Below are 72,089 nucleotides of genomic sequence, written 5' to 3'. Positions count from 1 at the left end.
GTTCAGGTTATAATGTTCCAGTATTGACAGCCCTGCCAAAATATCATATTCCAGTGGTCATGACATAAGTGGTTCAGTGAACCATGTTTTTTGAGAACTCCAACTTGAAAATCTGTGCACCTTTTTGCTTCATCACTCCCATGGTTTCAATGTTCCATCATCTTCATAGTGCTAGAGCTCATGCTGTCTCCACATGCTTTCATGTACACAGGATGCCATCTCTGCCTGCAAAATTCCAACTGCTTTCCCAGAATTAATTCACACCACCACGGTGCCTTCTATGATGCTTTTCCTCATCTCTGCATATGGACACTTCTCAGAGACTCAATTTATTTTCCAGACTTACAAGTTTTGTTCATCAACACAGAATTAGTTTCTTTCATTTTTAAATTCTTTTGAAATATTTGTCACATGTTAATCTTCTGCATGTTTCTCAAACAGGCACACTACAGTTAAATACTTAGCCTTCTGACCTTCAACTAAATGGAAGCTTTGAATGTAAGAATTATCATTTATAGAACTACTGCCTTGCTGTTTTTCTTTTTGCGGGCTTCTGCTGTTCACAAATACAGTGAGGAGTAATGTTTAAATCTTTTCCAGTTGTTCTGGGAGCTCATTTTTCCACCACTCTGAGCAGTTCATTTTTCTTTCTGCTTCTGAGAGCTGTTCAACAATCACTCAAAGTCAGAGTCTGACAGGTTGCCTTCACTCAGTGTCTGAGCTGATCCATCAGTTTGATAGTTCTAACTGATTGGTATTGTGCAACACAAATTTCTAAACAATATTACCAGGGATTTTAGGAGATCATTCCTCAGTCTTTTCAAGGCACTGTTCTCCTTAGGGAAAAAAATTCTTTTGTCACATTGGCAATACGGAATATGACAACAAATGGACTAACTTGCCTTACAGAGCACAGGAAGCCCTCACTACTAGCTTTCTCCTACTGTTAGGTAATTAATACTGCGGAAGATGCTGCCTGTGACATTCTAGATGCTTGAAGGCCACAAGGAAGTCTCTGTGGACTAAGGTCACACATGGTAGTTAAGGAGGAGAACGAGATTATTTGTTTTCATTTTACTAAGGTGCTGATGCTATACAAGGAAGAAAAAAAAAATGAGTCAGTACTTTTTCCATGACATTACCAGAAAGATAACGAAATGTATGAAGCCACAAGAGTGATAGTAGATATGGCTGTCAGGTGGGGATTGAACTTTAATCTATATATGGACCAGGTTACAATTTTCATTACTGGATGATGAACTGCACCTGTTAGGCTTGAGGCTCTGAAAACTTAGAGAGGAAGGGGACATGTCATTCATCTTATTGGTACTGACATCAAAGGCTTTTCACTTTCTGGTCACCTTTGTAAATATAGTCTTAATGAGCAGTGGGTTTGGTTTCCTTCTCAGGATAAAAATGTTTTCAAAATTAGAAACTTTATTATAGTGGTTGCAATTTTAAATTCTAAGACGGGCCGAGAGTCACAGAGATTTGAGAAAAGAAATCTGCCTTTTACCCCTAAAGAGGCTTTGCATTTTATAATTGAAATCTCTTCAGTTTACCCATACACCTGAGTATTTTGCTGATTAAACAGCCCAATTCTACTGATGATAACCAAAAATCTTGATTTTAAGAAAATTCCTCTGAGAAGAAAGGTCTTTTCACCCTGTCTGGGTTCCTTTCTGAACTCAGTATAGATTAACATACAACTGACAGGAATCAAATTCATATTTTAAAGACAGATATATGGCATATTTTAAATTATTAAATTAAATACACAAATCCTTACTTATCTGAGGCAATGTGATGCAGGAAAATGCTACATACTTCCTCTTTGAAGGTACAACTCACGTAAAATGTGCTGTCAAATCTCAAACATTTTAAATGTATTTTTTTAAGTAAAGCATTTGTCTGTACTTCATGAATTTTTCAGTTTACTGGTAATATTCTCTTTCCTGCTCTGTGTTAATTTCTTATTACTGCTTTTCTGTCCAGCAAAATCACAGTGACAAATGTTATCTTCTTCATATATTGCTTTTATTCCAGAAACCCCTGTTTGAAATCACTTTATTGTCAGTTCTACTGTATTATATTTTTAAGGACTTTTTATATCCCTATAACATAATTCAAGCTTATATATAAGCTCTTCTTTCTGAGTGCTCTTTTACTCCTTTCATTCAGTTAAGAATGCAACTTTTCAATACTAGATATCTCTGTACTTGTTAAATCACTAATAGATAATGGCAAATATACAGTATTAAGAAGCAAAAGGGAGGCAAGGAGAGTAAAAAGAAGGTAGGGAAGGAGGAAGGAAGTAAGAAAGCAAGGAAGAAAGGAAGGAAGGAGAAGGAGGGGAGGAAGGAGGCAGGAAGGGGGGAAAGGGGGAAGGCTATTTTTGTCATCTACACTTTCTGTTGTGGGTCTGTGGTTGGTCAGTGAAGTATGTATATCTAAATCTACCCCTGCATGTGGCCATAATCAAAAATGAATTCATTGTTCTCAGCAGAATGAGTTCAACAGCTTGCACTGGGTATATGAAAATTATCAGTCTGGATTAAAAAAGAAAAAAGCAGCAGTCTTCTAACTAGAATGATTTTTTTTTGTTTGTTTTGTTATTGTATTGCTAAAGAAGGAAATGTGTCTCCTAAAATCCACATTAGTAAGAGTTATATTTTTGCAACTGTAATTCAGTATTGATGGAATATAAGTCAGCATGAGAGAAGTGTATTTATTCAGAATACTAACCCATTCCTATTATTTCACATAGTAAATAGGAGTTCTACTGTGAACATCTTGCACATGGACTGTTTATTTCCTCATTTGTCTATAGATATACTCTTCCATGCATTGGTTGATATGGACTTCTGCAAAAATCAAGGGGTTTCCAAATCTGAAGTTTTGGTTAAAACTTATTTCCAAAATTAGTACATTTTTATTAGTAAAATCATGTTATTTTTGTTAACTCCACCACACAGCCAGAAAGAATGGCATTGAAAATAAGCATGCTACCCCTTACTGGCATCTGATGATGTCCCAGGAGCTAGAGTGACATTGTAACATGATTCCAATTTAAAGTATCAAACTATGTGGTCTGATTCTCACATTGGGCACTGAATTCTTTCTGTATACAGCTTCTGTTTTGTGGTCTGAGGGTTTGAAAATCACCTCATGACATCTTTGAAAAATGGGCCTTTCTGGGTAATAATGGGTTGCAAACAGTTGCTACATAAGCTAAAACTCCTCTACATAAAGTGTTCAGTGAAGATGGAGCATTTTGGTATAGGTTTATGTATGACTGTCCAATTGTCTCTGCTATCAACATGTAGTGATTCATTATGCTGATCATTCAAATGAAACCAAACCTCATTTAACACTAAGATAAGGTATGAACTGCAAAAATAAAGTTCACCTTTCAGTTGCAGCTGGGGCTCAGAAAAGAAAATGTAATATCTTGTTGTTCAAATATTATTTAGTTCAGATGTTATTTAGTAACAGAAGAAAACTTCCAGAACTTAATTTAAAAAAAAAAAAAAAGTTCTTTGAAAACATGATTAATCAAGTTAAATAAAACATCTAAATATTTATTTACTTGGCAAGAATGAAGATTTCTGAATTACACTTTTTGGTATAAAACCTGAACATATCAATATGCCAATTATGACATAGTTTAATGCGAACAGACAAGTTTCTCAGAGAAATGTAACAATTTATCTGCAGGAATGAATTGTCTGACAGTGTTGGAATTATGTTACTCTATCTGATATGAGGATTTGTCTCAATTCTGAAGCTGCTTCTTTGTTCCTATCTGATGCCCTCAGCAGCTACTTCTCTGCTGACTGCTCCACCATCTGCCTTTCTATTCCTTGACCCTTCACCATTTTCCCCTTTGTATCTGATATCTGTTTGATTTTTCATCACCACAATTGCTCTTTATTTTCTAGTGTTATTCCTTCATTACTTCTTCCTATCTTCTCTGTTTCAGCATATCACCTATACTCCACACTATCCCAATGTTACCTTTACTTCTTCCTCATAGTTAGTATTTTGCTGTCTTGCTTTGGTGTTAGGCTGCTGAAATCTTCTCTTCATCTTCCTGTTCACTAAGCCTTTGTCATCCACTATCCTATTCAGAATTCCTCTGCAAGAACAACCTAGGAGATTCTCATCACAGACAACTTCAGCTCCTTAAAATGGTGACTTCCATTGCATCAGACCACACATAACCTCAGACTCCTTTTCTGTGTAGCTTCCTGAAATAATCCTCTGCCCATTTCCTAAACTCATGATGCTTCTGCACTGTTTCCTAGTCTAGTGTAGACTACAATGTTCATATGGTAAATTTAGATAGGATGTATTCCAATGTAATGTTAAGAATTTGGCAGGCAGAGAATGTGTGCAAAGATGTGAGCAATTCAGAATTGTGGTCAATGTGTAGAGGTGGGCAAAAAGGCAAAGCAGTATCATAACCAAGGAAGAGAATGGAGAACAGTGTCAAAATATTATAACAGTATTATAGTAATGCAAACAGTGGTATGTTCTCAACAGTAACAATAATAATAATAGAAGTAAACAGAGATATTATTTAGTTCCTGTGGTTCCAGTCCAAAGAACATATAGTGGAAACTGAGAAGGATCAGAGAGATAGGCAGGTCAGAGCCATGGAAAATATTCCTATCTGAGAGAGACTGAAGAGACTGTAATTGTTTGCTTTGAAGAGAAGATAAGAAGAGATAAGATAAAGGCACACAAACCAATTACAAATATAGAGAAAGATGAAAAGCCCTGAGAATCTCCTTTTCTTGCAGTACTAGAAGACATTTGGGGGGTGCTTGTGTGTGGAACCACTTTCTGAAACATAGCCATCCAATTTTATTTTCAGCAATTTGGGTATCAAGGAGATCTGTATGGTGGTTGGAGATAAGACACGGGTCTTACAGGAGATGTGCACCCTTCCCTGTTGGCAACTGAAGGTCAGAGAAGATAATCTACTGAGTAAAAAATGATACTAGATGCCCATGTCTATTTAATCTTGCTTTCAGTGAATTTGAAAGTTGGCAATAAATCTGAATGTAAAACCTAAACTAATCAAAACCAAGTATTAAACATGATCCACAGGTAGCTTTGGAGACCTCTGCTTTAAATCTATTCATTTATGTACCTCTTGGTTTAGTTTATTTCCTGGATGTGCTTTTGCAGCTGGACTGGGAGTTTATCACTTTACAAAGACAAAGAAGAATACTTCTTTCCTTGACTGAGCTGGTGATCTAAATACAAACAAAAGAAACTGAAACAGGCAGATGCAATAATACAAGAATACAGAAGGATTTAATTTATGTATTTGCCAAAACTTTGACATCTTAAGTCATTTTGTATAATAGTGTATCTTGCCTGGTTTTCAGCTACCTCTTCAAAAGGGTAAGAACCCACTGTAGATGCATTAAGTGCCATTCAGTAACCTAAGGAACTCACATAGCATCAGACACTCATGATGAGGCGTCTGATTGAACATACAGATCTCCACTGACCGTAATGGAAACTTAGACATATAGATTACCTGCAGACACCTACATCACAGGCAACATAGTTTTGAAATGATCTACATTTTCATGCTTAAGTGTGTGAGAGAATAAATTTCCTTCAGAGGAAGGTAATTCTAGAACTCCTCCTGATAGTTTCTAGTATTGCTCTGTGAATCACCTGACATTACCAGGGAAAGAGTGTAGCTCTTTCTGCATGTCTACTTCATATTCTATAAATATTCATCTTTCAGTCTAATGACTAGTTAAGAAGGCATGATTCTAGTAGGGCTAGAAAACAAATTTTAAAGATTCAATTATGTTCTCACATAAAATTTGCTCTCAACAGACTTACATTGATAGACATTTGTTTTCCTGTATCTTAAGTGAAATAATTCATGATGCACACAGTAAGAGTGTAGAATGTAGATTAAGGAAGATCGTGGAGTGTGGAATCAGGTTCCTTGGTGATGGCTGGCAGAGTTTGAAATGAGTAACGCTGAGAATGTAAAATTTGTCCAATCTTTTGAAATGGCAGTTGTGCTTAGAAATTCAGATGTTAGCATTTTTATTATTCAGTTTCACTGCATTAATATCAAGCCTAATATTGAATTTCAGTTATCTGAGATTTATGCTGGGAAGTGTTAGAAATTTTCCCATGTCTTTACACTTTGGTAAAAAAATTATTCTCAAATGAAATTACACACCAGCTTAACATTTCCGTGTCAGCTCTTAGCTAAGTCTGTGCTGGAAGCTTTCTGCCTTTAATCACTGCTGATGACATCTAACTCAGTGACAGCACAGAAGTAGGATTAGACTGAAAGACCAAATGGTCAGCAGTCAAATAGACCACAAAAAGGCAATTTTGAATGTTTTTTTTTTTTCCCTATTCTTTAAAGTTAGGATCCAGAGGAGAAGATGATCATGGTTAGGAGAAAGTAGGTCCAGAAAGCTAGAACTTGTATTATTTTTGCATGGGGACCTGAATGAAGCATGTATTTTAAAAAATAGAATATAAGGGGAAAAAAGTCTGAGGAATGAAAAGGTGGTGTTCAAATAGAGATGGAACAGAGAAGTTAGGAGAGTGAATGGGCCACTCAAATATTCACACACTTAAAGATGCCCAGAAATGAAGATACTGCATTTCATCTTTTATGAAGAAAACTTAAGACACCCTTTACCACAGAAAGACCAGTTTGACAGATTTGCTGTAGTGAAGAATGAGACAAACCCAGAAGATGTCTGGCAAAGAAGAACAGAGATGAAACTAGTTCCAGGGGAAAAAGGTGATGAGGATGACCAGGTTTGTTTGTACTAAAAAATGAAATGGGCTAAGGATCACTTTCTGGCTCTGAGGCCAAAGGTCATGGTACAGCCCATGTCCACCAAGTTAAATTCTCTCATGTCACCAAACAAGGTGCCCACATGCAATATGTGTATTGGGAATGGTTCCTGACTTTAGATATGTCTGAAACAGCACCTGGGCATTATTTGGGAAAGTGTTTGTTGGGCTGAACTAAAAATGTGTTGTTGACTGTGCTATTTATCTGTGAGAAAAAGTAAGTCCCAATTGTCATAGTTCTGTTTAGTTTACTAGTGTAGGTGTAGCCTGGGAGGGTAGAGTCCAAGGAGACATGGAGATAATATACAAAGAACTGCAAGCTTAAATGGAATTCCATGACCTGAGGACATGGGAGTTAAAATGCTGGGATTCCTCTCAACTGCAGGAGGGGTCAGGTCTAAACACCTGGGAAGCATCTTACCAAGAAAGCCATTATATTTTGTCATCAAATTGTATCCTGTGAACAAAAGTATGCAATGTTTGACAAAAGTAAGGATATGAGATATGAAGCTGAGGAAGCCTGAAAAACACTCTATTCATTTTTAAGTACACTGGAAAGTAGTGATCCTGCTGGTTTTATACTGGAACAGGTCTAGATTCTGTCAGTTTAAGGAAAACATTAAAGAAAGTGGTGTTATTTCCAGTGAATCTTCTAGTGGAATCTCAGAGATTTTTTTCTTCCAAAGGAGGATAAAGATTTGACAATGGAAGGAAAATATGTACGTTATTGATTAGTGTTCCTAGGAAACTGAGAAATGTTCAGCCACCAACAAGCATTTATGAAAAGAGAACCGCTCTCAGGGAAAAAATTCAAATGAAGAGCATGATCTTAAGTATGTGGAAAAAGAATGCAACTTCTTTACTGCAATACCACTTTGGAATTTCCATATTAAACAAGAGGAAAAATCTTGAAAGGAAGAACTCCAAGCCTAACTGAATAAATAACTATGTCAGAAAATACTATTAAAATAAGCAGAACATTAACAATGAATACGAAAAAGGAGATCAGCAAAAAAGGTAAATCTTGGAAGGGTTAAGGGAAAACTGCCAAAACTCCAGCAGGAAAGTATAAGTGCTGTAAAAAAAAAAAAAAGGAAAGCAAAGGAAGGATGGAAAGAAAAGAAAGGAGTTGATATAAAGATATTGGAAAGCTTGGTCTGAAAATTAAATTGATATCAACCTCAGTTCTTACTATCAAAGCTTGGGGCACATGCAGGAACAGAATTGCTATGGTACTTTCTAGTGATACAGAGAGGTACTTAGCAATGACAATGTCATTGGAGGTAGTGGGCTACTTGGCAAAAAGAGCAAACCTAAAAATTTGATTGAATCCTAGCATATCTTTCTGTGTATTTGATTGAATCCTAGCATATCTTTCTGTGTATTGTATCTAGCCTACAGTGAACACGGAAGAGATTAGAAGGTTGACCAGGAAGGAACTAAATGAGATCTTAAGAATGAGAACATTAGGAATAGCCTGAATTTCAGTAGTACTCCTATTCATTTAAGAATAAATAGGAGGAACTTCTGTTTTAAGCTAAAAACTTGTATATTGGGAAAAAAAAAAAAAGACAGAGGAAGGATTTGTATATACTGTTTATGGGCAGGATAACTGTGAATAATGAGCTGTGACATAAGCAGAGAGCAGTTGCCATCTTAGGTTCTATCAGTGAAAGTATTTGTACTAGTGACAGGGATGTATTACCTATTATTCATTAGACTATAGTAGTAATTACTGATTGTTTTCCCTGGCACTGGTGGGGGTACATGTAGAAGGTTCTAAGCACTTCTTGTTACTCCTATTCAGCAAACATGAATTCAAACTAGATTGAAGGACTATTTGAATCAATACAGAAAGAAAAAGTGTTTTTTCAAGTGGACAAAGCACCCTGAAACTTCTATCTTAGAAAAGTCTGAGAGGGCTATGACTGATCCCTGTAAATCCACAGGAAGAGGGAAGATCCATACAAGCTTAAGGATGATGTTGTTAGAGGCCTAAAATAAAGGACAAAGGTATATCAAGGCTGAAGACTAGAAATTATGCATCACTCTATGAGCCTCTACAGAGGAGTGGTAGTATCTAAGGGGCCAAAACTAAATATTTTAGAGCCAATTTTAACACATTTGTGACTAGCATAAGAAAACACGGTTGATTGTGATAGCAGGCAGGACTCTGGTCCTTCAACAGTCCTTTCCAGTTTTATGCTTCAGAAATGCTGCAGAACTTTTCTAAGCAGAGATGAATTAAGAGAACAATGACATTACACAGTGGTTACTTCTTTGACAAGATCAGTAGACTAAATCTACAGAGTTCTTACAGAAAAACTTTTCTGTTTGCATACATTTACACCTAAGGTTAAACATTACCCTGAAAGGTGAAGCCCCTCATTGCAACATCAGACGGTATTTTTCCTCAAACACTAATGGGTTTTTAAAAAACAAAAAAGACAAAAAATCCCACTAAAAAACGAATTCAAAGATTTCAGGAATGTTGGTTCTAAAATAAGAACTGTGCCTAATGACAACAGCTGACAACTATGCAGAAAAACACAGATTATTTAACTGTTATGACATTGAAATACTCAGGCCCAATATTGCACTTCTTATGTTTGCTTATTAGATGAACAATTATGTCAGGGAATGCCTAAACAGAGAGAAAGACAAAAAGCAATATTTTCAAAGGTACCAAGAATAGTTTATCAATGGAAATTAGGTGCCTAATGGGTATTATCCCTTTGAATAGAGATTGCATAATCTCTGCAATTAATGATATATATACATAGCACTACCATTATATGCAAAAATACATGCAATCATAGTAATAAATCTGTGAGTTTTGCCAGAGGAACTGCTCTGCTCTACAGTTGGATACGTTCTTCCTCCGAGAGATTCTTTCCCCTAAAATCTTTAGTCAAATTTTGCCTTGACTAAAGAAATTGGCCTCAACATACTTCCGACAAAAATCCATGCTTTTATAATGCAAAAGAATATTAAACCAGACCTGTTTTTCCACAATGACTGGAACTGGTAGAAAACATCAGTTTTTGAGGAGGCATCTAGTTTAGTGTCACAATGTTATTTTCTAAACCGTCTGATAAACCCAAGTTAGTCAGCCTGCTCCCACGAAGTCTGCCTATATAAAACACTTTTTATTAAACCCTCCACAGTATTAATTAAGGTAGAGGAATGACATTTAAAATAATATCTTCTAAACTATGTAATAAAGTCTGGAGTAAGTGGTGGATGGGATTTAAGGAGAGTCATTCCCATGGATATAGACTTCAACACTGTAAGAAGCCACCCATGGATCATCCCAACTTTCTCCAGCAGGAGGATTAGACACCTTTATTGACAGTCATACCTTGCCAGGGTCTATTTTGCCCTTCACTGGCTTTTCTCCCAAAACACTTGTAAAAATTATTTTTTTTTTCCTACAGTGAGGCTTTTTATTAAGAAACCCAACCTTTTAAATCACTGTTTATTAGAATATGCTTGATATTCTGTGCCATTCTGTGGCAAGAAAAGAATTAATAGAAATAGAAGGCATTTCAATGAACTGCTGAATGGCAGAACTCATCAGATGTCATTGAACTTTATCTTTCTGTTATAATTCATGCGATGTGATGGCCATGAAAAGAGCTTCATAAAACACATAATGTTGTAAATGAATGTTGACACTTTACTGGTGGAAAGTAGAAACTATTCTTATATTTGCAGGGTGAGTCTATGAATCTATTATGCTGTCATTAGCCATGATAATTCTTATGACTTGTTCAAAGATTTCTTTCCATTGGCTTACAGTTATCTACTGGCTACAGTTGCCTCAGTCTTCACCAGCAAGTGCTCCAGCCACACCATCCAAGTCACAGAAGGCAAAGGCAGGGACTGGAAGAATGAAGATCTGCCCAATGTAGAAGAGGATCAGGTTCAAGACCATCTAAGGAATCTGAAGATGCAGAGGCCCATGGGACCTCTTGAGATGCAACCGTGGGTCTTGAGGGAACTGGCAGCTGAAGTAGCTAAGCCACTATCCATCATATTTGAGAAGTTGTGACAGTTCAGTGAAGTTCCCACTGACTGAAAAAGGGAAAACATATCCCTCATTTTTAAAAAGGGAAAAAAGGAATTATTGGAGAACTACAGGCCAGTCAGTCTCACCTCTGTGCCCGGTAAGATCATGGAGCAGATCCTCCCAGGAACTATGCTAGGGCACATGGGACATAAGGAGGTGATTGGTGACAGAAGCATGGCTTCTCTAAGGGCACATAGTGCCTGACCAATTTGGTGGCCTTGTATGAAAGGGTTACAGCATTGGTGGATAAGGGTAGAGCAACTGACATAATCTACCTGACTTGTGAAAAGAATTTGACACTGTCCCACGTGACATCCTTGTCTCTACACTGGAGAGACACAGATTTGATGGACAGACCACTCAGTGGATAAGGAATTGGCTGGATGGTCGCACTCAAAGAGTTGTGATCAACAGGTCGATGTCCAAGTGGAGAGCAGTGACGAGTGATGTTCCTCAGGGGTTACTACTGGGATGAGATGTGTTTAACATCTTTGTGGAGACATGAACAATGGGATCTAGTGCACCCTCAGCAACTTTGCCAAGGACACCAAGCTGTGTGGTGGGATCGACACACTGGAGGGAAGGGATGTCATCCGGAGGAAACCAGACAGGCTTGAGCAGAGGGACCTGGACAGGCTCGAGAGCTGGGTCCATGCAAACCTCATGAAGTTCAACAGGCCAAGTGCAAGGTCTTGCACATGGGTCGAGGCAATACCAAGCACAGATAGAGGCTGGATTATGAGTGGATTGAGAGAAGCCCTGTGGAGGAGGACTTAGGTTTACTGGTGGGTGAAAAACTGGACATGAGCTGACAATGTATGCATGCAGCCCAGAAAGTCAACTGAATCCCAGGCTGCATCAGAAGAAGCATGACCAGCAGGTCAAGGGAAATGATGCTCCCCCTCTACTCTGCTCTTGTGAGACCCCACCTGCAGTGCTGTGTCCAGCTCTGGGGCCGCCAAAATAAGAAGGACATGGACTTGTTGCAGTGAGTCCAGAGGAGGCCATGAAGATGATCACAGTGCTGAAGCAGTTCTCCTATGAAGACAGGCTGAGAGAGTTGGGATTGTTCAGCCTGCAGAAGAGAAGGCTCTGAGGAGAGCTTATAGCAGTGCTCCATAACCTAAAGGGGACCTACAAGATAGCCGAAGAAGGAATTATTTCAAAGGCATGTAGCGATAGGACAAGAGGTCATGGCTTTAATCTGAAAGAGGGTAGATTTATATTAGATGTGAGGAAGAAACTCACTGTGCGGGTGACGAGACACTGGCACAGGTTGCCCAGAGAAGCTGTGGCTGCCCCCTCCCTGGCAGTGTTCCAGGCCAGGTTGGATGGGGCTTTGGGCAACCTGGGCTAGTGGAAGGTGTCCCTGCCCGGGGAAGGGGGGATGGAACCAAATGATCTTTAAGGTCCCTTCCAACCAAAACCATTCTATGATTCTACTTGCCAGCCAAGGAATGATTTCCAAGTGATGTGGGGGGATGTGTACATAGGGTTTCACCAGCACAGGCGTAATTTCAACAGTGAAAAACTCATGATGTCATGAAGATAATTAAAAGAGAGGTATTCTTAATATTTAGAGAAATATTTATTGGTGTTTGATATAGGTAGAGTGATAAAAGTTAATGATGGAAAAGATCTAAACCAAGATTTTAAAAAATGGTGGTAATTAAAAGGAAGCTGCTAACTGCTAAATATGAGTGCATATTTAACCAATTAGAATAAACACCATGGAGACTTTTTCAGAATCTAGTAGCCTGCATCAAATTTTAAAAAGTTGATTAAAAAGTTAGTTGCAATGAAAATCAGACTACTAGTTTCCAATACTAATACAGACTTGGAAGGCTAACTTTTTAAAAACATTTGGCCTTGTTAGACTATAACTTATTGCCACTCAGTGGTACCTTTTATTCTTTTTTTGTGGTGGATTTTTAAAGTGAGATGCTTTGTGTTCACTCATGTGTTTTGAAAATTGTGGTGTAAATTAGTTCTGAGTTCTTGGCCACAGCGGTGAAATTTCCTCAAGTATCTGAAATCTTTTAAAGGTAATAATTCTTTACATATAATTTCACTGCATGTGAAATGTGTGCCCTGTGTTGACAGGGAGTTGATGTGAAACCCTGGAGAGAGGCACAGGCTCAGAACAACTGCTTCTCGGACAGAGCAGTAGCTGCTTCCATGGAATATCTCCAAGAAAATAAGCATTGCATCAAAAATACTTTGTCTTTGAATTTGTATTCATTTTAGTACAATAAATGCATTTTATTATTAAATACAACAAATTGCATTTCTGCAATTAAGACATTTAAAAAACGCATAGCATCAATTATTTTTGCATCAGTAAAGCTGCTAAGATAACAATTCTGTAATGCCTTGCTACAATACAAGTATCATTTTTGGGTTTTAACAGTAAAATAGAGGGAAGGGCAATTTTAGATCATGATAACAAAGCTGAGAGAAAGCAGCAAAACCCACCTTTGAAACTGGGTGAATGATTGGGTAGCAAAGTTGCACTGTGTTCTGCCCTGCTCTGGCTTTGCTTGAGAGCAGAACCCCTGTTACCAAGTTCATCTCTATGCACTGCAGTCCTTACTACACAGACATATGACAAGCCAAGCTCAGTCTAACTGAGGAAGGGGTCAAGGAGCAAAGTGCATGGGATAAAAAGAAGAAAGATCAAAGTAAAGACTCAGCATAAACTTGTTAACCTAACAGATAATGAAGGCATTAAAAAGAAGAAACTAAATAAATAATATTTTGATATGAGGGAGCTTGCCACGGCATGATTGATTGTCAGAATTTATTTTACTAGATAAGAAAAAGCCAGACCTGATGGAAATAACTTCAAGGGATATCAGGGCAGCCTTCACTAGAGCTGACATGGTCTTATCATTCTTATATGGCACAACCACTGTGTTCCACGGAAGTAGAGAAGGATGTTTTGTGTCCTAAAATTTATATAAATAAATGCCTTACTATGGTTCTTCCTATACTGTTTTTTTGTCAAATGCACTGCAAGCATTACTGACATCTCTGGACATTATTGACTTTCTGAACTACAGAGTAGTCATTTGACAAAAGCATGAGATAAGGACATAAACAAATCAAAGCCAACAAATGTTTCCACTGCTTCCATGCCGATTCTTTGTTTGGTAGCCCAGTTGAAGACAGCAGATGATGTTTCCATAGCTGCAGAGTAAATAGTCATTTGAAGAAATGGTGTTCAGCACCCTGAAAAGTGAAGACAGGCACACAAAAGCTCACAGAAGATTGTAGCCTGTTTTTTAGAAGTATGTGTGAGTAGAGGGGCTGCACTGGGCCCATAGTGAAATAACCTGACATGGAGCCAAAGTATTCTTAATTATTCAATTCACTAAAACCTATGCAAGATTGCCGTATCACACCTCCTCCATTAGGATAAGTCTTGCAAGCCATGTCATATCAAAATTTCTTCTTTTTATTTCCTTTTCATTCTTTTCTCATTTTTAAAGTATGTATTTCCTTAGTTTCCTCAGTACAATAAGTCCTTGTGGTCTTCTAGTTAGGGTAAAAACAGATCTCCCCCAGCGTTTCAAATACTGCCGAGTTCGCTCATCCACAGATAACCAGTTACTGGCAGACCAGTCCCATTATGAACCCTACAGCCAGAGAAATTGCTGAATTATTAGAACTTAATGCAGAAGGAACAAAATGAAGATTCCCATTTTTAAATGACACCCTCACGATGAGCACGCAAAATGGAATAGGCACAAATTAAAGGATTAAAATAGATATACTGTATAAGCCTGTTGGTTCCTCTGACAAGTAATAGTATGATTTTTTATCCTTTTATATTTTCAGAGAAGGGAGCTGGACATTTTTTTTCAACAAATCAAGTATATGCTCTAATCACAGTGTTACAAGTACAAAAAGGAGTAAAGCATAGAAAAAAATTATGTGGGAAATTACTGATTTACCTACCTCTTTCCAAAAAACATTTAGGTGTAGACTAGATACTAACTTTTGTCCTTGTCTATGAAGTCTACTCCTGTTTAACCTGGGAGGGTATTTGCCTACTGGAGTGTGAATATTATACTTTCAACTACCTGAAGCACCCTAGGCTTGTAGAGGGACACCCTGTACCAGAAGATTCCACATTATAGCAAGATGTTCTATGTTAAAACACCTCCAGTTTGTTCTTGGTTTTGGTCTCTCTTGATTTACATCCTCAGGCAACATTTTAATGGCATTTAGTTACTTACAAGTTTGTACTTAAAGTGGGATTATTTTCACCTAATTTTGGGTATCTATAGTCTTAAATTTGCCATCTAGATTAATCTGATCAAGCATTTCTAATACAAATATATGTATTTCATATAGAACCTAGGTTCCTCCCATACCTCCTGGGAGAAAAAGGGACATCTAGGCAGAACTCATTTCATCCTAAAGTTAAATCTAAAATAGAGCAGGTGACTTCTGCTAAACATGCCTACTTCTTTTCACTGAATATTAAACCAACTTGGACAGCTGGTTCAGATTTTAATGCTACACACTAAATATTTATAAAATGCACTCTCCTAAATTCCGAAGTATAAAGAGATTTTATACAATATCAAAAAGTGCTTATTTTCACATTTTGGTGCATTTTACAAAAGATCCCTTAGGAATCTTAAGTCTTGATGAAATTAAGCAAGAATATAAATACCTTAATTACCTAGGAATTATTTCATCTAACTTTGTGCATCTAACCTAGTCTAACTCTGATTAGTCACTTAAAATAGATGCCTAATGATTGTGTGTTTAGAGTTACATAAACTGAGCTGAATTTCACCCTCTGGGTGTTCTTAAATGGTCTAAACTTTTACTACTCCTCCTCCTTATAAGGAAATCTATGGAACCATGAGATTACTCTTCATAGATATCTAAGTTGGTTTTGTATATGCTTTCTTTGTTTATATCACCATTTCCAGTTCTTTCTAAACCAATAACAAAACATTTACTACTTGAGAGACTGAACAAAACATAAAATTGCCCTTTATAATCTGAAATAGGATCCTTTACCCATTCCTTCAGGAAAGCAGTGTAAGGGAAATTGTACTGCTTGTATCAAGGACAATGAATCCACTGTAAACAATTATTCAGTTAATGTGTAAAGTTTTTGCCTCTTAATATAAATTATAATAGTGAGGATATCAGCATTTGCTCATGTTTGATACGTACAGTATAGAAATCAGCACTGCTCCAAGCTTCATGTCACAAGCATATGTGTGAATTTCAAGTGGCAGTCTTAGACATACGTATCATATGTCTTCTTATGATTGTGCAAACTGGGAAGAATAGTTTTCTTAAACTAAAAATCATGTAGTAATGAGTGCAAAGAAAAAATTTTTACCGAGTACCTCCCTCCCTGACTTGCAAATGCTTTCAGTATAAGACATGGCACTGGAAATGATTAGACAAAAAGTGATTACTTCACAGACTTATCAGACCTCTGGTTAAAAGGTTGTTGCTGCAACCCTTGGTTAGGGTCACCAGTCCTCCTAAAACAGGATTGAAAAACCCAGAAAAAACAACTTACATAAAAGACCCCTCTCTCTCTTCTCCCTCTCTCTTTTAAGGCATGAAGTGTCTTCTCTGTGGCCCTTACAGGCAGGACGAATAATTTCAAGACTGCTTTTTGATAAGAGACACTGAAAAATAACCTGCAATTTCAACTATTATATAAGACAATTTTCTCATCTGCATCGTTAATTAGCAGAGGTGTTCCTTTACAGCACAGAGAAAATGACCACACCACTGCACTCAGCCACAGTGACATTGCATACAGGAAAGATGTTCTCATACTAAATCAAATCTATGAACACTATTGGGGTTTTTTTCGAAAGCAGTCAATAGTGGGATACTCATCTCTAACTTGAACATATACACAAATGCCAGCTAAATTGTAGAGATAGCTATAAAATGGAAATCAAATTAATTCAGGTGTTTACCTTCTCTCATGTTTTTAGATCTCAGTTTCAAAATTTCCTGACACTTTCATATGCACTCTGTTAACTCCAGTTGTTATTTTTCACTTTCTCTTGGAAAAAGGTGGAATAAGGACTGTACAAAAAGAATCCAGATCTCACTTACTTAAACATTAAAAAATAGCTCATAATCACTACAAAGTCCTGTGCCATTAGATATATAGCACCACTCTGCCACTTTTTCTTTATTAATTATTTCCTTTTGAATAGCAATCAGTGAATCCAGATGTCTGAACGTGAGAGATCTTAGCTGTGGCATCTGGATCCTTCACAGATTCCAAAAGTAAGTCTGCTATTGGCATTTATACTGAATCACACTCTGTCTAAGTATTTATACTGCCTTTGGCTTGCTGTGTTATTGTGCATTTATTAATAAGCCGGTGTGCTTACATTTTGACTTGGGAATACTCTGTGCACTTTGGAAGAAATCCTATCCCCATTGAAGTCAATGGGAGCTTTGCCATCAACTACAAGAGAGCCAGGACTTCATCCTTTGAGTTTTTGTTCAGAGAGGAATAGAGCACAACTTAGGCAGGCTCTTCAAAAATCTTTCAGTCCTGTAAGCCTTCAATAATCATCCATTTAAAAAATCTGCTTAGGGAAGAGATTAAGCTAAAAAGTCCTGATTGCTCTGTCTTGAGATTATCAGCACTCTCCTAGATCTCTGATTTGGACAAGGGTTGGCACAGAATATGCTCAGATTGAGACTCTCAAACTGCTCACAGAATGGGTGACAGCAGGTAAAGGCTACTGAAATATAAAGTTTTTGGCCCAAAGTTACAGTCAGGGTCTATTTGGTGCACAGCTCTACTAGATCCCTCTTGCTAAAAGCAGTCATGTGTCATGCTGCCATGGATCCTCCCTGTGGTGGGTTTGCACTTCTGCTCCCTTCCAAGACTATGTGGAAGCCACAAATATTTATAGTTAAAGATGCATCATTAAAAAAAAAAAAAAAAAAAAGGAAAACCGCTGAACCCAGATCTTTGAAACTAAGATTCATCATGTATTTTGTGAGCTTTAAAAGTCTTTTAAAGACAGAAAACTTTTCCTAGAAAACCTTCCACTGATTTAAGAAGAATTTATCATGAACAAATTATATTAGAAAGCAAAGCATTTTGAGAATGGAGCTCTTTTTCTTTAATTTTAAACCATTGTTTTCCATGAAAAGGGAATGAAAAATGCTGGGAAAACTTCTGTGTACTTTTCAGTGTCCTGGTTATTTTGCCAAAGAAATCTAGGGCAAATTTATTTTAGTTAAACATTTATTTGGTGGCCACTGTTTCTACAATGATTATTTTGCTATCCTCACCATTAACCATTTGTTTCTCTGAATGCCAGTAAGTGCCACACTATTCATATACAAAGAGGTGCAAAAAAATATTTTTTGTTAATTTGCAGAACTAGTTTTCATGGTTCATAAAGTTAGGTTTTGCAGCTCAGTATAATTTAGGTCATGAATCATTCCCACTGCTCTATAGTGAATTATAAAACATATTAATCCCTATTACCCCAAAGAAAAGAAATAATGATATGCAAGGTACATGGCTGTATTTTTTTTTTTTTCATATGGTTGAATGCTTACCCACTAGCAAATGAAGGTTTAACTGAACAGCCAAGTTACCAGAGTAATCCTTCATGTGCTCCCTCTTAGTTTGCAGCAAATGAAACTCAGTCAGGTTAAGTTCACATCTCCTTAGAATTAAGTATATGTATGTCAACAGCTAGATCAGCTTAGCTGACATGAAATAAATTCTGAAGCCAGAACAAATTGATCTTCTATCTCAGTTTAAAGTTGAATGCTAATATTGAGTTTTTATTTATTTTTATTTTAACAAATACAGTATTTTGGTCATGGATTTGTGAAACGGAACAGCATTTGGTTATAATCCTTATGATCTGTCTGCACTTTACATCTAGGGCTCCTCAAAGATGCACAGATTTTAACGTTTTTGGACTACTGGTATAGTCCAAAGCTCTGTCCATATATTTTAGCTTTCTTTTTCTAAGTTACAGGGTGTTGTCATTACAGAAACATGTCTGGGTTATATATTTTAAATTTTCGTTAAAAACTGCCTTTCTTGACAGTTCTTTCTGACATTGCTTCAAGCATCTCTTACAGACCTTGCTCTTCTCTACTTTTCTCTACCTTTCTCACTGTCAGCAGTTAGCTAACACTGGTCTCCTATCTTGTCATATGAAATTATTATTTTGAGCTGGCACATTTTTTCCAATTTTGCATTCCTTTCTGTGTATCCTGACTTCTGATCAATCTTTCTCAGGGGATTCCCTGAAAAGTGTGTGAGAGCTCAATACTGCTTATTGCTCTCTCCAGTGACCCAGGCAGAATGGCTTCTGAGGAAACCATGGAAGTGGTAATGAATGGTCAACACATCGCTACCAGGAAAAAGATTATGTACGTGCACAACAAATGCTGAGGAAGAAAACAATTTCATATTAATTTTCAAATAATTCCTAACTATAGTGCTCTTTTGGAACTGAACTGTGGCTTTTCCATACACTGACAGTAAGGAGCTGAAGGATTACCTGCTGGCTAAGGGACAAACTAGTAAAAAAAAGGAGATTCACTGAGCTTATTCAGCCACCTGTTCTCAGGCAGTGACCTGGCAAATCTTTCCAGATTCACCTATAGTCAATAGAAAGATGTACTTTTTTCCTGGGCATTAATCATGCTATACCTTCACCAGAAAGTACTGCATATGGAAATGAGTGAACATGCAGAGCAAAACTGCCCATGCTGAGGAACTAGTAGGCATGGTATGCACTTCTTGTGGACTTCAGACTAGTTTTGATCTGGTCCCACAGATAATACAAGTTAGGACTGGTGCGCAACTTGTTTAATCTCATTTGAAAGGAATCTAGTTTGTGCACTCCAGGACAGCTCCATAATGTGAATCGATGCGGAGTAAGCAGGAGTTTTGCTATGGGAGCACATGCTGGATCCAGATTAAGAAGTGAATGTAGTTGCATCTTCAGATCATCTGAAGTGATGTAATCCTTTTTTGAGTACCTACCTGCATACAACCTACTTCTCATTAACCTGACTCTTCCTCATAATAGAGATAGCTAGAATAATAACTTAAAGGCATGCCTTGCACCTCCTCTTACCCCTGCAACCCTGTCAGCTGTCACTGGGAAAGTTTAGCTGTTTCTCTACTTCCTTGACTGTTCAATGACTTGGTTTCTTCTTTTTTAGTTTCTTTTGATTGCTTATTTTTCATTTCTTTGCTTTTATTTTGTGTACTTTGGAAAACAAAAGGCTTATCGTGTCTCTTCCACTAAAGAACGTGTAAGATTAAGCATCACTTCTCAGAAAGTGGTATTTTAAACTGAGGTTAATTCAAGGAATCAGTATGTTATGGCTATTAGTATAATCTTCCTAGAAATTAAAAAGATGGTGTTAGCCTGTCAATGTTACACTTGTAAGAAACAGAGCTTAGCCTTGTACTCTTGCTTGCTCAGGACTTCTTATCTAGGTAGGAATTCTGACTCAGCATGAAATGCTGGGCTATGCATATCTGAGTAAAAGTAAAAAAAAAAGTTCTTCAAATTTACTTACTAAATTATCTAGTAAGACAAGTGGTGACCGGTTGACATTGCATTTTTGTCTATCAGCTAAGGGATAGAGCAGTCACCTGAAAGCTGAGCAAAGTCAGACAGACATGTATGGACTGAGAAGAGTCTGGAAACCCTGACTTCCATTTCCTCGACAACTGGTTTAACTCTCTAGACTGCTATACATGTCTGATGCTTCCTCCAGCTGTACTTTTGGATGAAACTGTCTGTGACTGACTGCTGTACTTTGTGTTGAAATAAACGTTGTCCATGTGTGTTAGAGGTGCTGAGAGACCACTGATTGAACTGATCTCCCGAAGGAGCTGATGTTGAAATATCTTGTTTGTAAATCATAAACAGCTTTAAGGGAGAGAGCAGCACTGAGAAGCCAAGATGGTGATGCTTCAGGGAACATAAAACATTTTGGCACCAAATTAAGTTTTCACTATAATAATAAGCACCCACAAAACCTTGGGAGCCCAAATAAGATTTAGATAAACAACTCTACTGAATTTAGGTGCCTAAAATCCTAACTGAATTGAATTTAATTTGCCCAGAGGTCTTTTTTTACCTTGCCCTTTGAAAGCAAATGGATGAAATTCAGACTCTGTGTTAGTCCAATGCACTTTCACGCACAGTATTCTACACTATCTCCCTGTAAAACATGTATGTTAAAAATAAAAAGATAAAACTGAACACTGGAAATCAACAAAATACGAATATTTTTTAAATTTCCATGTGGATTGCTTTTTTAAAGAAAAAAAAAAAAAGAATAGTGATTTAAGAATAGCTTGCATTTATTCTTCTAATCTAAAACTATTGAAACCAATGAAAATAGAATAATGGCTAGAAACATCTTACCAAAAGCATTTAGGAATCTTGTGATACACAAAGGCACCTAATGGGAATACCAGTTTATTTTTCCCATTTATGCCACTATCTCAAGCAATCCCATTTATGTCACTTGTACTTCACTGCCTGGATGTTTTAAGAAATTCTCTTCAAGGCCCAGTTCCCTTAAAAATTCCAAATCTTAACACTATAACAACAGGTCTGTTTACTTGACTAACAAATGCAAAGAGGAAATTTGTGAAAAGTTTAGGTGAAAACAAATATAATATAATTTGAGTTATCTATCTGGTTTTAGTTTTCCAAAGCATATCGGAGTACACCTGGCATTAGAGTTGGTACATATTAAATTGTTTTTCTAGCCAAAAGGTACTCTTTTTCTGGTTTGTTTATATCTGACTTCTGTATCTGAGTAAAACTCAAATATTGCTATAAAACTATTATTAATTAACAGTACTGAAAGACAAAGTTTTTTTCCTCTATTAAGGTCATTTCTTTACTCAAATCAATTAGAGCATATGTATGCTGTAAAGCAGTGGTTCCTTCTGCATTTAAGGGTATTTTTATATGACTAACATTAAACCATTTCTTTGTTTTTCTTACTAACTCAGTGAGCTCACTGCCACGCAGCAGACATATTTATTGTGCAGTGCAAAGGTTGCAGCCAGCAGAGATTTGTTATGTGCAAAGTCCAGGTATCTGGGATCTTAGTAATTAAAGCATGGTATTTCTTGCTGCTTCTTGGGTTCAGATAGAACAGCTTCTTTATAACTTCTCTGATAAGGACTGGGGTAAACAGGAGGTACAGGCAGACACTGGCTTCAGGTTTGAGTTCGTTCACTCACTGACACCAGTTTTAACCTACATGCACAATACTGATAAAGAGTGGTAGAGTCAGCACTATTGATAAGACTCCTGCTCCCTGTGCAAATACTGCACAGGCATTGCAGTTGAAAAAATTCACAAGGGTGCTTGTCAAAGTTGTTTTTAGCTAATAATCTACTATACTGTACTCGCATCTACAGAGTCTAACCTATCCGAGCTCCTCCAAGTACATAGAGTAGACAGGAAATACCAGGAGATAGTGTTGTAGTCTTTGTAATGAAAATGAATCTGAACCATTATATCTAGGACAATTTCATTGTTCTACCATTAAATAGACATACTCCTCTCATCTCATTCTCCACTGAATGGTAAAACTATGAAGAGGAAAAAAATTCCCAGAAGGAATTACAGAATCTAGCCAGAAAAGTGAGATAACCAAGTGAGCAAGTATACACTCATCAACAACTGTTTAAATACACATACTCCTGACTAAGACAGTACAGAAGTACAGAATACAACTGACTTACGTTCCACTCCCAGATAATGGGCTCAGTGTTACCAGGAAACTAAAAATTTATTAAAATTTCATGATTATTGTGTCCATTTTTCAGTTTTCAGAGCTGTCACTGTGATACTTGCTAATCATCCGCAAGACCACCATACATTATAAGTAATTGGTACTGAAGTCCTTCTACTTAATAGGTTCCCTTTAAATGACAGCTGGTGATACAGAGCTGGTTCTGCCCAGTATTGTTTCATAGCTCAGATATGTGCTGATATACTCTGATAGGGCCTAACAGTATTTCGGTTTTGTTTCTGCCTCACTGTGGGTTTTCTAGGATTAGACACAGATAGGCTCAGTGCATGTACATTTATTTCATCCCCAGGTGGGAAGGAAATGAACAGAAAAAAAGAGAGTAACAGAACTCCACCCTACCAAAGAATCAGGCGATAGACCTACTGTAAAGGGCCAAAAGCAAATTACCTCCTCATCAAGAACCCATTCCTATGACAGGCAAGTTGTTTATCATTTCTATATGGAACTGGCAGTTAAGAAGAATTGATGCCTGAAGCACTTAAAGAGTTTTAGTAAAGATAGACTGCAAATATGTTACATTAGATATTTTAGATAAAAAGCACCAACATGAATGACGATGCTGTTAGCAATACTGGAGTTACAGCTACTTAAGGTGAAAAGGTACTTTCAAGACTGAACTATATCCTTTTGTTCTGAAAACAAACATTTAAAAAATTATATCAGAATAGAGGCATTTCTGTGACATTACAGGAATTTAAAAGCATCCAATTGAGACATCTTAAGAGTGTTTACAAAAGCTGCATCTTTCAGATGTAGACCACTCAAATACCTCAGTTTGGTTTCAAGATGCTATAAAACACCGTTTTGAAATGTTGCTACAGCCTACATAAAGAATTGACACTTGTTGACAGTGCTAGCCTTCTTCCAGTCCTTAAGAAGTATCTGAAGACTTAATAAAATCAGTATTAAAAGTACAGAGGCCTCCTCCAGCAGCTTTAAAAAAAACCCAGCGAAAACACATTTGGGACCAAGTTACCCCTATATGTTTATATCAAAATGTTCATTATAATGGCTGACATCTAATATCTTTATTAGTTACTGTTCAAGTGGAAAATATTTGGGCATGACTTTACTGTGGAGTCACCTAATATGCTTTCCCATAATGAAAATAATATTTCTAGAACACTTCTGCCTATTCTGCATGATTATTGGCAGCATATCTTTGCATTCCTAAAAATAGACAAAAACCATTAACAGAAATCCTTTTATTCCTGATATAGTTAAAATTTCTCAAATTGTCTTTAAGTCTTCCAGACATGCTTTTCTCCTGATGACTTTTTACTTTCCTTATAACCTTTCTTCACTGTCTAACCTCTCAGTTAAATCCATTCCTCAGAAATCCCCCTTTCTGTGTATTTGATCCCACTGTATTTGTCCCCTGTTATATCTTAAGTCCTGTGTGACTGTTTTTTCAGGATCTAGTATGCTATCAAAATAATGTCAGTTGCCACTAACACTCTCCTATCTATAATTAATTGGCTTGTTATTGTTCCCTAATTTTAAGATGCTATGAAGATGCTTTAATTCTGGTAGAATGATGTGTCCAGTATTTTGCTCATATTGAAATCTCTATAAACGTACAGCTTGCTTTCTTCTCCTGCAATCTAAAGAAGAGAAATAGATGGGCTATTCTTTTAAGCTCTACTGACAGCAGAATTTCTGTGGAAGGCAGAAATAGTTACTGTCATGGTTAGATGAAGACAGTTTATGCTGAAGAGAAAGGCTGTAACAGCCTTACATGATTATTTATCTCATCTGCTTCTACTGTCCCCACTTCTCTCAGGTCTCACAGAGGCAGCAGGATGGATGTGCCCGCAGCAGTGGCCAGCTTTTATCTGCTGTTTATTGGAGGTGTTCGAAGTTCTCTTTCCAGTCATACGGTAGGCATGTAGGTAGTCTGATGATTAGTGAGGTACAGAGACACTAGCAACTGAAGGCGAGGAACAGAATTGCTGTCATCTACCAGATGACAGATTACCCAGATTTTCAGTTGAGCTGATGGAAGCTGCCTACTCCCAGTCACCATCTTTCTAAGTTGCTCTTGTGGCATAGGCTGGAGTATATTATGTGCAATGTACATGTGCCTGTGCTATATATACAGTCACAGTGCAGTGCAATTCATCACAAAAATCTGCTGTTTCAGAGAAGCACTCAGAGATACACTGGAAATGCACTGTTTTTCTGTGTTTTCAGTACTTCTGATCATGTGACAGAAAAGAAGTAGCACCATATAGCTGGGGACACTGGGGGAAGAAGTTTCTGATCATGACATTTAAGCATGACATAATCAGAACTGCCATCTGCAAGCGTTCAGTGTCATTTACCACAAAGCTACTGACAGCACAGAGATAGTTATGATTACTTTATATACAAAATGCTACTCCCTCTTTTGCTTAATGTTCTCCATTGTCCAAAAACCAACGCACTAACCCACAACCTTTCCAACTGATTAAACTTAATTCCTTTCATTATTCTGACTCCTGGAATTAATACAAGCAACTAAATATATAGTCCAAGAAATCTGGCATTAGTAGGATAAACTGCATGAACAAGGAGTACCCATGTATGTAATGACAGGGTGGACAGGTTCATGATATCAATGTGTAAATTTTTTACGGCAATGTCTATGTTTTTTAGCTCCATGATACCCAAATGTGACAAAACAGAAATACTGCACTGTAATTAATAGAAATTATTTAGCAGTCTGAGATTTGGGCTGGTGCTCTTGGTAAGCAAAGAGCAAAAAAAAGCAAATGAAATGAATGATAAAAGACAGTATCTATATCTCTGACCCAGAAAAATAAAAATGCAAATTAGTCGTTACCAAGACCAAGGAAGGTAATGAAGATAATGAAGGGCATCATTAATTCCATGGTAATAATCTTCAAGCAATAGAAACATATCAGTTTTCAAGTTAAATTCAGGATTTGCAATTTCTAGACACACACAATTTCTAGTGTGTTAGCTCAAATAATTACAGTATATGTGTTTAGTAAATTCAAGGCACAGTGCCCCAAGTTTTAAAGTGCTGTTTTGCAGACTGAACAATTTTCATTTATTCTACTTTATCATTAGATCGAGTATACTATTTATCTACAATGATTTACTCCCTGAAATTGCCATGACTCTGACTTCATTTATTGATTCCAAAGAAAGGTTCCTGTGAGAAGTCGCATAGACTAGCAGCATTACCCTTTAGCCTATCTTCTGTAGACCTGTTTGTGAAGCTTGTCTGCAAAACGATTCTTTTTTTCTTTACATTATCAAGGCATCCTTACCTTTCAGGTTTGTTTGCAAGAACCCTTTTCTCAAGTCACTCTTTTATCAGGTGTTAGAACACTCCCAAAATGTGGCTTCAATCCACCTGAGCAAACAGACTTAATTAGCACACATTAAGTTTCACCATCTCCTATGAGGGAAAAATAAAACTCAGATAAATCCATACTTCACAAGCTGCTATGAATTTCTTAAGTGCAGATTTTCCTAGAGCAGGCATACCTAAGAGATGCCAATTACCAAGTCTTTAATTCTGAATTAGCTGGAAACAAAGATATAGAGTTGGATCTGCCCATCCCAAGATCGATTCTAGTTTGATAGAAAATGAGAGTCACCACTTTACATGGTGCTTGCTATCACTTGTAGTTAATTCTATAGCATTTTTCCTATCCAGGGTGAAACAAAGCTTTTGAGACACCATTTCAACTCAGCTCATGAAGGTGGAAGCCTTGGGAGATGAACTGATTTTGAGAACCACTGGTATCACAGCACTGCTCTACCCCTCATTTACCATGTAAGTCATATTTCCGATGCAACTCCAAGTATAATAAGAGTTTTTCAATATATATTAAGACTTTTAATGAAAATAAATTTATCAGGACTGGGCTGTCTCCACACTTTGTGATTTTGAAGGCATCTATGCAAATACTCTTATTCTAAGGCAAATAATGTGGTAAATAAATGTTAAGTTGGATGTGGCACTGGTATGGAAATAAAACATTAGTCTGCTTAAAAAGAACGGAGAAAAGATACCACAAAGACAGTTTTGCATTTAAAATGCAAAAGAGGCAGGATTTATTTGCTTAAGAGAGAAATCTAGTAAGTCTATAGAACCTCAAAACCCATTAACTTGTAATGTTTTATGCAGCTTCAAAATCTCTATCAGTGTATGATGTATGTTTTGGTCCTGAAATTTCCTGGTCTCACTGTAAGCAGCAAAGCCAAGGACAAAGGCAGATCAGGACAGAGTTCTGAATGAGTCTCAGAAGATCATAACTAATGTGACAGAAACATATTAATTGGTATTCATGGAAAATGTAAAACTGGAACAAAAACCCTATTATTTTTCTTTTATTTAGTAGAAATTTCCCCAAATCTATGGATATGGTGTAGTTGAGAACGGTTAGTGTTAGGTTAATGGTTGGACTGGATGATCTTCAAGGTCTTTTCCAACCTAGATGATTCTGTGATTCTGTGTTAAAGCTCTTAGCAAGTTTCTGGATTGTAAAGGAGAGTTATTTTTCATACTGTTTGATTTTGTTTTATTAATGTTTTAATTACTCCCAAATATGTATTTGTGGGGTTTTGTTGGTTTGTTTGTTTTTTTGTTTTTTTTTGGGGGGGGGAATTCCCCAAAATGCCAAGATTGTTAATAAAACCATAAATATTCAAAAGAATATTTTTCACCAAAACAATCTATTTTCCTTTTTATTTTTTTTTTTTTTACACATTTGTGAATACTGAAACTCAAAGAACCTAGTACATAGTTTGACTTTCAGTCTAGACATTTTGTGAGAATTCACAGCAGTTTTTCTCTGATGTATGTTGACACTGCAACTGAAGATGTGACTGCAGTGGAGAATGGTTTAAGCAAGCACCAAATGCATTATTTGAAAACTGTGTATGTCAGAGCAGGATAGTGATGTCCCGGTCCAATGTCGGGGGAGGTTTTGATAGGATCCCAAGAGTGAGATAAAGACACAAACGAGGTCAAATATCGTATACCCAAAATAGGTTTTTATTATTAGAAAAGAGGGGTAGCGATAGGACAGAATAGAAGGAGAAGGCAGAAATAAAGCAAGGATGCGGGATAGGGCTGCAAGAATAGTCATCACCATGGATCCAGCGGTGTCCCGTTGGTCCTCAGCCTTCACTTCATCGATGGTGGATGCACACAGATCAGGCCTCAATGGTAGATACACAAAGAGAAAGATTTTCTGCTGCCTTTTTAAGTTCATCCTACCAGCTGATCAGCATATCTGCTCGCCTTTAGGTTTTTTTTTCTCTGGTCCAACAGGTTTTGTTGCATCCAGCTTCCAGGGCAGGAAGGTTTGCCTCTTGTCAGTTCATTAGCAATGCATGCGTGGGGTCTAGCCTGCACAATGGAGCCACTAAGGGCTCCAGGATGGGGCCAGCTCAGTCCATGTCTGCCCCTTTGAGACTTGTCTAAAGAGTCCGGACAATGCAACCACAAGGGAGTGGCGGGGTGCATCCTTCAGTCCAGTCCTGCTTCTCTGGGCAGCATCCCCCAGACCAGTTCACAGGCCGCAGCAGCTTCTCTTGGAGGTTTGCACAGGCACAAGCAAGCTTTGAGACAGTCATAGGACATGTCGGTCTCTCACAAGCGACTATATACCTAAGGTCCCCAATGCAATTGTACAATCCATGGTGAAGTCTGTGCAATCACTTCTTTCCTGCTCTTTACCCATGGTAGCCAGTTCAAAGCTAGTATGTTTATAAACTTGCTTATATTTAATACATATTTATATTCTGACTTTTATTTTGCTGGATATGTACTCCCAGTGGTATACAGTTCTTGAATAACTATATTTATGCCTTTTAAGGCTTGACTGTTCTTGCCACAAAAGATTCCTGATAAGACCTTTTAGATGTATTACACATTGTGTAATTCTTTGGGGGGTTAGGAAGAAGGAATGATAAGAATTATGCAAAGCAAACACTTTGGGGCGCAGATCAACAGATAATGCTCAATTTCAGATCACACTGACCTGTTCAGCTGAAAGATCGCCCTGACACAGAACACATGAAAGAAAATATTCACTTCTGTGAACCACTATGACCACTTGAATGAATGTGACCCTCAAGTTCCTCCTACCTTTTCCAGTCTCCTGCATTATCCCATGTAACAAAGAAAATTGCAGTAACAACCTGTCAGCTAAACTTCAAAATTATTTTGTTTGCACAAAAATAAAATTGCTTGCTTTCTTCTAATAGGGACGTGCTCTCTGCAAAAGCAGAGGAGAGTGAGCAATTTCTACTTTAAATAATGCTTCTTTTACATTAGGGAAGTTACAGTGTAGCTTTTCCAGTGAAATATCTAGAAAACTCACCATGTACCCTTTTGAGTGGGAATGAAGTGATATTCTTAGAAATCCAAACAGGGGCTACAACTGTGCCCAGGTGTGCCGAACAGGACCTGGGATTATTCTCTGATCCTTCACTCAACTGGTATAATCCAGTTGTACCCTCATCATTAAACCTCCATACTCTCCAAAACAAGGTGACTGCATCAAAGCTTCTACTGTAAAAGAGTCCCTGACCCAAGCTGAGCCTACAATCATGACCAGGAAGTTTTTGAAAGAGGAGTGTTTGTTGGATCATGACAAAACCATGTCATGGAGTACTCTCTACATAAGGATTATATGCCTTTTGCTCAAATCTTACACAAAATAGTCAGATTTGCCACTAAAAAAAAAAAAGAATAGACTTTTCCAAATTCAGTGGTAAACCTGTCATTGACTTCCATATGGGTAAATTTTTCTCTTTATTTTGAAAATAACATATCTGCAAATTTCATAAAACATTATCTAAATTTAGCCTTGAGATAACTTCTTAATATTAAAACATGGTAAAGGTAATGAAGTATTCCTTCTGTTTCTGTCTTGTTTTTAATTTACAAAGTTGTATCCATAGATTATGGAGCTTGATGCATGAATTAATAGGTAACATTTTATGAAGATTGTCAGGGGTCAATCATGATTTGCATATTGTGAATCTGCTAAGAATTTAACCATTTACTTCACAAATACTAACATCTGATTAAACTCGAACTAGAAAAAGAGCATTAGAATTTATTTTTAACCCACGAGAACTGTTTGAAACAAACTTCAGTTTCATAGTAGCATTCTCTGGGAAACAAGATATTCAGGAAAGGTTCAGGAGTATTGTACTTACATATGAATAAGATTCACATTAAATATAAAATGTAATTTGTGGTAACACTGTAATGTTACGTTCCTCCCCAAAAATAGAAAATATCACAGTAGTTATCAACGATAATTTAAAGGAGTTAGTCCTAAAAACCTCTACTTATAATAAATGCAGTCCTGCTTTTCTTACACAGATTAAGTATCATGAAGTTGTGTGCTAATTTACAAATGCATTGACCAAGAGAAAGATTTCATGTAGCTTCCATTAACTGGGAGCTCTTAATAAAGTTAATAATATATTGCAATCAAACACAGGAAAGGACAATTTCATTCTCGCAAACCTCACCTAAAATCCAGACAAGAAAGGTACTCTAAAATTATAAATACTATCATATTTTCTTTCTAATGGAAGATTGTTTTGTAGCAGCGTTATAAAAGTGTGAGTTTCCTTTAACTGATAATTCAAATTATAAATTCAATTTGATGTTATTTGCTATTTTTTAAAACAAAAAATAATTTCATTGTTCCATGCATGCAACTATCAAGTAGGGTAAAGATATTTTATTTCTCACCAAAAATCTTTCTATCTGAACATTGCAATAAATAAAAATTTCCTCAAAAAAAAAAAAAAATTAACATGTAGTCTGTAAACTAAGAACTGAACCACGTGTAAGAGAGCTGCTGAAAGCAACAGACTAAATTTGATGGATCAGGAGATCCCTTTCCATGACATGCCCCTATTTTCAAAAGCATTCAGGCTTTAAACTAATTATCAGTACTGTGTTTTCTTCATGCAAGAAGAAAGAAAATCGCTATAGAGTAGAAATTTAAATTATGTGTGAGGTTTCTTTTATTGACCTCATATTTACCTCTGTATGTTATAGACACAGCAGAAGCAATCTTAGCAGGTCATAATCATTTATTACTCAAGAGTATACTGGTTATCTTAAATGCTTAAGTATTTCAAGTTAAGAGCGTGCATTACATAAAACATGAGCACAAGCACTTTGGTGATACATATGTTTAGCAGTATGTGGGAATTAGAGAGTTAATTTCATTTTGTGCACACAGGGGTTGTACATGACCTGTGCATAACTGCCCCTTGGAAATGCACTCATTTTGAAGATGACTGGCTCTCTCAGTATTTGGAATCTATTCTTAATGCACAAGTGAAACACTTTGTTAACAACATCCAGTAATGCCTTACGACTTAGTTTAAACATTCCCTGTCACCATATAAAGAAATCTATATAGAAAAAAAGTACTGCTATAAGAATGCATATGGAAATCCACAGGGTAATATTTGGAACCATGTTTATTCAGCCTTTTTAGCCACTGTTTCAGATGTTGCTGTTTTGAAACCAAGGTACGTTGCACTGGTAAACTTCACAGGACATCTGTGTAGAGCGTAAGGGGACTAGGTTTTGCACTAAAGCAATTGAGCCGGTACGAAAACCTACTATGTACAAGACCTGAATATGTTTTACGTGACTTAGACTGCAAGTAAAAGTAAAATATATGAAGCAGAAATCTCCACCTGCCCAGAAATACCACTTTACATGACAGAGAAGGGAAAACTTAAGAGTAGAGCGAATGCTGGGAAAAGAGCTTAGCACAAAGTCTGGATCGGGAAGTGCGACTTACATAATTTCCTGAATGTGGCCAAGCTCTGGGTCAAGCAGGAGTGAATTTCAAATGACAAATCATGCTACTGAATGCTTTCTATCTTGAGTTGTGGTACATCCTACAGTCAAATTCACAGATGAAAAACACAGTGAAATGCTGCCAGGCACATGGATGCACTTGTGCAAGTCTGACTGTGCAAGTTGATCCTTAAAGTGGAAACTACCTATGTATCATTTTTGTTTTAGGGGACTTGAGAATCAAAACCAATCTGCTGCATGAACAATGAAAAGCCAAACAGATACTAAAAAGGTTCCTGTTTTTTACTTTCCACACAGTATTAGTAACACATGTAATACTTTTCTTTTTGCTTAAATATATGGAGTGAAATCCTTGCCCCAGCGAATTCAGTGGGAGTTTTGCCATTGACTTCAATAAGGACAAAATTTTGTCCCAGTGCTGGTGTGATTTTCAGCCTGTCTTTCCTCCTTTAATACATATGATGACAAAATCCTGTACTTCAATTCCAAGGATGGATCAGCACACTGCAGCAACTAAAATTGCTATAGTATATCATACTTTTCCAATATATTGTCTGAGAGACCATAGCACAGAAATATTTCTGCTTTATGACGTATAAATGGCTAAAATTTACCAGAAAAAGTAGTTTAAAGATATTTAAATTTAAAGTCTATTTCTAAACTAATCTCTAAATGGATTATGTATGCAAATATGTCAGTACACAGCAAACTTCCTCTGTCTATCTGAAGATAGGATTTGGTCATTCATTAAGAACAGAATGATTGCTAAAGGCCACACACACGCCTACGAACATCTGAGAGTACTAGTATGAAAGAACTTGTTGTGGTGCATGTATGAAAAGCAAGCATATGTTGTAATGAACATTGCTATTGTTTGCACTGTGATTTCAAATTTCACATAAATAGCCAATGAGAAACGCCAGAAAAGAGAGCGTTAGAGAGCTCATTCTGTTTGTAAACAGAGACAAGTTGTAAAATATTTAACAAGATGGAAAGAATGATTAACACCAAAATCTAGCATTGTAAGGCTTTTAAGAAAAAACAAACATGGGATGATCTTAAACCAGCTGAGCACTGCTACAGTAGGAAATAGAGATGTTCAACATTCCTAAATAAAAACCCCTTTAACAGATTGTAAACCTGAACTATGAAGTGCATAAAGTTAAGCAACCAAAGCCACCTTCTTTTCTGACATATATTTTTACATTTAAATTAAAATTGTGCATAAAGATTCCATGTAAGGCTACATTTATTAAACATTATGCATCCAGTGGACAGATGCACAAACTGCCTGAGGAAAAAAAAATTCTTTTGTTGAATGGGAAGTTTGATTTTTACTGGAATGTGTAAAATTCACAAACAAGCTTGCTAAAATTTTGAGTATGAATTAAGATCACGTGTGCTGTCAGATCTGCATAAACCAAAATGCGTACCTCTGCAGACACCCATGGTGTTCATGAAACTCTGCAAGAAGCTGTGGCTCCTTCTTCAGATACAGCTTGTAGGGTTGGGGCCAGAACTTAGTTAATTGGTGTGGATCATAGAAATGAATGATGTTAAAAACTTATCAGATCATTCAGTTTGTCTCTTCAGAGACAACTAGATAATTTAACAGATCTTTTCCCACCTCTTAGTTCCTGTGATTTCATGACTCACAATTCAATTAGCTCACCTACCGTCACTACATGCAAGTTTGTCTCATTACTCATCAGAAATATTAGTCGATGTTTCTAACAGAATTGCCACTGCATATACAACTTCCTTTTCCCCCTCAGAATAAACTAATCTCAGAATTAAGAAAAAAAAAAAAAACCAAACCATTTTGGTCTATAGATCTTTAGAAATATAGTATTTGCTATGCAAAATGGAACTATTTGAATCTAAAGAATTGAAATTATTAAAGTCCTAGTCTGAAGACGGTTACTCCTTTTCCTGTATGGTCATCCAACCTCTCCATTAGCCCTACTCTTCCACCACCATGCTGAAGAACTGGGAATTTACCCACAGAGTGCCTAAGTCTAGCTTCCCTCTAGGTGCTATTACATTAGTTTTAGCTTAGAACAGGAGGGGTATGTATGTACCATTTCCATTTACCCTGCTTTGATCATCACTGCAGATCTATTCCACAGTGTACAAACAAATTCTTTGGAATGAAATGAAATAAAAAAATACTTTTCAAATGCTAGCAGATATCCAGTCCATGTGATTACGCTACAGCTGGTTTTAAATAATCCTCCCTCCCTTAAAACCTGTCGACTTAGATATCCATCTACATTGCTAATGTAGATGGAGCCTGACATTCTCTCATCCCACACAGCAGATACACGGGTACCCAGGGTAAAACTGCAGTGCAGGGCGTTCTTATGCAGAGGTCTGTATTATGAGCCTAACTGATGTTTAAGATGACATAGTGGCATGACTGACCCACACAGCACCATACAAACAGCACAGCAGAGAAACAGAGAAACTCAACCACCTCACTAATAGTGGGTCTGTATCTGCACGGCTGTACTGGTGTAGTACAGTCCATATGGCAAAGCTCATCTATTTTGGAAGGCCCCTATTAATAGAAATTACACCTTCTGCTTTGTCCCACTGTTTAACAAGTCTCAATTTGTTCTTTCATTTGTAAAATGGGAATATCTTCTGATGTAATGGGCTTCTCTCTGCTCTGACACTTATTGAGACTGAAATGTGCAATGCATATTCTAAGAAGCAACAATAGCTACTGTCTACTGTTGAAAGTATTTTGTAAAACCTGTTTCTACTCTTTGCTATTTTATATGTAAGCTGCTGAGTTAATGACTAATTTCATATAAGTGATGATCTTAACCACAGTTTAAAAAATATAGTGGTGGTGAAGACTGACATGTGATCCAGTAAAATATTTGAAATGAAATTCTCACTGCGTATTCAATAAATAGGTACTGTAAAGAGACTGAAAATATTTCAGGAGTTAGTTCAGATAACCTGAAAACACTTCAGACGGTGTGATAATTGTTATGCTCCTTCTAGTGAAGTTCTACAGCACATGCACCCTCATAGGTCAGGCTGAATTAATAATCGCTCCGGTAACAGAACCAGATTTCCAAGCATCCAGCTGAATTTGTGGTTGTTCCTGCCACCTAGTGGCTATCACACAAGTCAACAGAAAAACTAAGAACACATTGAGGACACACTTTCAAATACAAAATAGGAAAAAGTGCACAAATTTTTGTTTTGAGATGGCTATTTTGAGCCGTTGTTTTCAAGTTTGGTGACTACCACAAAAAACAGAGAACCTTTTGGACTGACTTCAGAAAAAGAAAAGCATTATACAAATCTTGTCGTGTGAAAGGTTCTAAAGAGACACTGATTTCTTCAAAAAAAGCTAACAGAACGATATGATTCTTTTTATATCCCCTATTGTTAATGTAAATGTCGTTGTTTAAACAACAAATCTGGGCATACCTAAACTGGAAAAATGATCCATTTATTGTGTGATTTATCTAAGGTGGAGGTGCTTTCCCTCTTCATTTTTAGAACTTTGAAATATCCTGAATTTCTGCAGTTGCCACTGACTCGTACCTCTGTGTTACATACATCTTCCTTTGCAGAGCTATTTATTTAAAAGACAAACACAAATGCTATTATATATTTCTATACTGGATGAAACAGCAAAAATATTTAATGGCTTCCTCACAATAATGTCAAGGAATGGAAACACAGCTTTTTTGTGGGAATAATGGCAACACAAAATAAGTACAGATCAATAAAGTGGAAAAGATGAAAACGCAGAGTTGGCTGTGCTACTTACACAGTAAACAAAGCTGGCAAAATTCCTTGAGATTTAGTAATCAATCTGGAATGTGTAGTTTTAAAACATTCGCAATGCAAATGTAAACACTGAATAGGTTTTGCAAGTTTGCTGAAGTACACTATAGGGATTTTCTGGGACACCGCAACACTGCTATTTCTGCTTTTGGCTGTTATGTGCTTCCCGAACACTTAAAACAGCCTGTAGCGAGTCTTCATGTCTCAAATATTATTGGAGGGGCTTGCTTCTGAGATCTGGCAGTGCTTTATGCATATTTGACACTTTCCAATGTAGATATCAAGCCTAAGGGGAAAAAATATTTAAAAAATCATACAACTCTTGAGCAAAACAAAGATGTACCAAAATGTCCATACTATGTCAGAAGAGACATATTCCTTCACTGGCTAAAATGATATAAATTGCAAAGAAATTCTGTAAAAAAGGTGTAAACAGCAAAAAAAGATCTTCTTTCCTTCCAGAAGAAAGCAAGAAAGCTCCAACATCCAATCAGCCCTGACAGATTGCCTAGTCGTACTTTCTGTTTTCCCTTCTCCCCCATCCCATAGTAGCAGAGCTTCAAACAAGAGAGACACATTATATTCCACCATGCAGAACTGCCCATGGTTAAGGCACAGTGCAGGAAAGTGGTACACATTTTCTAAACTCATTTATGTTTCAAGAATTAGTTTCTGACTACACTGACCATAAGATTATTATATCACAGCTGCCATCACCACTGTGAGTTGAAAGAAATGTAGATCTTGCTCCCTTTAAAAAAGAAGTGGAAGCACTCTGCCTTCAGGAGTGAGTTTCGGAATGCAGTCAGAACAGGACTGACCTTAGCCTAAACTACAGGGAAAAAACAGCCATACCCCACATCCCTTTGTAATATTTAATACTTGTAAGCTCAACACTGCTCCTTATCTAGTACTTGAGCCTTCTGAATTGCCATTGTGAGACAGCACTTTCCCTTTACGCTGTAGAGAATGCCAAGATGCCTACTGTGGGTTCTAAATTTCCATCCGAGGCTTTAACCTTGCAAGAATGTAACTTCTTTAAAAGATTTGGTCTTCTCTTTCTTCTCTATAAATATGCACTAATGAAGTCTATTTGTACACATCAGGTAGATGTGAAACCTGATCATCTAACATGTAGTAAAACTACTTGGTTTTAGATAGTCAGAGCTTCAAAACACTTGCAAAAAGAAAGGAAAATTTCACTATTAAAAGGTTTTCATGAGTTTATTACTATGCTCAATATACTGGTATTCTATCTTTTTTATTAGAAGTGACACAAGTATGTTCAGATGTTTTGTAAAGTTCTCCAAAGTCTTTAGATACACTGGATGTCCATCTCTTTAGAACAGTTCTCTTGTAATAAGATGTATATTCAAGGAATGTAAATTTAAGGCTGCTAAATTACTTGCCATCCCAGACTTGTTTTGTTACAGACTCATGTACTTGTGAGACTTGAGAATCTTCCTGAAGCCTGCACATTCTGTAAGAGGTACGTGCTGAGGATGAGATGCTTTCTCTGGGACAGCCTTCTAGAGGAGCTGCCTAAAGAGAAGTATGTCTAAGTCCTGAAGCATACTGCTGTTACCTGGAGGAAGGAAAAAAAAAAAAAGCTGTGACCGGCTGAGTCCAAAATGGGAAGAATGGGGTACAGAGGGAGTGCACAGGACATTACTGCATTATGTTGTGAAAGTAAACAACTTTCCACTTCAAAATGAGTATGTATAGTGTTATTTTCCGTTAAAGAACTAAACAGACCAGTCAAAACTCAGTCTTTCAAAGTAATATGCCAGTAGTGGAATTACATGGGCCTACATAAGAATGCAAGAATAAACTAGGCATTTCGTTCAGAATAGAAAGCTAAAGGTGTATAAGTGATAGACCTGTAAAACCATTGCTCCAAGTAGGTCTTACAAGAAAATTGGGCATGACGAACATGACTGCTTACCTGCAAAATTAAATTAAGAAGTCCTGTAGGATTTAGGGTTCATTCAAGTAGCTGTGATACCACTTTAAACAAGTCTCATCCAGACTTCAATATAATACCTGTGTTTGGAGATTACTACTATCTCTAAGAATTACAAAGGCAGCTTTTCTCTCTCCCAACTTTGCAAAGTATAACTATGATGCAACAATCCTGACCAGTGGGAAAAAGAAAATGTAAAAATTGAAGGTAAACCCTCGGAAATTATTATACACATCTGAACTAATTTTAAGTAGTGAAATCACTTACATACAAGCATCTGTTACTATTTATGTTTATACTTTATACCAAGTTTCCTTATTGTGACCAATTCACTAAACTTATATTCTTAGCAAAAAAAATCCAAATAAACCATCACCCCCCCCACTCCCCCCCCCCCCAAAAAAACCCCAAAACAAACCCACAACCCACCCACCACAATTAAACCCCAGCCCAAACAGAATTATATGCAGAAGCATGTACTCCTCCCAGCCTGGAGAATTTCTTCATGATAACAGGAAAGAGTAGGAGCTCTGAAATCCTCTTTAGGTAGCTCCAGAATACTCAGTGACCCACAGGTACCTTTTAAAAAGCTTAGAGATCACCTAAGATAACGGACAGCTACTAAGTGCAAGCATAAAGGAAAAACAAAAAAACCCCAACAAAACGCCCAAACACACAGAAAAGCACAAGTCCAAATGAAAACCGAACCAGACGGAGCTACTCCCCCACCGCCCGAAAGGCGGGACATGGACATGGACATGGACATGGACATGGACATGGACATGGACATGGACATGGACATGGACCCCGACCCCGACCCCGACCCCGACCCCGACCCCGACCCCGACCCCGACCCCGACCCTTCACTTCCTGCCCTCAGCCCCAGATGGGGGCGGCACCATTGGGCCGCACCGATTGGCTGGGCGCTGCCGCCGCGCTCCCGCCAATCGACCTTAAGCCCCACCCCCCCCGGCGCGGCGCGTAAATTTCCATTGGCGCGGGAGCGCGTGCGCTTTGCCGGCCGCCGTGCGAGGGCTCCGCTGTGCGCCGCCATTTTGTCAATGAGGGGCGAGCGATGGAGGTGGGTTGCTGCGCTCGGTGTCTGGGCGATGTCAAATGATGGTGTTCTGGTGGCTACGGCGTTCACACGTAGCTCGCGCGGTTGTGAGTGGTGAAGCAGCTGCTGCTGCGAGGCTGGCGGTCTTCACTTCGGGGTCTCGCCTGGCGGCGGCAGCGCCTGCCCAACCGCGCCGCGCGTTGTCGCGTCGAGCCCGGCTCCGCGCCCTGCTCCTCTTAGGCGACCATTGCCGGGGGTGGCAGGCAGCCCCTGTCACAACCGCCGCTTTGGAGGGCAGCGCAGAGAGCTTAACGTGTCGCACTTGATTGCATTTAAAAGTCCTTTAATTATGCTGTAAGTTTGTGTGGTAGTTGTGCTTGATACAGGTTTTGATAGCTGAAGCGATCAAAAATAAAAATATGCTTGTATGAAACAAAAATAAATATGTGACCACTGTTGCGTAGAAGGTATGTGGTGGGTTATCTGTGTAGTGTCCTGACTGGTGTCGTTTTTGAGCTACAGTGAAGAAAAGAATGGTCTTATTGTGGGTTTAGGAAGGTGGATACAGTTTTGTAATTTTTTTCTTTGAAATCTTAAAATTGCAGTTAAACTGTGTGTGTGGGAAACTCGGGGTGTCTTTGTTGAAAAAGGGGAGAATTCAGAGCAGTGGTACAAGAATTGAGTTTATTTCTCTAATGATTTTTTCTATCATGTGGAGATGCAGAGTTGCTAATAAGAGGGCTGAGGTATATAAAGGTTCTGAATGAATAAATCTTAACTGGTATGTAGGTGAGTAAAAAGAAAAAATAACTCTTGTAAACTGTAGAAATGACTGTATCAATCTGATGTTGTTATTTGGTCTGCGGCGATGGGAAACCAAACGTTGCACAAATTGTTTTTGTTATATGTTTCTGCAACCAGAGCTTTGTTTCAGTGAGGAAAAAAAAAAGCTGGCCAAAGCATCAGTGGTGCACCTTTAAAAATTTTATTCTCTTTAATGATCAGGTGTGTCTTCCAGGCAGACAGAATCCTTTCCCGAAGGGTATTTTCTTTAATTAAAAATACCCTCAGAATTTAACTTTATATTTTATGACAGGGAGAAGTGAAAAAAGGGGGCTTTTTTAAGCAGATATTTGTCAGATCTAGGTTTGGTACTGTTTTTACTGGAAGGCTTTTTTGGGTAGATGGTGGTATTGTTTTTCTTTTTTTTAAAGTCATCTATTTTCTTTTTTTGAGAAGTCATACCCCTGCTTGAGATGTTCTGGTAAGCTTTACAATAGGAGTGCTCATTTATTTATTAATTTTTGGTTTTGGTGGAACGAGAGTGATAGGGATCAGTATTTATTCTGAAGACAGTTTGTAAGATCCCTAGCTACTTCATGCGTTCTTATGATTAAAAACTATTATGGCAGTTCCATTAAAGATTTTTTGCAGGCTGAGAAAAATCTTGCTCTCATAGCTTGTGGTTGAAACTGAAAGCTTCACCTTTAAGTTTACATAAAAGTTAATAAATCAAGCATCTGCTTTGTCCAGTCTATCCTTGTGTGTTTGTCTGCTATCTTTGCATTTGAATGATGCTGTCAGCCCCTAATTACTTTGCTAGAACAGCATTTGTTTCATAGAAGTGCTTGGTTAAATTATGGGCATGCACAGTCTCTTTAAACAGTGTAAAATCACTGATACAGTGATAAATTTGAATGGAACTAAAAGGTGATCTTGAATTCCAGTTTATAGATGAAAGCCGGAAGTACCTGAAGGGTTTAAAACACGTAAACTGTCAGAATTGGAGTGTTAAGACAGTATAAAATACACCAGGCACAATTGTTAGTTGATGGGCCGTGCAGAAATGTTGGACATAGATAATGTGTTATGTATGTCCTTGCAGTTACAAAAAATTAAATATGCTACAGCCATACCTGATACTGTATGTAAATCCAGATTAAATAAACTGTAAATCTATAAGATGTCACTGATTTGAAGAAGTGATTTACACAGAAGAAGCAGAGCGAGTAGGGGAGGAGCCTTTGGTCATTCACATATTAAGAAGAAATATAAGCAATGGGAAATACTTCTGCAGGTAAACAGTTCTTGTAACTGCAAGTCTGGTGCAATGAAACACTGAATTAGATCTCCTTTGGAGAGATTTGCTGTTAAATTTACTCAATATAAGTAACATTTCTGAGATGAGCAGAGGTTGTATAAATGGTATGAATTGCTTTCATTTCAGTGTGTAACAATATGCTATTATTTTGAAAAGAGATTTAATTTAAGGAATCAGTTGACAAAAAAAATCCCGGAAAACTATCAGACTGATATTACTCCTCTTCTTTGCAGACAGGATGGAATCTCTGACTCCCTCATCAAACACAGATGTGAATCTGAAGATAACTTGTATAGAATGCCATGCCGAATGCTTGGTTGTAGTATTCCAGGGTCAACGCAAAGTGGAATGTGAGCTTGACTATTGCATACTACAAAATGAAATACAACGAATATTCAAAGTAAAAGATAATGTTTACGTTGGTGGACCTTGTTTGGTGAAAGACACAGGAGGAGAATGGCATAGAGGAAGAGTTCTGGAAAAGAGAGGAAATATCTGTCAGGTTTTTCTTATAGACACTGGTCAAGTGCTAGTTGTTGAGGAAATGCATCTTGCTTCTGCTTGTGATGAATTGTTTCAGCTGCCTCCAAAGGTGGTTTGGGGTGTTTTTGCAAGCATACTTCCTCTTCGGGAAAAATGGCCTCCACAAGCCATTAATTATTTTTCATCTCTGGTAGGATTGACGATTAGAGGTTGTGTGAAAGCTGTTATACCGTATGAACTGTTTATTCTAGAAGTGCCAAAGATCATTAGTGATGTTCTTGAACTGCGATTAGGAAAATTTATTGATGGAGATTCATTTTGCCTTATTGTAGAAACGTTAAAAGTGTTTCCCCAAGAAACACTTTATAAAAGAGTGCCACAGGTGTTGCAACAGAAGTGTACAGTTAAGGAGTTGCTTACTTTCAGTAGTTCGGAGAAACCAACAGATTTTTGGCCAGTTCTAGATGACCTCTTTCCACGTCTACCTGTTGGCAGTAAGGAAAATGTAAAAATAACTGCTGCAGTAAACCCAAATAAATTTTACTGTCAGATACAGAAATGGCAGAAGGAGTTGGAAGATTTGACAGAAGCTATGCATTTGTACTATGAAGCTACCAGTACAGAAAATAAGAAATCTTTTGATAGCTTAGGTCTGGTCTGTGCTGCCAAAAGGCAAAATGGACAGTGGAATAGAGGAGTGATAAAACGTGTTATCTCTGACCATGTGGAAGTCTGGTTTATGGATTTTGGCAGTGTTGAAGCCGTGCCATCTAGCTGCGTTCAGAAACTCAAAGTAGAGTTCCTGGCATTACCAATGATTTCATTTCCATGTACACTGTCTTGTTGTGGTGGTCAGGATGAAACAGCAGTAAAAATTCAGCTGAAAAAACTTACACAGGCCTTGATAGAACAAACTTCTGTGTGTGTCCACGTTGATTTATTCAGTGACATTAAACACTTGTATTATATTACGCTGGAAAATGGAAATCTTGGAATTAATGCTCAGCATCCAGAAAACCAGGATGAGGCAGCTGCATCATGTGTCTCACTTCTGGAAACAAAAATAGCAAGTATTGCTGTGAACCAGAGACCATGTAATGAGAGATACAATTCATTTAAGAATTGTACTGGAAATAAACAGACACAAAATTGCTTACCTGAACGGAATATTTCTTTGTCAAGCCGCTGCAAAACAGTAGAAATGCAAATAAATTCTTTTCATACTGCTTTTGTGGTACATGTCATAAATCCATCTGACTTCTGGGTTCAACTGTGTGACTACCAGGATGAATTTAAAGCCTTGATGAAAGATATTGCAGATACATACAATCAGTGTGGAGCTGATGAAATGGTCCTTAAAAAGCCAGAACCTGGATTGCTGTGCTGTGCCCGGTATAGCAAAGACAGGCATTATTATCGGGGTGTTGTCACTGAAGTGCGTCATGTAGACATTACTGTGTATTTTTTGGATTTTGGAAACACAGACACAGTACCCTGTAATGATGTGAAAATGTTGCTTCCGGAGTTTTCCAGTTTACCAGCTTTAGCTATGTGTTGTGCACTTGCCCGTACATTTCCTGTTGATGATGTGTGGGTTAAAAAGGAAACCAGTTTCTTCAAAAACATTGTGTGTGACAAACTACTGCTGCTTCATGTCATTGGAAAGCAAAACAAGAAGCATGTTGTTAACGTGCAGTTTAGGAATGGTTTGCAGCAAGATGTTGCCACATGTATGGCTCAAGTTGGATATGCTGAATACTGGGAGAAGACACCAGATTCTGTTCTAAACTCAAGAAAATGTCAAAATCGGAATCCCTGCAAATTAAAAAAAGTAAACACACAGAGAATCTGTAATACTCATAAAAATAAGGTATCCAGAAATGGAGAGGTATTTCAGAAGGAAAAATCATTAAGTGTGCCTTCAGTGCTGAGAGAATTTGGTGCACCGTCATGTTTTGGAAAGGGTGCTATCCCTAAAAGGTGTAAATCAATATCTGAGGAAAAATTATTGTATAAAGAGTTTGTGTTTGAACCGGGAGCTGTTCTTGAAGTGGTGTGCTCTTACGTTGTTTCCCCAGCAGATTTTTCATGTCAGTTGCAAAGCAAACTGCCAGAGCTAAATAACTTAATGGAACAAATTCAGACTTACTATAGGGAGCATACCAGTCCCTACAAAACTGGACAGGTTGCTTGTGTTGTTAAATATTCCAAAGATAGGAAATGGTACAGAGCAAGCGTTGTGCAGCAAGTATCCACAAATGAAGTTGATGTGTTTTTTGTAGACTATGGTTATCAGGAAAGAGTTTTACTTCAAGATCTTCAAGCTGTTCTTCCAGATTTCCTAACTCTGGAAGGTCAAGCGTTTCGTTGTGGTCTTAAAAATGTACCCTTACAGGTCAACTCATTTAATTGGTCTGAAGTGTGTAGACATTTTGAAGACTTCATTTCTGGTTCTAGAGGACCACTGACTTGCATCATCTGTGCTCTGGTTCTTGTAAGCCCCGGCTGTTTATGCAATGTAGTTGACTTACAGACTCCATTTGTTAGTGCAGAGGAATTCCTCAGAGAACGTGGTCTCACTCAATCTGAATATATTGGTCTGAGAAACCTTGCATCTTTGGGTTCTCTGTACAGTTTTTGCTATTCATCCTTTAATATACAAACTGGAAGTGAGGAGGAGGTTTATATAACTCACATACATAGTCCTTCAAAATTCTATTGTCAGCTTAATCGAAACACTGAAACTATAGAGGCATTGGCGGAGAAGGTTAGTGTCATAAGTAAAATATCAAATATTTCAAAATATGATACCAGCAATATGCGAATATGTATAGCCAGATATTTTGAAGATGGTCTATTTTATAGAGCTTTGGTTTTTCCTGTGGAATCAGCACCCTATCTATGTGCTGACTTTGTGGATTTTGGAAATAAGAATATGGTAGAGAGAGACCAGTTGATGCCTATTCCAGAGTCTGCCCCTGACCTAATGTTCACACCCATGCAAGCTATTAAATGCTGTCTGTCAGATCTTAGGGAGACAAAAATTCCAGCAAGTGTTACTAGATGGTTTGAGGAAACATTCCTTGGTAAACTGCTGAAGGCTGTAATTATATGCAGAGAACCAGATGGGCAGATTGTTGTGGAGTTATATGATGGACAGCTCAAAGTAAGTCAGAAGATTAAAGAAAAAATATCGAAAGAATTGGCACCAAAAAATTATTTGGAAGAATTTATTGGAAGTAAGGGAGAAGTGATATGTCACATGGAAGATGACAAATACATTAATAATGTAACTGTTAAAAATCCTAAAAGAGTTAAATCAAAAACTGAAGTGAAATGCCAAGTATATGATAAGTATTATCAGACAGATGATGGGCAGAATTTTGGAGATGAAGAGCAAACGGCCTATAGCACACAAAAGTTGTGTAGTGGGTCCTCAAAATCGCTAACTTTACAGGACAGTGAAGAAACAGGTTTTAGAAATACAGTCAGTGCTCTGGAGCACAGAGAGGAACCTGTGTTTGTAGAGCCTCCTTCTCACTCACTCTGTCATCCTGCTTTAAATTCAAAGGAAATAACTGTAAATGCTCCATCCGAATTTCTTAATCAAAGACTAAACTGTACAGGTCAGCAGGAAAGGAGAAATGAAAATATACCTAAATTAATCAGTCTTCCTCAACGTGATATTCAGGTGAATTCTGAAGTAGCAGCATATATTTCTCATATGAATAGTCCATCAAGCTTCTATATTCAGCTTGCAGAGGATGAAAATCTAATAATACAACTAGCAGAAGAACTAAATAAAAGCATGGTGAATATAGGTCCTGAAAATTGCTTAGATGAGCTCATGGTAGGGGATCTCATTGTTGCAGAGCATGCTGCTGATTGTTTTTACTATAGAGCAGTTATTATTAAAACTCTGAAATCAGGAAACTCCTTTGAGGTAGAGTTCATTGACTATGGTAATGTAGAAGTTGTAAGTCCTTCAAAAATCGGCAGGATTCAGAAAAAGTTCTTAACTTTGCCAAGGCTCAGTGTTCATTGTTTCCTTAGAGGAGTAAAAAGTACTCATCATGAAACCTGGATTAAAAAAAGTACTTCCTATTTTGTAAGCAGAACAAATAACAAGCTAGTTACTTGCAAGTTCTTGCAGCAACATGGAGAACAATGGGAAATAGGTGTAATTTGGGATGGAAAGGCTGTGTCTAATAATCTGCAGAAAAAAGGCAGGACAAGGTGGCAAAACACACCAATGCATAATTGGGAAAATAAGCCAAAACAAACTCTGGTTAAAAATGGTAATCCTCAAATCAGAGAATCTAGGAATGGTTTAGGAACTGGTGAAAGTAAAGCTAAGGCTAGTGGGATGAAAAATACTTCCAAAACACCCTTAAATCTCCTTCATCAAGATCTAAATTCTGGACAGGTAGAAGGAGTAGAAATAATTCATATTTCAGAAACTGGAGAATTTCACGTACAGTTGCTTAGAAACTCGAAAATATTACATGAATTAAATGTAATGCTTGTCAGAGAAGCACGAAGAAGTGATTTGCTTGGAGTGGATGACATTGAAGAAGGATTGGAATGCATGACAAAATCTGAAAGGAACTTGAAGTGGTATCGATCGAAAGTGATAAAGAAATTTGTCAGGGAGAAGTTAATGCTAGTTCTTTTTGTGGATTATGGCAAGTGTGAGATGGTGTCTTTAAATAATGCAAAGATGCTTAGTGACAAGATTAAAAGTATTCCTAAACAAGCTGTGTCTTGTAAATGGGTTTGGTTTAAAGAACTGAGGAAAATTCAGTTTGTCCATGTAGTAAATGCACTCCTGGATCATGAAATAAGGATCTTGTTTTTGAGATACATGGAATCCTCTCATATCTGGGAGGTAGATATTATAATAGGGGAAATACTGCTTCAGGAGTATTTGAACCAGCTCTTAAGTCATGGTCAGACTAGCAGACCAGAAGAATGCAGTAATACAGACTGTAAGGAGTTTGATACATCAGTCAAGATAAATTCAGTCACTTGGATGCTGCTGAAGAACGGCAGAAGGTATTCTGGCTTTGCAACTGCAGTTACTGATCCTTCAAATTTCTTCATCCAGTTTGAAATCTTATTTGATTGCATGCAAAACTTGTCTTTGCTGCTCTCTGACCTTCCTGAGAACTTGCCAGCTTTGCCAGAAGAAGTTGTGGCTCCTGGTGCTAGCTGCTTGATCAAGTTTGGACTGGAAGCACACTGGAACAGGGCAGAAATTAGTGAAGTAACAAGTCAGTCTGTTGTTCTTACATTTATTGATTATGGCTTTCTGAAGAGCATCCCTTACTCTGATATCCATAAACTTAAAGTTATTCCAGAAAGTCTGTCTGTCTTACCACGCTTGGCATACCCTTGCTCTTTACATGATACAGTTCCTGACAAGGCGGAATATTGGAGTGATGAAGCTAAACTTCTGTTTCAGACATTTATTACTAAACCTGATCTGGTATTTCATTTTAAACACTATGGCTCTGAAATGAAATTAGAGGTGGATGTTCTGTGTGAGGGCTACAGTCTAGCTCGTGCCTTAATTGCTGCTGGCCACGCAGTCTACTCCAGAAGTAGGTGCTGCCTTATTTCAGAAGTATCAGAACCGTTAGGTTAATGTATTAATTAGAGGGTTTTTCTGTAACCATTTGTGATTAACTGTTTTCTTTATATTGCAGCATTTTATTATATTACTGCAGAATTTGAAGTTTTTCCTAGTTGAAATTATAAACTTACCTGTCATGCTCTTTGTCAGTAGCTTGACACACTGTTTGATTTTATGATAAAACACAAAAGTTGTATTGTGCAACGTTACTGTATTGAGTGATAGCTTCAGATTTACTTCACTGGGTACATTCATTGTGATGCCAAATAGCTTTATTTTCATATAGAGGCATTGGCACTTCAGGGTTAATTAACTCTGATTGCAACTTCTGGCTGTCATTCAGTTGGAACAGCAGGTGCTTGGGTGTCTTTAAGAAGAAAGATCATCTGGATACCCTAAATACCAGTCCTGATGGTGTGGTATTAATAAATAGCTTGCATATTTTAAGTTTGTTTTTGTTTTGCTGATGTAAAGTATGTTATGCCTTAATTTGTGTGTAGTTGCAAAACACTGTGTACCTAATGTCACAAAATGGCTTCTAGAAATGATAGGTGATAAGAAAAAAAGAGGTGTGTGTACTATTTTTAAGTTCTGCAAATGGTAGATTTATTTGCAAGAACGTGTGTTGTATTTTCAACTCATTATGAGCATAGCTTGTGATAGCAATTCCTTTTATGAAGGTCTGATACCCAAAGTGCTTGAGGTAGAAACTAGATAATTAAAAATATTTTCAGGATTATGCTGCACCTGTAGGTATAGATAATGGCTTTTGTTGCCACTGTGGATACAGATTTTTTCAGAAGTGAATTACAAGGTGTTATGATTGTTAGATTAAGTTGCTGGGATGTCTGTGTATGGATTTTATTCCCAGTCTTCTTTCTTTGGTGTGTACTTCTTCTGTCTCCAACCTCAGCTGTAACAGCATTTTTCTTGTAAGAAGAGGGGCTATACTTGTAGTCTAGTTGAAAGAAGTTGGCATTTATTTAGGATTTAGAAGCTTACATGTGTTTTCCTATTTGTTTTTGGGTGAGCTTAATTCTGAGCAAAATCACTGCTTTCATTTGGTAAAATTTAATTGGAAACTACTGTTTGTTATTTGGTTGTATTTCTTAAAATGTATTTCTGCATTTGTTTACTGTGTCATTGATTACTTTGATTATTTTTTTTTAATCCATGAAAGTGAGAGAACTGGTTACATTTTCTTGGAATTAAAAATGTTCCTGTGTATACTGGTGTATTCAGTATTCTGCTTTTTTGTCATGAATAATAAAATGCTTATCTTGTGTATGTAACTTGCCTTGCCTAAGTGATTCTGAATATTTTGAAGCTTTCTGTGACCTGTGTGTTGGTGAATGCATTGGAAAAAATCTGAAGCTACATCAGGACATTCTTTGTGGGCTAGTGCTAAGGAACAATCCTTGCCCTCAAGGCCATTAGCTGTGGAGTGGGTTATATATATAGTGAGTTTTGGGCCCCTCACTACAAAAAGGATATTGAATGTCTCGAGCGTGTCCAGAGAAGGGCAACGGAGCTGGTGCAGGATCTGGAGCACAGGTCGTACGGGGAGCGGCTGAGGGAACTGGGGGGGTTTAGTCTGGAGGAGGCTGAGGGGAGACCTCATCGCCCTCTACAGCTCCCTGAAAGAAGGGTGCAGAGAGCTGGGGATGGGTCTCTTTAACCGAGTAATAAGCAATAGGACAAGAGGGAACGGCCTCGAGTTGCACCAGGGAAAGTTTAGACTGGATATTTCTTTACAGAAGGGGTTGTTGGGCGTTGGAATGGGCTGCCCAGGGAGGTGGTGGAGTCCCCATCGCTGAAGGGGTTTAAGAGTCAGGTCGATATAGCACTGACTGATCTGGTGTAGTTGGGAACTGTCAGTGTTAGGTTAGTGGTGGGACTGGATGATCTTCAAGGTCCTTTCCAATCTAGATGATGCTGTGGTATCTATCCTGCACTGAATCGAGGTTTGCTTTTGAATGCTGTAGAAATGGCATAGATGAGATGCATGCCATGCTCAGCCTTCATCTGCTTTGTACTGGTCATATGTACTCTCACTGGCAAGCTCTATAAAGGCAGCCAGGCCTTACATGCCAGATAGGCACACTGTTGCAATACCATTGCTCAAAACTTTTCTGGATTTGTATGCAGTTAATTTGAGAAACATTTTCCAGTATTTACTTTTACAGATGGGCTTTGCTGAACATTTAAACTGCTATTAAAAAGATTATTTAGAAGTTTTTCTAGTGTTCTGGTGTTTTCTAATGTTCCATAAAGCTTACCTGATATTGGAGGGGGGGGAAAGGATGTGTGTGTGTGTAATTTTTTTTCTCTTGTTTTCCCAAGGGAGCTTTAAGATAGTATAACTCTGCAGTAAGGTGCCAGAGTGTTGTGTTAGTAACTTACCATGCAGCGTTACTCACTAGAGGGAGTACCTCTTGCTGATTTTTTGCTCATCCTTTCTGGGAGATTTAGGAGTAACCCTCTACTATCTCCAGAAGGGAATGTGTTCAGACCTCAGCAAGCAGAAATAATGGGAGATTTGAGATCATTAAGGATTCATGTAGGAAGAGACAGAGAATGAAAATGTTCCACTGGAGATACAAGATGGGCAATTCAGGAGTTTTGAAATGGCTGACTAGTTATTGAATGTTTGTATGGGCCAGGAAGCAAAGAAGTTTTTACTTCCAGGCAGAATTTTAGGTTTCACTACTAACCTTGTGTGTGAATATCTTTAAAGTTTGTAATAAAAAGACAGGAAATAAAATATGAGTGTAGAGCATGAAGAAGAGCTCTTATAAACTAAGAAATTATCATCTATTCCATAAAAGCAAACTTAAGGATGCAAAAGAGCCTCTGTCATTGCTTTTAATTACCCTTAATATCCGCAGAGGACTGTATATGTGTGTTATACCAAAGTCTGGAGGTAAGCTTCATCACTGTAGACAACTGCTCTTCTACAGTGGGAATGGTGCTTGAACAAGGTATAATATAACCCTATTCTTAACTGTGAACCTGCCTTTTTGCTGCCCCTGTGCCTTCTTGTCTTTGCTCATACTCCTCCCAAATAACCCATCTGAAATTTCTTTGTTGGTCCTACATCACTACCTAGATGTAGTATTTCTGACAGTGTTACCTAAGCAGTCTGGGTCCTATATGGTATTACTGTAGTCACTGAGATATCATCAGCCTTGTACTGCAACACTGCCTTCTGATTATTTGATTCATGCTGCTTACATTTAATTTATATGCTTCCTAGAAAGAATTATCTGACTTATTTTTTACACTTCTACCTAACTCTAATTAAGCACAAGCAGTTTTGTATGTGCAGTTTCTGATACCAGAGGAACAAAGTAATCAGTTTTGTGCTCATGTGGAATCGTCACCCCTGAATAGTTTTTACCACCCTCCCAGTTCCCATCAAAGGCCTTAGCTGATTAAGAGGCTTAGTGTACCGGCAGGACCTTTTGCTCATACCTGGTGATGCAGGGGTCATTCGTAGTCCTGTTGGTAGAAAGAAAGGCTGGGGGAGGAGCAAATTGATCTGGTAGATTAATACCTGGTTGTGCAGCTGATGATGTTGTCAGGAATTTTGGTTTTTATGACAGCAGGATCCTCTTTGAGAATTGAGGACTGCCAGGCAGAGACAGGATCCACCTGACAAAGTGAGGAAAGAGTATCTTTGCCAACAAGCTGGCTGATGTGGTAAGGAAAGCTTTAAACCAGGAACAGTGAGGGTAGGCAACATGTCTCAAGTGAAGAAATGGTGGATGTGGTGGAAAAAAAGGGTGCAGTGTGATGGGAACAAGAGAGACCTCAGGAGTACTAAAACAGTAGAAGAGAGGCTATGTCAAATATGTGTATACAAATGCATGCAGCCTAGTATATAATCAGGAGGAACTAGAGCTGGAGTTCAGATATGCAAGGGATGTCAAACCCTACAAGAAGAGAACTCAACCCATACAAGTCCATGGGACTTGACATGTTAAATCCAAAGGTGCTGAGAGACTTGGCTAATGTCCTTTTGTAAAGATTAGGGGAGATTCTGTGTGGAAGAAAACAAATATTGCACCCATCTTCAAAAGATGCAGGGGTCTCAGTCCCATTAAACATATTTATCGATGATCTGGAGGAGACAATGTATTACTTGCTTGTCAAGTTTGCACATTATACCAAATTGGGAGGACCAGCTGATACCCCTGGAGGGCCATAGGCTGCAAATCCAGAGGGAGGGCTGGAGGAATGGGTCAGCAGAAACTCGATGAAATGTAAGAACAACAAATGGCCATAACTAGAAATGAGAAGTTTTGACTGGAAAGGAAAACCTTTTCAGAAGGAGGACAGTCAAGCATTGCAGGTTTCCCAGGGAGATTGTGCAGTCTCCATCCTTGGTAGTTTTCAACACTCAGCTGGATAAAGTTCTGACAAACATTGTCTGACTGCAGAGCTGGCCCTTCTCTGAGCAGGAGATTGACTAAGTGAACTCTAGAGGTCCTTTTCACCTGTTACTGCTGCAGGTACTCTTCATAACTTAGTAGCTTCCAAAGCCTTGCTTCTGGAATGAAAACACATGAAAGTCCCTAAATCTTATTTTAACACATGGTTAGCTGGTTTCAATCAAGGCATCTCCAGTACCAGTTTAAGTGTAAATGGCAAATGAACGAGGACTACATAGGTATTCGGTCTGGCCTTCTGCAGCCATGGTTGGAAACTTCTATTGAGGAAAGCCTTCTTTGAGAACAGCTTGTGTTTATAGAAAGGAGAGAGGTACCCCATTAGTTGAGGTACACAGAAAGCCTGTCAGCCTGCCAGGTGGCCTGTGTCTCTTTAGATACTCAAGAGGTGGCTTTGGGAACAGAAATTTAAACTACCTCCTTTTCCATCCCGTGCCCCACGTTCCCTCTCAAAGGTGTTTAAAAGCATCTCCCTACATTCCTTTGCTGTAGACTCATCAGTGTGCTTGGCTCTTTGACCAAGTATCTGTAACAGTGTAGAGTGCTCATGCATTGGCCAATTGCATAAATCTAAAGGGATAATTATTCTTGAGAATAAGATGCTCGTTTTCTCATTGTCCCAGATTTGTAGTTTTTCTGTAAGGAATGTTTTGATTAGAGGAATGCAGATATCCCTGTTACATAAGGTAATTAGTGAATGTAAGACACCTGTTTACATGGCCTCTCACAGAAATGCTTACCACTCAGTTTGGTGTAGGTCAGAGATCCTAATGTTTTGCCACCCAACATGTTCCATCGCTGTTTTATCTGATCTCGCACTCCATGCCATAGGTATTAAAGATCTGTGTCAGTTGCATTTTATAATTTATGCCTTGGTGTAAAACAGGAGGTTCAGTGGAGAAATTGCAGAGTGTAGATGCTGCAGAAATACACAGCTGCAAGAAGAGGGGAGGAGAGATGTCTTCCTTAGAAAGTCAAGGAGTTGTTTGTAAGTGGGGGGCAATGCCATCTGCCAGGGCAAAAGTATCATGATACACACTTTGAGTACTCCTGGGGGAACAAGGATTCCCTGAAAATAACAGTTCTGCTATTGTAAAAAGCTTTACTGGCTGATTTGAGACTGGGAGTAGCAGAGACTGGGGAAGCTGCTTGTGTTACAGCTGGGAATGTTTTTTAGCATTCAGCATGTGTGAGGCAGCAGGAATCACTTGACAAGAAAGGAGTTTGTGATATTAGCTTAACTCCTGTTTGGATTCATCTAGAAGGTGTTTGGATAGTGGCAGTGCCTCTTAAGGACACATCAGGATGAGCTCCTGTCACTCCGCAGAAGGCAGCTTGTTTCTGACGAGCTGCCTGAGCGGCACTGATGTCTGGCGGCTCCGGGCATGGCTCCTGACAGGCCTCTGCAGGGTATTTACCCCTTTCTTAAATGTACTTTAAGTGATGATCCCTCTGCTTTTATTCTGGGAAAAGGTGAAATGTTAGAATAAGCAGTGGGAGAAAAATATTTTCTTCTAAAAAGGATTTCTGTAGATACATAGGCACTGTATTTGCAGACTGCATATTCAAAGCATTTAAAAACACACATTCACATTAATGCACAGTAAATTTCTATTTCTTAATTATTTAGACACATTCTAAAAATCTCATTTTTTCTTCTCAAGAATATTTTTTTCCATAATAATAAACACTATGAAAACAAAATAATGAAAATACTTACTCAGCTCTGAACTGGTTTTAGGAACAGCTATCATGATTTCTGCAGATTTAATAAGAAAGTTTCTAGGACTACCACGTCTAAATCTGCATAATGAAGGAATTAAAACTGTGATTGCAGCATAATTTTTAGTGAGCAGTAAACATTAGGAATCCAGCTGGGTGACTGAAATACAACTAGACCTAGTTCTGTAAAATTATTTTGCTGCAAATAAAAAGAAATGCTGTAAAAGTGGGGTTTAAATGGGCTTAATTTTTTTTTGTACTTTAAAGGAATACCAAGGTGTTAAGAGAGAAAACACTATTTGACAGACTTTGATTCTGATTAATTCTTTAGTGTTTAATCACCCTGATTTCATAGGAGTTTGATTTTAACACATAATATATGATCAAGCTCTTTAATTATGTTCATTTTCTTTTAAGCCATGCAGCCATTGATCTCCTCTAATCTGACATTCCATGTAATGTGGAATTTCACTTACTTTTGCATTAAGCCAGTATTCCCCCTTCTGCCTCCAAGGGTTCAAACCTTCATCTCTCATTTCCCACCTTCAAGCTATAAGCTTGCTACTCACCCCCTTGAAGCTATTTTCCTGTAGACAGAGTATTAGAGAGCTGTGATATGTCTCTCTTTCTCTAGCCACAGGAGTCAAGTCTAGGATCTAGACAGTTTCTTGGGCAGGGGGAAACCTACACTCCAGTTTCTCCTCAAAGGAATTCTTATGCATTTTTATATGAAACACTCATTGATGAAACAACTCTGGCAGCAGACACTAGGACTTTCATAATCCGGTCATGCTCCCCGTGTTTTGCACCCTTTATTTTCCCTAATTAACCTTGGATCTTTTTCTGCAAATCAGGACACCTTCAGCAAGAGATATCAAATGACTGATAGCTCTGGGATTAAAGCACACACCTGAAAGAAATTAAAAATAAGAAAAAAAAACAAACAAACACCACCTCTGGTTTGAAACAGCTCTGCATTTTCTTCAGCTGGGTTGAGCGCACCAGCCTACTTCATAATAGAGTGTATCCTCCTTCTGTGTTTTAAAGATAATAGCACATTAGAGTATGAAACAAATTTGGCTTCTAATTTTTGAGGAGCTACAGGGCTGTGAATGAACAGAAGAACCTACCTGCAGAATAAGCTGGCTAAAGAAGGGTGGCATCTCAGGTGCCTCTACTCAGTGTTTCTGGTTGGCTGGTTTAGGCATTTCTCTCTTTGGACTTGGGAGTCATTTAGAGCATGTCCTGAAACACCTGCCTTGTGTGGTGGCATGGGCTGTGGAGTCTGCTCTGACAGCTAGACTGAAAAGTTGACTGAAACTTAGTATGCCTTATTTTGTGCTTAATGAGAAGTAATGCCTTACAGCAAAGGACTTGGGCAGCATCTAATCTTTGGATTTCCTTTCCCAGGCACAGAAACCTTTGAGGAATGCCAAGGGCTTCCTGTGGACTCTATGGGGAAAAGTCTGAACTCTCAGTGTGGGATTTAAAACAATATACATGTCAGACATGGAAAACTGTGAGGATGAGAATGCATTCTAAATTTTACACCTTTCTAGAACCAAGTGCTTTATGTGGAGTGTAAGTAGGGACTTCTGTCCGTACAGTCTTTCCCTGAGCTACACATCCACAAATAGCTCATTCAACCAATGAGCAGTCATTTGTAAACACGTATACCAGTTAAGAAGATAATGCTGTTTTATTTTACAATGAGCAGCTTACATCACTTGCTCAGCTATTACTAGTTCCAAGAACAAGTTCCTTTAAAATCCATAGCCACAACCCAGGGAAGGCACCTACAGGCTGTATGGCATTTCAAGAAAGAACAGTTTCCCTCCTTTTCAATGCTGTGCAGCAAGCATCTTGTTCAGAAGAGGAAAGGATATGATTTTGTAGCCTAAGTGCTAGGGTACAGAGCTAAACGGATTAAGATTGTTCTCTAAAACCTTGCTTCTGTGACCTCTTCGCTGTTTGGTCCATAGTAGAACACTTTCAAGAGGAGAGAATGGAAAGGTTCCTTGTGCCATTATAGTTTGGTGATGGAAACTGTTTTGGACTTTCCCATGCTGAAAACATCTCTAATTTTTTGGGTGAATGATTTAACCATTAAGCTGTTGATTAGTAAGTATTTCCTGCTGTCTTCTCTGGGAACTCTTAAAAAAAGAAAAGGCTGAGAGCACTGCCCCATGATTTATAGGAAATGGTCTCTAAGAGTAGCCTTTTCATAACTGGAGACCCCCATGGGCTAGAAAGTAAGAACACCTACTTTTTGGATCCTTGGCCATGCTTGGATTCCAACTGTGTGTATGCGGGAGATAAGTACTGAGGCGCTGAGGCTGAAGTAGTTCAGGGTTTGTAGAGGAGTACAGTTCCCAGTGCCTGGAGAATCAGAAATCCGACAGGGAGGCAGCTGGTAATTGCAGATGCCTGCAGGAACAGTAGCTGCTGAACAAGGTGTTTTACACAGCAAGTTTGAACCTGGACAGTACTAGTCTGCTTAATGCTTGCTGTAAGTTTTCATTAAATTTAGTCTGTCTACCCTAATTCATGCTGTTAGTTTTTTTTTCAGGAATACTTTAATGTGTTTTTAAAATTAAGTACTGATGTTTTGGTTTGCTTCCACCAAAAATTGACACTTTTTCATATTTGAGGATGAATTAGGAAGATTGAGCTAGGGACCACTTTTGATCAAACTGAATACACACAGGTCCAAGGGAGGGACACCTGGAGTGGAACAACTCTGTACAACAATACAAGCTGGCAACCGACTGTCTAGAAGACAGCTCTGAAGAAAAAGGGGGGTGCATCCAGTATCGGGTGTGTGTGCTTCTGATGGACAGCAGGTTGAACAGGAGTGAATAGTGTGCCAGTATGGTGAGGAGGTCTACCCACATACTATGCTGGATTTAATCATTGTCTTCAGCTACTTATGGTACAGAGAAAACACAGCCAGGCTTTTCTCAGGGGTGTGCAGTAGAAGGTGGAATAGCAACAAACAAGTTGCAGCAAGGGAAATTCTAGTCAGGTACAAGAAAAAAAACCACTATTCCTAGAGAGACTAGCTAAGCACTGTCACAGTTTGCCTGGAGAGGCTGTGGATTTTCCATTCCTTGGAGATCCTAATCCTTGACTGAACAAGGCCATGGACAACCTGCCCTGGCTTTGAAGTTACTCCTCATTTGAGCACAGGTTTCCCCTCACAGGTTACCCGTGCACTTTGAGCCAGGGTTGGACCAAATGACCTTGAGAGATCCATTCTAACATTAGTTAATTTTTGATAACTGTTACCTGAAGTAGTTTTAGATTCAGTTTGAGAATGGATGGTTTCTCTGCGGTAACTAAGAGCTTGGTCCCATCTGGGCAACTAAATTAATGCTCAATACTAGACTTTATTTCATATTCAGGCTAGCTACTTTATAGCAACACGCATACATACTCTAATGTAGTGTAGGTGTAGTATAGACACACCTAATTACCTCCATGCTACTCTCCAGGAACAAATATGCTTTACCAGAACTATCAGTAATAAGGTGCCGTTGTTACGTGATTTAATAATGACAGACAATATACTACTGTACCAAAAAAGCCATAGTTTATTTATTTTTAATTTACATGTCTTTCAGTGTAACAGCTTTTTCCCAGCAAGTGTCCTGTATGGGTATATATGATTAGGAGTGTAAATTTGGCTGAGCTAAAAGCTCTTATTAATAAAGAGGGAGCTTATTTTGTCAATGACTGACTGTTCCGTCCAGGCAGTAAGAATTTATGGTGATTTTTTGCCCCTTTCTTCTTATTCTTACACTCCCAAGTATTTTTCAACAAGGTTTTCAATTTAAGGGAATGGACACTCACCTAACATATCTCCTGGGTATTTATAACCCCAATTTTGGAGTGGGCCCCATTTGTAGGATACCTTGCAACATTATTATGCCTGCTCTCTCTCTGTGAGCAGATAATTTTTTTATTCAGTTTTTACTTTGTAACCTTTCAACAGAATTAAATTAATTTGAAAAGAAAACCTTGTTGAAATTAGTAAGCTTATTAATGATGGTAAGGGTTGCATTTTTACAAAGAAAAATAATTGTTTACTGTATTTCAAAAAAGTTTTACTGTATGAAGTATAATATGTTATATATAACTAGAAGTAATGGGAGGAAATTAAAAATAATTTAAACTTCCTGAAAATGAGTTCTATTAGACTGTAGAATAAGTTCCCAGGGGAAGCTGTAGAAGCCTCATTATGTGGCTTATTTAAAACTAGATTAGATGTAGTGCCTGAAGGGAGCAAGGTTGGGCTGTTTCCTGTAAGGCTGAAGGAGATGACCTCAAAGGGATTTTTTTCTTCTGAATTATTCTGTGATGTGGTGCATCTGAGAAAGTCTTGCTCATTCTTCTATGAGAATGTTTTGTAGGTGCTCCTCTTTCTGTAATATTTCTGTGTGGTTTTTGAAATTAACTTTTTTTCCATAATAAGAATTTATACACCTTTGTATCAATGCATATCACAGTAAATGTGAGTAAAAATAATAGCTTTTTAAATACAACATCAGGAATAACTTGACAAACATAGAAGTATCCCCACAAATGTCTTCATTTTTCTGTTTAATTTTAAAGTTACAAATTTACATTTAAGGTGATTGTCATTAAAACCTTGACTCAGCATATCCATGGGTGGCCTGGAAGTTGCTGTGGTCATGATGCTCTCTTTTGTCCACAGCAGTGCTGCTGGTGGTGAGCTCAGCATGCATGTAGAGTGCCGACTCACGTGCTGGAGGGTGATCTTGGTCTGGATGGGTAGTTTGGATGGGTATATGAGGGAGCCTGGAGGTTAATCTTGAAGCTGCTCTGTAAAAGTCCGTATATATTTGTTGAGAATTTATTATTCTCTGCCTCAGTGGCTATAGCTATTTCATACAAGGTGGAATAGCCCCAAAAGGAAAGGATGTAGTTGAATGGTTACATCAGCATTACTGACTGTATCTACCTGAGACGACTGTTAGGTTTCCTCACATGCTATTCTGGAAATAGCAGCATTATACAGTTCCACAGAAATTCTGTTCCATTCACATGGAAACTCCTCAACACTTCTTTTTTGATCCCTAGATTCGTCTCCATTATAAACTCATGAGGCATGTATGATCTGAGCTGTCCTTATTTGTAATGTTTACTTCCATGAGAGAAGACAGTTTCTTCTACAGTGGCTTTAGAAAAGATTTTTGTATTAAACAAAAAATTTAGCTAGTCTTCGTAGCATTCTAATTGATTTTTTTTTTTTTCCCAAGTATTCAATCAGGGTGCAAACTCTCAAAATGGCTAAAGAACTGATGGCCTATAAATTTACAATTCTACAATATGAATCCACAGTATCTGCTCCAACAAGTTATGATATGATAGCTGTTGCCAAAGAGAGTATAGACAATAATTTAATTTTTGATCATTAGATCCAAAGCTGTCCTGGTGATTACAGCATGCTATTATTTTTGTCCCTGTCAAAACCAATGAACAGTTGTACTAGTGATGGTTCAGCTGACCAGAGATGCTCAAAGCAGAAGATTAATGGTGAAGGGCTATGCACAAGAATGTTTCAAGGAAGATTTACAGAGAGGGAAAATTGTTTGAAATATGTTTACGTAGCCTTCACATTAACCTTACAATACAGTTGCAATGCTTTCATCAAGAAAAAAAACCCCTACAGTATATTTAAACAGTTACTATAATTTTTTAAAGTTTTACTTGGAACAGATTTTTTTGCCAATAATTATGCAAGTTCGATCCCATAACACAAAAATATTTTAATGACCAGTTGGCATTATTCTCGTCTACTGCAACACTGCTAAGTGACCATTTAACCATCATGCATGGCAAGTGCACAAACAATTTCTTTAAAATTGTGATTAAATTTCACTGCTTTCGGTGATACTGCTAGATTAATTTTCCGAGTGTATTGGGTTTGTGTGGCAATTTAGTACCAGGGGCCTCCTGGGGTGGCTTCTGTGAGAAACTGCTAGAAGCTTCCCCCATGTCCAACAGAGCCCATGCCAGGCGGCTCCCAGACAGACCCACCGCTGGCCAAGGCCGAGCCCGTCAGTGATGGTGGTAACACCTCTGTGAGAACCTGTTTAAGAAAGGGGAACAAAAACTGTGCAACAGCAGCCAAAGGGGCAATTGAGAATATGTAAGCGAAAACTGTGCAGACACTGGGCCCAGTGCAGAAGGAGGGGCAGGAGGTGCTCCAGGTGCGGGGGCAGAGATTCCCCCACACCTGTGGTGCAGCCCATGGGGAGGCAGCTGTGCCCTGCGCCCAGGGAGGGGAACGGTGGGGCAGACACACACCTGCAGCCCGTGGGGGACCCCACGCCGGAGCGGGTGGATGCCCAAAGGAGGCTGTGACCCTGCAGAAAGCCTGAGCTGGGGCAGGCTCCTGGCAGGACCTGTGGCCCCATGGAGAGAGGAGCCCCCGCTGGAGCAGGTTTGCTGGCAGGACTTGTGACCCCGTGGGGGACCCGCGCTGGGGCAGCCTGTGCCTGAAGGGCTGCACCCCCTGGGAGGGACCCGCGCTGGGGCAGGGGAAGAGCGTGAGGAGTCCTCCCCTGAGGAGGAAGGAGTAGCAGAGACAATGTGTGGTCAACTGACTGCAACCTCCATTCCCCATCCCCCTGCACTGCCTGGGGTGTGAGGAGATGGAGAAAATCGGGAGTGAAGTTTAGCCTGAGAAGAAGGGAGCAGTGGGGGGAAGGTGTTTTAAGATTTAGTTTTTATTTCTCATTACTCTCCTTTGATTTGTCTGGTAATAAGTTAATTTTGCCCAAACTGAGTCTGTTTTGCCCATGATGAGAATTGTCGAATGATCCCACTATCCTTATCTTGACCCATGAGCCTTTCATTATATTTTCTCTCCCCTGTCTGAGTGAGAATAGTGATAGTTGGGCTTTGGTGGGCACCTGGTGTTCAGCCATGGTCGACCCACCAGACTGAGCTTTGTTCTTCGACCAACTGTCGTCTTCCCCTAATAATTTTTTTTTGTTTTGTTTTCAGTTTGTTTTCAGAGGGTGTCCCTTTCCTTCAAATCTGCTATGAAAATCTCTGTTTCTGACAGGAGATACTTGTAGAGTTTTTCAGTTTGTATTACATACTACCCCATAGAACTACTCCCCATATTTTTTTCCACCTGCTTGGGCTCCTTGGAATTGTATGTATCAAAACTGAATAACAAGACAATGACAAAAATAGCGTGCTAATCTGTGCAAAATTACAAATTTGGGAGGTACCTATGAATATCATTGTATACTCGGTAGATTAAGGATATTGGTTCTGCAATAATTTTTTTTTTCCCCCTATTTAACGATAGCAACCAATTTGAAGTAATAGCTTGACTAAATAGATTATTTTGACCAGGTAGCAAAATGTTTCGATTTCACCAAAATACGATTGGCCACCAGGTGGAGACTTTGCATTATCTTTTCCTAAACCGAAGCTACAAAAGACAAAAGAAAATACCATCATAAGAAGCCATTTGCACAGAAATAAAATAATCCTATTTATTTTTCAGGTCTTCTTGTAGATAATTCTTGCAATAAAAAGTTTCCCAAGCTGATCTGAGGAGGCTAATTCTTAATTGTTTGAAAAAAGAAGCATATAAGATTTAGCAATATAGTGCTGAACTGTTTCATGAAATGATGGAATTTGCTAAAGTTAAGTATGTTCCATCTGCCTGATTCTTCTTTTTAAGTGGCAGGGAATTGACCAATCTCGAATTATTGTCATTAAAAATGACCTAGTTATAAAAACTCCTTGGCCTTTAGAATTTGCAGCAGGTTTAAATGACATTTATCTTTGTGTAGCATAGTTAATAGCAAAGACATAATTGCATGCTTTTTTGAAAGTGGAAGTCCCTAAATGCAAATACTAATAGGCAGTGTCATCTATAACAATCTGCAAATTTATGGATGAGATTGGTTTTTCCAGGCTAGTTATTTATTAATATGGAGGAGAGTAATATTAATTTGGAGCTCCACCATTTTTCTTCCCATTTTTATGCAATGAAGAGGACACAGAAAGAGGTGAGGATCCATTGCCCTGTAACTAATCTGGCTGTGGAATTTCAATAGTGGGGCAGGAACATAAAACGGTTCTGTTACTCTCTGATCAGCAGTAATACCATTTTTCAGCTACAGACTAGTTAGTTGGAAAGGGGTGATAAGTGAGTAAATGTGGCTGCTGAGTTGTAAGTGAATAAAGGGGATGAAAGACTAAAACTGAATCAGATGATTCAGTTTGTGCAGAAGCTTAACTGAAAAAATAAGGATGAGGTGATCTTGAATAGGTAAAAATATTCATATAGACATGGTTTAAAAGGGTGCATGTGAATATCGGGTGACAAAGCAATGACAGCTGCAGGCAGGTGAGGAATGAAGCTGTAGTGGGAATGGGGAGCAGAGGGGTCTCAGGGATTACAGTGCTATTCTACTATTCTGCACTTTAGGGTGCTTAGTATGTTCCCTGAATTTCATCCTGAAGGGCTTTGGGCAAAAGAAGAGACACCAACCCTATTGCTTCTTCTGGCATATCCCATCAGCAGATACACTTAAAAACTGTTCATTTGAAAGAAAGAATAAGTGGAGTTAAGGCTCAAGCCAGGGCCAGTGACATCCACTTTGGTCCTGGGGAAAAACAGTCTTTGTCTGTAGCAGTGGGAGGGTGTTGTGGAATGGAAGGAGATGCTGTGGTAGAAAAATGGTAACTGGCAGTGTTTCAAAAGAAGGAAAATGAAAGGGTTTTTATTTAACTATGAGAAAATCAGTTTTAAAGATCCCAAAGGATTTTTATAATCAAGTAGTTGGATTTCGAGTGCATGGTAATCAGTTAAGGAATTTGATACAGATTTTGATTTGCTCTAGATTTGGTATGAAACTTGCAGTTATTTATAAGGCTGTGAATAGGTACCCAGTGAGTTCTGTTGGGGTTACTACTGCTTCTAAATATGATGCTAGGTCACATTCATCCCTTGGGTGTTGTTGAAGTTGGAGTGCCTTAGGCCAGGCTGGGTCTGGATGGGCTTTCAGTTTTCAGTACAGGACTAAGGATTTTTTCTCTATTATCCACATTAATCTTCTGATTTTTATTTGAGATATATAACTAATTTTTGAAAGGTGAATATATCTTAATTTGAAGTTATCACATGACATTATTTAGTATGGCTGATTGACCATTTGTCATTAGAAATGGGCATCTTTAGTTTTATTATGAATTTGACTTTTTTAACTTCCAGCTATTGGTGGTCTTTGGTGCTTGGCAGTTTGACTTTCTAAGGAGTTAGTTATGAATCATTGCAAAAATAACAAAAATACTTTTGAAATAAAACCAGAACTATGTAGTTAATGATAAAACCATGTGCTTTGATGCTGTTTGTACATGAGTGATGTATAATGCTCCAAGGGCAGGTTCTCCTGCTTTTAATGTTCTTTATCAATATCTTAGAGTGGATCACCTGTGCAATAAAACATAGTTCAGTGTGGTTAGAAGGAGGAGAATCCCTTAAATAAGATCTGAAAATTGCCTAACGTCCCTCATACTATTGTATGTGAAAATCAGTTCATTTGGTGCCAGTATTAGTGTGAAATACTAAATGGGGGAAAGCTTGTGCTCACAGCTGTAGGGTTCATACTTTTATCTAGATTAAACTTTCTATGATGATGCAATCTACAGTTCTTCAAGGTGAGGTTTCAACTATAATACTGAGATTTGATTTATAAAAAGAGACTTACATAATCTGCAGGTTTAAATGGGTAGCTTACTCTTCCTTTCTTTTTAAATTTGCAGTTTTGATCTGTGTATTTCAGAGGAAAAGACTTTCATCAGATCCTTTAAAGGGCAGTGAGGGTGGTAGAGCTTATTTAATGATTGGACAGTATGCTTAAGCCAAAGAAGAGCATTAATTGCAGCAAAATATTAAACCCCTTATTGAGATTATTTTTTTTAAAATACAGCTTTTGAGATTTGTTGAAATAAATCAGAATAACATAGACTGTCATGGACATTATTTGCATTTGATCAATTCATGTGCTAGCCTAAGCTGCTGAACTATTCAGGCTGAAGGTTTCCACCATTGTCCTTGTTCCTGTAGATATCACAGAGGAGAAGATTAAGAGCATTATAACTTTAACATAAAACTCAGAAATAATATAATAGGAAAAGATAGTCTACATACAACAAAAGGCAAATTTGCATAGACTTACTTTTATCCAAACATTTGACCTCAGCTTAGATGGCTTAAAAAGGAGGAAAAAAACCCCTGTACCCATGTGCTTGGTGCAGTAAACTGAAAGTTAACACATTGGGAAACATTTCTTACTCTGAACTGGGTATGCCAATTATTTTTTTCTTAAATTAAAATCTGCATTTCTCATACCACTCCTGTGATGGCCAACTGACTGTCCTGTTGGACAGTAGTAATGTTTTGTATTTATTCAGTAGTCTTAATACAAAGATCTAGAAATTGTTTATCTGTTACATCAGTTATTTCATCATTCAGATCTTCCACCGGCTCTTTCTTTAAGCAACACTGAGTTTGAACTGTCTTCAGAGCTCTTGACAGCTCTGTCTCTGGTTGTATTTTGGCTTCTGTGTTCTGTCAGGTCCCCTTGACCTGGCTCTTTAAACCTTCCAGTGGTTCAAACACTAGTTTTGCTGGTAGCATCCTCACAGTAGTTTATGACTTTATTGTGCTGCCCTTCAGGAGAAGAACAGTGCTCCTTCACTTGACTACTCAGGTCTCTTTACTCAAAGACTTAGAATTTCAATTTTTGACATGTATACTAGAACCGAATCTATAGCAATATAAAGTGACCTAAAGGAAAAGGAATTATTGAATCTGAATCCCCCCCAAAGTCTCAAAGTATAGACAACTGCCATTTCATGTTGGTGGAATTTATCTTTCTCTTGTTGTGATGAATTTCCCAGCACTGAATACAGAATTGGTGGCTGTGGAAATCGCTTTCAGCTGTGCAGGTCTTGCCACTGGCAGGTTAGAGGCACCTAAGGAGACAGAGGTGTTGAAGGCATCATTTTTTATACTTTTATTATCTTCAGTATTATTAATTTAAATAAAAGTTTCAGTTGAAAAATGATGGCTCACATTTTTATTTAATTTTTATATTCCAATAATGGTACTGTTCAATTCAAGAAATATTGTATTAAGTAAGGGAGGTTCTAGCTAAAAGTACTCAGACAACAACTTCCCAGTCATCCTCCCTACCCACAAAATTGGATCTGCAGGGATTTGAATGTGCTCACTGTATTTCAATCTTTCTTTATTTGAATCCATTATGTATTTTATATTTATTTTTCTGACAAAACAATCAAACAGAATAGGGATGACAATTCAAGGCTGGTTATAGCAGCGTTTAAGGTAGTAGAAAAAAGTGAGATGGTCTGGTTACTAAATTATTCTAATAAAGGACAGTATTGCTTAGTTTTATTTTACAGTCTTCTGCACAATAAAAACAGTAGCTTCTCCACTATTTTCATTTTTAGTGAAAGCAACTGTTCTGGAGAATGAGATGGGAAAAACATCAGAAGTATTGAAATAATTATGCTAATATTTGAAACAATGATTTGCAAGTCACTGTTATATAAGAAATGCTTCTTTCTTTTTCTTTCTTTTTTTTTTTTTTTTTTCAGTATGAAACATCTATCAAGTAAACAGGAAAGGAAAACTGTCTTTTTCTGAGTGGTTTCATTTCCAGTGTTTCTTCAGCGTCCCCTCAAGGGTCAGACTCAATAAACAGCTGTGCACTATGTGTGAATAAAATCAATGTTGCAGAACCGCATGGCACACCAACAAAAAAAGGGTTTTAATTCTTTTCTCTTTGAGTGTAACTGGGACACTTATGAGTTTAACTTTCCCATTCTAGTATTTACTCTCGGTGCTTGCACCAAGGAAGAATTCAAAACAAGAAACAGCTGGAGCCTTTTCTTTACACTTCACCTGCTATTCACATCAATAACCCTTCAAAACACAAATGTGCTGGCAACTCACACACCATTTTCACTGCACCCACTTTTGTGGGGAGAACAGAAGTAACTTCATCGTCTCACTTGGGATGATAAAGATTAGATATCTGCATGCTACCATTTTCTGGGAAGACTTTTATTTCCTATGTCACAGGACAAAATGACTCACATAAAGGATATTCTGATCTATATTTACAAAGATACATGTATATGCTTCATTTGTGTACATTTTTTTTTTCTTCTTGGATCGTAAAAACCAAGATATGCTTGTTACTAGGCATGAGACATGAACAACAGCGTCTGTATGTGCATAGGGTATTTATGAGTTTGTTCTTCCTCGATGGATGCAAGACACTTCTTGAATGCCCCAAAGAACTTGGCTGGAGAGAGATGCTTGGCTGCATCATACTTGGTGGAGCAGGCACCTTCTGGGTGGTAAGAATTGCCCATCTACCTTGGCTGTTGACAGAAGTGCCTTTGGGTAATGGAGTTACAGAGAGGGGGACAATGGTAGATGCTTACATTTTGCACATGTCTGCGTTGGATAGCTACAGCATGCTCCAAAGCTGTTGGTTGTTCTGTCTTGTATCCGCAAAGATGGCCAGGGATTCTTGCAAGCACCTAGGAGATCTTCAGTTGCCAGCCTTCAGTTTTGGGCTTCTTGAGTGACTGTGAATCTATACTGTTTATAAGGACACAATGGACATCTTGGGATAGATCTTGGAGGCCTCCAGATTTCATAGAGCTTGTGATAGTGTTCAATGTAAGTGCATCATCTGCAGTGAGCAGTTATGGAAAAATGTGAGGATAGGAGAAGGGCTTGGGTCTGTGTCAATTTTTGTTAGTAGAGGTAATAAAAAATGTTGGCTATATAAGCAGTTTATATAGGTCTCTACATCGCTTCCTTAGGCCCTCCTTCCCAGGAGGCCTTACTGATGGGGGCAAGGACACACGTGAATGGGTGACTGAGTGTTGCAAATCCTCCCAGATGTACTCTGGGAGATTTCAGAGTTTCAGATTGGTTTTTAAACAACATTGTTTTTTAAGGTCTTTGGAAGCTTTTCAGGGGTTTTCTGCAAATAGACCAATGTTCTTTTCTTTACACACATGTCTAAGCAGTCCACATGGAATAAAATTTTCTCTGTTGCCTGTTTCAGAAATTAAAACTGGGATAATGGTCGTTTCATGTTTCGTGGTCAAGATTTGTAAGTAGAACATATTCATGTTTTTATACATGTAATGATGTAGGATATAATATTACTTACTAATATTACATATAAATTGTAGAATAGGAAGGGTGAGTCATTCTGTGACATAAGATAGTTTTGAAAACTAAGCTGTAAGACAGCGTTCTGACTTCCAGTAGAGAACTTGATTTGGGTGAGCTGGGGAAGAAAGAAACAGAGCCACAGCATAGCCATACAAGTGTTAATTCAAACTTACCACTGGGATAAAGTCATGTGCTTCACATAAGCAAATACTTATTTTTTTGCCTGCTCAAGTTACAGAGCTCTCATGAGTTGTGATCTCAGGAATGTCAGGATTTCTCTTAGGGTCACATACTTTGTGAAATACAGAAGAATTTTATTGACAACTGAGCAAACCACAGGTTATTTCTTTTTGGTTCACATTAAAAAAAAAAAAAAAACCAAACAAAAAAACCCAAAAAAAACCAAAAAACCCAGACACAGATAAATAATTAGACAAATAGGGAGCACTAGTAATACCCATAATGGCCCAGTTGGTGCAAATAAGTGGGATCTTTCTCTTAATATTATGTGTATATATGCACTTACAAAATTTGATGGGAAATGGGTTAAGCCAGCTATGATGGCTTTCATCTCTCTGCAATGTGCACATTCAAAAGTTATCTGTGGAAGCCTATGTCAGTGAAGATAAATAGGAATATCTAGGGAAATACTTAATTTCATGGAACAGGTCTCCTGGAAGATGATTTAACCATCCTGATTTTCTGTACGGAATACAGATATAGCCTAGAGACAGAAAACTGACTTTTAGGTGCCTAAAGTCAGGGTAGTTGTATCCTATGTCTAATAACCATGAGTTAGACAGGACAATTGGTTACTGTTCAGCTCTGCAAGTCTCCAGAGTCAGTGTGCAGGCCATGAGGGCTTCTCTTCAGAAGTAGCTCTACATTAAGAGCCTAAGATGAGTAACTCAGATTTTCTGAATCATCATGGTAGATCTAAGCATCTTAATGTGTAATCATGCCTTAGGTTATTTGAGTCTGACCTCCAGCCTCTATCAGTGAAAAAACAATGACCAATTTTATTCATTTACCTATTTAATCCGAACTGATAATTAGTTTCCTTGTAGCTTGAGCCTTGGAGGAGGCAGGCACCTTCATATGAATTGTCAGTGGATCACGATAAAATAGCAGGACTCTCACTGCTAGATCTGCCTGCTCACTAACAAACAGAGTGTGCTTGGGGACAATTTCTTCCGCACATTGACAGTTTGACAGACATGATTTTTTTCCTGATCCTTAGAAGAAATGAAAAGATTTCTCAAAGTTGCTAAAGATGCTGATTCCCGAAGCTCTGTATTGCGAGTTTTTATTAAAGCATTCCAGCGTCACAGCATCCAAACTTGTGCCCTCTTGGTTGATAGTCAAGGGAGATATTTGCAGGACTGACTGCACAGTGACCTCAGGCTTCCAGCAGCAGCAAAAATGCCTCAGGGAAACTCAAGAGCTTTATCATAATGCTGTTTGTTTACAGGAACTTTCAGGTACAACAGAGACTGACAGGTACTGTACCACACAGGTTAAACAGTAAAGAGCTTAGCAATAACAATATAGAAAGACAAGCAGTCCAATATTTACATTGTATACAAAATTTCTCTCTGCTGGATGATGTTTAGAGTTCCCTAGAGCTGTTTTCCTTGATATGCTGAGGTTTCTGGCCCTACAGTTCAACACACTGTACTGAGTAGCAATTCATGGAGCTTTTTTTCTCCCTCACTTACTCCTTAAGTCTGGTCAAACTTTGCAGAAAGTTAAATGTTTTAAGGAGGATCTGGCTTAGTAGATCCATGCTATTTTTCAGAGTCACTGCCATGACTGTGTGATGCAGAGGTAGACTAAGGTCATGAAAATATGGTAGCCACAATTTGGCTTTTCTGTTTAGCTTGTGTAAAGAAAAGGTAAAGTCCTCACTGGTGAACTGAAGAGCTGGTTAGCCAGAAGGCAGGTTCCAAGTAAGAATCTCAATTTTCCTTTGATATAAAGTGTGTCTCTTAGGTTATTACATGGCCCATTGCTGCAAATCTGAATAACTCACAGAAATATATTTCTTTTCCTAAACTTGCCATGTGAAAGGAAGGGACATATTGGTATCTTTGCTGGACAGACAGGGCTGTTTGACTAACATCCCAGTCCACAGACCTTGGTGCAAAAGTTGAATTTTAGGAGATTGAAATCAAACACTGAATTCCAAGTACACAGTCAGTAAAATCTTTATATAATATCCCAGGTATACAGATTTTTGCCAGTGGAGTTTCCTTAAATGCTTGTTCAGGTATTAGTGTGGGATGAATCACTCTCTGCATATTATCCACTGACTGCAAAGAGAGTATCAGCTTCCCGATTAGACTAGGCACCTGCATTGCATGCCTCTAAAGATGCGTGAGATGATAAATTTAGGTCTAAACACCTAAATCGTCAGGAGACATGTTTTCAGGCACAAATCCCACCTTGGTATTTGCTGTTGGTTATGCAGGTCATAACTGCTCTCAGCTTGCTGGCTGCTGTGAGTACTCAGACACCGTTCTCAGAGCTACTAATGGTCTCTGGGATGTAGGCCTCTAAAAGTTAGGCAAGTAAATTACTCTGTGAACATAGATCACATACCATAAGATTCCTGAATCCAGTATAGAAAATTATTGGAAGATTTTTCCTTTCTAGTAATTACTACAAATATTTATGGAGCTTGTTTCAAAATATTTACTGCTTTTACCTGTTGAAACAGTTACCATGTTTGTACGTGGAGGTGATACTACTTTTTATTTTTCTAAATCTGTGGGTTAAATAAAGTTATGCCTATGCAAGCTATTACTGTTCATGAAAAGTAAAATAAAGCCGAACATGAACTGCAACACTTCAGAGTTTTTGCTCTCCCAAACAAAGAAAATAATCTAATTTACAAGGTGGGTGATAGGAGGAGAGGAAAAAAAACCCACACACAACAAACACCAAACCTGTAATGCAGAAGACAACATTTTCAGGATTTTTATATATAGATATATATATATATATATAACACATATATGTAGATGAAAAACAAATGCTTAGTCTTCTGATCAACCACCTTTGAAATAAAACATGAGTAAAAAGGACACAGAAATGACACCTGTGACACTTATATGATAGTCTCCAAAGGCAAAAAACCCCTCAACTATTGTCCTTACAAATTGGTGGTTGCTTGAAGTCTAGACTGCAAACCACATTGGATTGTGCAGCTCTCAAACCACACAAGAATGGAGAGTATTATAGCAGTTGTTACCATGGACGTTGACAGAAATCTGAAAAGTGCAAAGGATAAACATAACAAAAAAATAAAACCTTTCCAGATGGCTGTACAGCTTCCTAAAAATATACACTGCCACTGAAGGCTGGCTGGATTGAAAAGAAAAGATATGTTGTCTGAAATAAAAAAGCTGTAGAGGCTGCTGTATGTTTTTTTAAAAAAAGTAAAGTAGAAGGTATTGGTAAGTGAAATTTTTTCCCCAGTCTTTGTAGAACGTAACTATACAACATAAAATTGAAGATGGGAGGTATAACTAAGATTGGCGCATAGATAAATAATGTGAGCACCATTCTAAAAAGCGTGGATGGATGGTTAAATGATAAATGCCATTTGGCTGCATTTTGATAAAACAAACACAATGTTATTAGAGTAAAACAAGCAACTAAACCCAGTGTTGACTAGCAGCACCTTTTCTATGCAAGTCTCACTGCGCATGCCTATGCCTGTGTCACCTCAAGATTAGGCTAATGTAACTGATTTATAGGGGTCTGGTTTGGGTATGTGGTCCCCAGCAAGCAAAAGAAATGAAGCTGGAACTCATGCATGAGAGCTTGTCAGTGTCTGCAAATTGTAGTTTCCTTGAATAACTGCCTGCTGTTTAAGATGAATGGCAATTCCATATATCATGACACATAGTGAACACCATTAGCAGATATATTTCTGGATGTCAGAGTGCTCCTGATATTACCTTCTACTTTCAGAAACTTTCACCAGTTTGGCTGAAAGTTTCCTGACCCATTTGTCTGCAGGAATAAAATAAAAAGGAGATAATCATCACAACTCTTCCCATATCAAGACTTAAAGGACATAGGGCTGCATTTCACATCATCTAAAATGAGAAGCTGGTCAGTGTTTTGCAGTGTGAGTTAAGACTACTGCAATTGGAAAGTTAAAATTTAACAAGGTTTTTGCTGTTACGTCTATCATCAAGAGGCTGTTCTAAGCGGGCATTTCTTCTAGTCTTCAGCCACAAATTATTTGTGGCAGATTTATACTATTTTGTTCTCATACCAACATTATTCTTTAAATTTAAATGGTTCTTCCTTTCTTGTTGTATCATCTCTGATATATTTCTAATCAGCTTCCTCTTCCCACTCAAGTTTCATTTGACTAGACCAAACAAGCCAACAAGCTTTCCTTCAGTTATGTCTCATAAAGTATGTTCTCTTTTCCCTTGATCAGCCTTACAGACCTTCCCTGCGTTTCTCCTGGTTTGATCATGGGCAGCAGCCGAATGTGTGTGTGATATTCTGGTGCTGGTAATGTACTGGGAAACAAAGAAAGGAGCAAACCCAGAGTCTGACAACTTAACGTAAGAATTGCTATTTCTGAGCATTTAATTGTGATGTTTTCACATTCTCTAAACATTTTTAATGCCATAGAGGCACATGTAGAGCAGAGAGTGATATCTCTGAAATAACTATCTAAACTTCCACTGCCTGTCAGTATAATTCCACACTCCATTGCTAATTTCAATCTAAATTGCTTCCTTTCAGGCCTAAAACCATGCAATCTAAATAATATATTAAACATGAAGGATCCAAATGAAGCCTGGCAGTCACTCAAGGTGAGATTACAGGCTGTTTAAAATGAGCATGTGCCATTTTAGAGGCAGGTGTCTCAAAGGTAATTGTCATCATCGTCTCCTCTGGATTATTCCAGAAATTGTCTGGAAGATTGTGTTCTTCCATTAATCTCAACAGTTAGTTCTGCCGACGCTGAGATGTTATAAAAAGTGTTGTTAGTGATACATTTCTCATGGAGAGTGTATGGGTACATGGAAGAAATGCTGCTCTGAACCAGGTATTTGCCTGAATGACTCTTTTCTCCTGTAAGATAACAATCACATAGTATTAAACCTGAAAGAAAAGTCACCATCCAAGATGCTGTCCAAGCTATTACAGAGTACCTGGGATGCAGCCTCCAGATATGGTTTCTTACTGCGAAGCCCCTTAAAGGAAAATGGTTCAACAGACATCTTATTTGAGATGCTCCTCTCTGCTTTCCTAACCACACTCCCTAGCCAATAAACAGAGCAATAATTTTGTTAAATGATTTAAAACATGTCTACAATTTTATCTATGTATGTATGTTGTATACAGTCTGCACTCTCTATACCATTCTACAGCTAAATTAGGGTTACATCCTGGCTGGGCAAAGCATTCGCATAAAGAACAATTACTTGCACTATTTATAGTGGTTGCTTAGGTGTTCCCTAGCTGTTCTGATTAATTAAGCCTCTAGAAACCCTCCCTTCCCAACATCAGAAATCCTTGTTTATTAAAACCATTACACTCCTTTCTCAGGATCTTCCTGTTGAGCTATAATTTCATTATCTCAGTGACTGGTGCCACTGGGGTGTTTCTGTTTGAATGCAAGAGGATTAGCATGTTAACCCTTTGTTCTGTATGTTGTACGCTATCTGACACAATTGTGAATCAGTCATTGTAACTGCACTACATGCAGTAGCTCTAAGCAAAGCAAAATGTAGCTCTAAGAAGCAAAGCTTAGATTGCTAAACATGACAAAATACAAATAATCTCTATTTTAGATTACTGAAGAAACTAGTGCAAGAAATACCAAGTCCACTAGCAAGGATTTTTAACGAACATTTTTTGTACAATAAGACTGTATGATTAGAGAATACCAAACCCAGTAACAACATTTTAAAGATAACGCCCCTCATCCCTCACAA

The 72,089-nt window shown here is 38.0% G+C and overlaps 1 protein-coding gene across 1 annotated transcript; it reads left to right on the top strand.

The window, feature by feature from the left end:
- Positions 1-40,770: 40,770 nt before the first annotated feature.
- On the top strand, positions 40,771-46,674 carry TDRD15 (tudor domain containing 15). The gene has a single exon (XM_074933498.1). It carries the CDS (start codon positions 40,783-40,785, stop codon positions 46,672-46,674), a length of 5,892 nt encoding a protein of 1,963 aa, XP_074789599.1. The 5' UTR covers positions 40,771-40,782.
- The last annotated feature ends 25,415 nt before the right edge of the window (positions 46,675-72,089 follow it).

Source organism: Athene noctua, chromosome 1 (genome assembly GCF_965140245.1).
Source record: "Athene noctua chromosome 1, bAthNoc1.hap1.1, whole genome shotgun sequence".
Lineage (NCBI taxonomy): Eukaryota > Metazoa > Chordata > Aves > Strigiformes > Strigidae > Athene > Athene noctua.
The sequence above is the reverse complement of the archived record's forward strand: the minus strand, read 5'-3'. Positions and strand labels throughout refer to the sequence as shown.

Excerpts from the sequence above, each read along its gene's own strand:
- TDRD15 (XM_074933498.1), top strand. The coding sequence starts at position 40,783 with ATGGAATCTCTGACTCCCTCATCAAACACAGATGTGAATCTGAAGATA.